Source organism: Nicotiana sylvestris, chromosome 3, assembly GCF_000393655.2.
Source record: "Nicotiana sylvestris chromosome 3, ASM39365v2, whole genome shotgun sequence".
NCBI classification, from domain to species: domain Eukaryota; kingdom Viridiplantae; phylum Streptophyta; class Magnoliopsida; order Solanales; family Solanaceae; genus Nicotiana; species Nicotiana sylvestris.
The window spans coordinates 173,527,975-173,600,063 of record NC_091059.1 but is presented as its reverse complement, the minus strand read 5'-3'; the positions used below and the strand labels follow the sequence as shown (position 1 = coordinate 173,600,063).

The 72,089-nt window shown below is 41.3% G+C and overlaps 1 protein-coding gene across 1 annotated transcript; it reads left to right on the top strand.

Moving 5' to 3' along the window:
- The first annotated feature begins 37,548 nt into the window (after positions 1–37,548).
- Positions 37,549–38,334, top strand: LOC138888381 (uncharacterized). Its single transcript, XM_070170237.1, has one exon. It carries the CDS (start codon positions 37,549–37,551, stop codon positions 38,332–38,334), a length of 786 nt encoding a protein of 261 aa, XP_070026338.1.
- The last annotated feature ends 33,755 nt before the right edge of the window (positions 38,335–72,089 follow it).

Sequence of the window (72,089 nt, the reverse complement as noted above, 5' to 3'; positions counted from 1 at the left end):
TGTCACTCTTTCTTATACATTTCAAATCTTTTCTCCTTTCTCAACTTTCCACACCTTTCATTCTTTGCTTTTCTTGAATCCTTTTTTATTCAATTATATATTGAGCATTCTTTTTGTCTTTTTGCTTTTCTTTCTTTTTCATTGCCTTTCCTTTTCTTCATTTTGCAGCTTTTTACCACTTTGTTTCTATCCTCGTCTCCCCCCCTAAACTTATACTTTTACCATGTGCTAAGGAAAGATCGAGTGCCAAAAGAGGGTATTTTTTAGAATGGGTAAAGGCTTGTATCATGGTTCTTGAAGGAAAAAGGTCAAAGGCTCAAATTGGTTGACTAGGGATTTTATCATTGGTAGGATAAGGAAGTTCTCAAGCTATCATTTGGGTCAAGGAGAGCCTATAATCATGTCTCAAGTCAAAATTCACTTAGGATTTTGCCTCAACAAACATTCAGGGAAAGTTCAAGACCAATGGCTCTGGACTTGCAATGCAATTTCTCACCACACAAGCTATGGGATCACTAAAGACTTAGAGTCAGGGGCCCACAATGACATTAGATAAGATTTGAGCACACAATGGTCCCGGAAAACCACTTGATGATTATCGGTCAACACAAGAGTCTCAAGGTTACGACTTTCACCATTCTAAACACAACAATTTATTTTTGACCATAAAATCAAAGGCAAATGTGCTAGGCCCAAGTAAAGATTTGCTTGAGGCACCCTTAACCACTAACTACTAAAAGCAAAAATAAAAACGGACTCAAACCCTTAAGAAGGTTGTCATGCCATCCATCATTGGGAAGAGCCACCCGGTTCACACAAACTCCACTTTTGGAAAGAACCGTGGCATTAAGAAAACCAAAGGCTTATTGCAAACGTTCAAAACAAGAAGCTACGAACATAAGTAAGAAACTACGGAAAAGAAAAATGCAGAAAGTAAAATGAATATTTACAAGAGGGGATTTGATCGAATATACAATAGAGGGGATGAATATATACAATGTAGCATAAACTTTATATACAGACCCAAAGTAAAAAGTACGAGAAATGTAAAGAAATGCTAAAATTATATACATACCAAAGATGAAAAATAAAGAAAACATAAATTTGTCAAATATATACAATCATCCAAATCAATAAAAGTAGGGCCTACCCCCTTAAATGAAAGCTAGCATTGTCCTCAATGCCAACCAAACAAAATAAGCACCAAAAATAAGAGGGAAAAAGATATAGAGACTCCCTATGGCCCGTCTGTCTGCATGGGATCCTGAGTGGTCCCTGGGTCCTCAATATGCTCGGGAACCTCAGACTGGTTCCCTATGGCCTGCTGCTCTGCTGCTGGGCTGCATCCTATGGCTGACTGGAGGAGGTCTCCGGTGGGTCTGCCAACTGGATGACTGCATCATCTGCTTCCTCTTGGGAGGCCTTTGGGACTGCTTTGGTTGGGAATGAGCTGCTGGCACAGGGTCCTGTAGCAATAAATCCAAAGGCAGATGATCTGCCTTCAACCTGTTAACCTCAACCCTCAACTCCTTCACGGACTCCTTGGAAGCCCGAGTCTTTCTCATCTTCTTGGCCTCCCTAGCAAGCTCCTTAAGAGCTTTCCCATGAGAATCCACAACGTCCGTAAGAACTTTTTGAGTGTCAAGGATTTTCTTCTGGTTGTCCAGAATATCCTTGAGGACGTCCTCAATAGACTGTGGGACCTGTGTAGGTGGAGGTGCCGACTGAGCTGCCACTATAGTAGTAAGGGCAGACAACTTAGAGGAAGCTGTCTGCATCCAATTGTTGATGCTGAGAAGGGCCTGGCTCAGACGGTGGGTAGTTATTGGGTGGTACGTGGTGGAGGGTATGTCTAGAACTGCTAAAGTGGATGGACCAGGAGGCAAGTCTGCTGAGGTGGACGAAGGCTGAGTAGGAGCCACTACCACTACTAGATATTCAGACTGTCCAGTTGTAGCAGTGGTTGTTCCCTTGTAGTTCTTGCTTTTAGGGTTGTCATCACCCTGTATGTTGTACCATGAGAACGGGGCCTTTGCTTTCACTTTGATGTCAAATGACCGCTTTTTTACTCTTAGGTTCGTGAAGTACATAGTTAAGAAACTCGGGAAAGGGTAGTTTCTGTCACCTTTACTGCCTACCTGTGTAGTCACCCGAGACATCACCTTCATAACGTTAATCGGGTACCCCGCCATGATTGATGCTACCAATACTGCCCGGTTAAGAGGGAGTGAGTTGTCATGAGTTGTGGGGTCCAATCTGCTGCACACGAATGTTTCCCACCCCTTGGCCTCGAAATTCAAACTTCTTCTCAAAATCTTCACTCCTGCATTCAACCAATCGGGGGTGGTACCTGGGATTGCCAAATACTATGCCAACCAAGGATGTACCTCCTCACCTAATTCCATCTTTGCCAAATACAACGACTCATCCTCCTCATCGAAGCCCAAGTAGTCATTTATTGTTTTTCCATCAAACAACACTTTCAAATTGCGCACCTTGGTCACATTGGTGCCTTTCTTGATGTGGGAAACATTGGAGTAGAATTCCTTGACTTGGTGCTCATTTGCATCCTCACAGTTGTTTAAGAAATATCCCAGCCTACTCTCTCTCTAAACTATCTTCTCACATTAGGGTTGTGAGGCAAGAGGTCTATATCAACAAAGCTTCTCTCCTGAATCAATTTCCTTACAGGCCACCATTCTCTGAGTTTATGGTAGGCCACCTCACTAACAAACCGGTCTTGACATACCTCTGTTTTTCTAGTTCTAGCAATTCCTCCCATCTGAGGTTCACCCCCTTCTCCTACTACCTCTTCTTCTCCTGCTTCCTCATCTTCTCTTACTGCACCCTTTCCGGATAATGAAGCTATGGGAGAGGTGGATTATTCATCCCCACTACCTTCAGCTGAGCCCTCAGACGACCCAGAAGATACATTTACTGATGCTTGGGCAGTGGGGGAAGGTGGAGGAGTGTCCCTTAATCTGTTTCTCTCCGGCCAGTTAGGGATGTACTCTGGGATTGAGTCTGAAGATATATCCCGAGAGAGCTCGTATTCACTCCCAGACTGATCAATGGCCCTATCAACAACTTTAATGAGCTTCCTTATGTTTTTAAAGTTTTGTCGGGCTCAGGGAGTCAATCTTAGCATCTTCTGTTTCCCTCCCCGGGAGGATTCTCCTCTACCAGCTTGTTTAGAATCCTTGCCTCCTTGTTTAACCATTGTCTACAAACGTCAGTCATTAAGCTTGTTAGTAGCCAGAAAGACAGTGAAGTTCACAGTTGTAGGAAATAAGATGTTGCAGACAGTATCAAAATGTTGCAGTGTGTGGACCGCACAAAATGTAGTACGACCGCACTGAGGCCAATACGGACCGCACAAAATGCCAATGCGGTCCACACAGAAGTGGGGGCAGACTACCCACTCTCTGAACAATCTCTCTGCGGACCACACAAAATGCTAATGTGGTCCGCATTGAGGCACCGCGAACCGCACAAAATGTAATGCAGCTGCGGTCCTCAATGATTAGATTCCAGGACTTATAGCAATACAGTCCACACAAAATTCCTTTGCAGACCGCACAAGAGCACCGTATACCGCAAAATTTCTACCGCGGTCCGCACTGAGTGCCCGGTCACAGCACTAACTTAGGGTTCAAGATAATTTGATTTTTAGTCCAATTTTACACCTAAAAAGGTCCCTAAGTGTTTGACCAATGTTTTAAACTACCTAATCTAACAATAAACAAGAATTTACTAACCCTAGTCTACATTACTGAAAGAAATAAGGGCATGGCAAGTAGAAGAACAAGAAAAGCAAAAATTAAAAGAAAATAACAAAATTAAAACAATTAAAAAGAAGTTAAAGTTACTAGTTGTGAGAAGAACTGAAGATTAACGATTCCTAGCAGTTAATTACGAGCAATAGGGACGATGAACAGTGATTTTATGAGTTCTGAGAGCAAAAGGATCGAAAAGTTCAAATGTTGGGACTTAGGTACTATTTATAGAAAAAGTCCTGGGGCCCAGCTTACCTACCCCAATGCGGACCGCACAAAATGGCAATGCGGTCCGCACTGCTCAAAGTCACAAGATTCAGACAAGGCAGCCACTGCGGTCCGCATAAAATGCATTGTGGCCGTAGTGGACCGCCGCGGACTGTACTAAATGCAATGCGGCCGCGGTGGTACAATTCAGAGAGCAGGTCTTTTACTCCTTCATCAGTGTGGTCCGCACTAAGTTTGTGCCCCCCACATTAGGTTCTCTGCGGCCGCACAAAATGTAGTGCGGTCTACATTGCAAACTTCAGAGACTTGACATTTATTTTTCCACTTTGTCCTGCACTGCATCAACACAAACCTGTAACATCTCACAACCAGTCAGTCCAAAAATAAATCCTATCCTATAATGAAAATAAAAGAAAAATAAGAAGAAGAACACATGGGTTGCCTCCCAAGAAGCGCCTGATTTAACGTCGCGGCACGACGCAGGTTACCATCAAATCATTTGAGATGAAGAAGTTCCACCACGTGGCTGTCATCTATTTTTCCCAAGTAGTGCTTGACCCTATGCCCATTCACTCTGAAAACTTCCAAAATTTTTTCTTTAAATCAAGTGCACCAAACTGGGTCACACACACTACTTCAAAAGGTCCACTCCATTTTGACTTAAGCTTTCTCAGAAACAGACGTAACCGAGAGTTGAACAAGAGAACCAAATCACCCAATTGGAACTCCTTGCTACAAGCATATTTATCGTGAAGGTACTTCATCTTGTCCTTGTATAATGAAGAACTAGAGTAGGCATGGAATTAGAATTCATTAAGCTGCTCCACACAAAGATTGGCTGCAACATTCCATTCAAGATTTAGCTTCCTCAAATCCCACATGGCCTTGTGCTCTAACTCAACCGGTAGATGACAATCTTTTCCAAACACCAACCGATACGGAGACATACCAATCAAAGTCTTGTAAGCAGTCCTATAAGCCCATAGAGCATCATCCAACTTCTTTGACCAATTGGTCCTATTAGCATTGACCGTCTTTGACAATATACTTTTAATTTCCCTGTTGCAGACTTCAACTTGACCACTTTCTTGAGGATGATAGGGAGTAGAAACCTTATGATTGACACCATACTTCGCAACCAAAGTGTCAAAAGCTCTATTGCAATAATGAGACCCCTCATCACTTATGATTGCACGAGAAGTACCAAACCTTGTAAATGCTCTTTTTGAGAAATGCAACAACACTTCGGGCCTCATTGTTGGGCAAAGCCATGACTTCAACCCACTTTGAAGCATATTCCACCACTACAAGAATGTATGTGTTCCCATACGAGATAACAAATGGGCCCATGAAATAAATGCCCCATACATAAAAAATATCAACCTCGAGGATGGTATTGAGAGACATCTCATCTTTTTTCGAAATTCCACCCCCTGTTTGACATTCGTCACACCTCTTCACAAGTTCACTTGCATCTTTGTATAAAATTGGCCAACAAAACCCACAACTAAGAACTTTGGAAGCCGTCCTCGCCCCGCCATGATGGCCACCATAGGGAGAGGAATGACAAGCCTCCAAGATACTCATTTGCTCTTCCTACGGGACACACCTTCGGATCACACCATCCGTGCAAATCTTGAACAAGTATGGCTCATCCCAATAGAAATAAAAAATATCCAGTTTGAGCTTCTTCCTTTGGTTAGAATAGAGCTCACACGGGATTATACCAGTCACAAGGAAATTAGCAACATCGGCAAACCATGGCATATCATTCATCGACACCGAAAGGAGTTGTTCGTTGGGAAATGAATCATTGATCTTTAGGCCATCACGAGGCCTCCCCTCCTCCTCCAAGAGGGACAAGTGGTCCGCCACTTGGTTTTCACTATCATTCCGGTCCATAATCTCAAATCAAACTCTTGAAGTAACAAGACCCATCGCATTAGCCTAGCTTTGAAATCCTTCTTCGTCATCAAGTACCGGAGTGCGACATGGTCGGTATGAATAATAACCTTAGGACCCATGAGATACGGCCAAAATTTTTCCATTGCGAACACAATAGCCAAAAGTTCTTTCTCAATCACCGTGTAGTTCACTTGAGCATCATTCATTGTCTTGCTCGCATAGTACACCGGATGAAACATTTTGTTCACTCGTTGACCCAAGACCGCCCCAACCGCAACATCGCTCGCATCACACATGAGCTCAAAGGGCAATCTCCAATTATGTGCGGTAATGATAGGAGTGATAGTCAACTTATGCTTGAGAAGTTCAAATGCTTGCCTACATTTTTCATCAAACACGAACTTGGCATCTTTTTCCAACAACTTGCACAAGGGATTCACTACCTTTGAAAAGTCTTTGATAAATCTCCGGTAGAACCCCGCATGCCCAAGAAAACTTCGAACTCCCTTGACAGATGTAGGGGGAAGGATCCTTGAAATCACAGCAAATTTTGCTTTGTCTAACTCAATACCATGATTTGAAATTTTATGCCCAAGAACTATTCCCTCTTCCACCATAAAGTAGCATTTCTCCCAATTGAGAACAAGATTGGTTTCTTCACAACGAGCCAAAACTCTATCAAGATTCTTCAAGCATTCATCAAATGAATCTCCCACAACACTGAAGTCGTCCATGAACACCTCTAAAATGTCTTCCACCATATCGGTTAAAATGGCCATCATACACTGCTGGAATGTAACCGGTGCATTACACTACCCAAAAAACATTCTAGAGAAAGCAAATGTGCTATATAGACAAGTGAATGTGATCTTCTCCTAATCTTCCAGAGCAATTAAGATTTGGTTGTACCCAAAATACCCATCTAAGAAACAGTAGAAGGCATGCCTAGCAAGTCGGTCTAACATTTGATCAAGAAAAGGCAAAGGAAAGTGATCCTTGCAGGTCACTTTATTCAACTTGCGGTAGTCCATGCATACCCTCCAACCAGTGACGGTTCTGCTAGGAATCAACTCATTTTGTGTATTTGCAACCATAGTCATGCCACCCTTCTTCGGTACACATTGCACCGGTGAAGTCCAAGAGCTATCAGATATAGGTTACACAACCCCGACATCCAACCACTTGATCACCTCCTTTTTCACAACCTCTTGCATTGCCTCATTTAATCTCCTTTGATGCTCCAAGGAGGGCTTTGCATCATCTTCCAAAATAATCTTGTGCATACAGAATGCAGGGCTTATCCCCCGAATATCAACTAAAGTCCATCCAATTGCCTTTTTCCGCTTTTGAAGCACTGCCAATGTGGCATCAACCTGCATGTTAATAAGACAAGAGGAAAGAATAACTGGCAAAGTAGAATTTGAGCCTAAAAACTCATACCTGAGGTGTGGAGGCAGTGGTTTCAACTCCAACACCGGAGGCTCCTCAATTGAAGGTTTTGTTGGTGGAGTGTTCCTATTCTCGAGGTCCAACGATAATTTCCTAGGCTCATAAGAGTAAGAGCCCATTCCATGTAAAACATTCACGCACTCCACTCGGCCCTCATGATCATTGACATTAAGATTCAACAATACGGCCTCTAATGGATCCTCTACATTAATCATTGGACTGGTGTGATCAACTATCACTGCTGTGCCGAGGTCCACAAAAGAGCACACATCGGTACTGTTGGGCTGCTTCATTGATTTACAAAAATAAAAGACCTCTTTTTCATTACCCACCCGAAAGGTGAGTTCCCCTGCTTCCACATCAACTAAGGCCTTCCCCGTAGCAAAGAAAGGTCTTCCCAAAATGATAGGAACTTCATAATCCACCTCACAATCCAAGATCACAAAGTCAACTGGCAAGATAAATTTGTCCACCCAGACAAGCACATCATCAATAATACCCAATGGTCTCTTCATCGTTCTATCCACCATTTGCAATCTCATGGAAGTCGGCCAAGGTTGCCCAATACCCAAAGTTTTGAAAACTGAGTAGGTCATCAAATTGATACTAGCCCCCCACATAGAGCCTTAGCAAAATCCGGACTCCCAATGGTGCAAGGAATGGTGAAAGCATCGGGATCTTCAAGCTTCGGGGCCATTAAATGCATTATTGCACTAACTTGGTGAGTCATTTTTATAGTTTCACAATCCATAGACTGCTTCTTTATTACCAAGTCCTTCATGAATTTAGCATAGCCCGACATTTGTTCAAGAGCCTCCACCAAAGGCACATTAATAGATAAGCTCTTCATCATGTCAATTAACTTTTTAAACTGATTCTCATTTTTCTGTTTCGCGAGCCTTTGAGGATAAAGTGGAGGTGGCCTTGGCAAAAGAGCCTTGGCTTTAGGCATAAAAGGCTCCGGCATGTCTATTATGTGTTCCATAGACGGGTTCACATCATTTTGAGTTTCCACCTCAGCATCTTGAATATCAATCCTCACTTCTTCATTCACATTGTCATCAATCACATTTTCAACCACCAAAGGAACTTCATCTTCTTGCAACTCAACATCATCACTCAAAATTTGCTTTTGTTTGGAGGCATTCACATCACCGCCTCGTCCACTCCTTGTAGTTACTGCAATAACATGATTGTTCCCACCCTTTGGGTTTACTACCGTATCACTTGGTAGGGAACCCTTAGGGGGAGTGTTCAAGGACTGTGAGATTTGGCCCAACTGAACCTCCAAATTCCGAATCGAGGTATTGTGGGAAGACAACTGAGCATCAGAATCCGCACTCTTTTTCATCATCTGTTCGAACATCATTTCAATTCTCCCCATATCATTGCTAGAAGAACTGGGACCTTGAGATGGAAAGGGGGGTGGATTTTTTGATTGTTGGTACATTGGGGGCCTTTGAAAGCCTTGCCCCTGATTTTCTTGGTTTCCATTATTCCATCTACCTTAATTGTTGTTTCCACCCCAATTGTTATTACCATTCTAATTTCCTTGATTGTTGTTCTGATTGCCCCAATTGGAGTTTTGGTTGTTGTTCCCCCAATTACCATTGCCTTGTTGTTGTTGATTGCCCCAATTGCCTTGGGGTCTCCATTGTTGTTTGTTGGAAGAATTGCCCCTTTGGCCTTGATAATTATTCACGTATTGCACCTCTTCACTCTATCCATCAAACCCATCATCTTGTAATCCACCACAATCATTGTCACATTGATCCGAATTCCCTTGGTTCTGTTGACCTCTTTGTTTTCTTTTGTTGACAAACATGCTAACACCCTCCATGACATTCACTTAGCGAGGATTTTGAACTTGTTGCAACTGTGCCTTTGCTAGTTAGTTCATTGTAGTTGTCAACTCAGCTATAGCCTGCCCATGATCGTGTAACTCCTTATGCAAATGAGTGACCATGGGGTCACCCTGGGGCACGTTGGCTCTACTTTGCCATGTAGAAGAAGTGTCAGCCATCTCGTCAAGAATGTCATAAGCCTCATCATAAGACAGCTTCATAAAGTTTCCCCCAGCAAGTTAGTTCACTATGCATTGGTTTGTTGTGTTAATGCCCCGATAAAAGGTTTGTTGGATCATCACCTCAGTCATATCATTGTTGGGGAATTCCTTCACTATTGTTCTATAACGCTCCCAAATCTCATACAAAGGTTCCATGGGCTCTTGCTTGAATGCCAAGATCTCATCTCTTAATGCAGCCATATGCCCCGGTGAGAAAAATTTCGGAATGAACTTATCCGCCAACTCATCCCAAGTAGTGATGGAAGGGTTGGGAAGTCGCTCAAGCCAATCAAGTGCTTTCCCTCTAAGTGAAAATGGGAAGAGTCTCAATCGGAGAGTATCCCCGGACACGTTAGTTTGCTTGCTCCCCCAACATGTATCCATGAACCCCTTGAGATGTTTGTAATCATTTTGATTTGCAGCGCCCGTGAAATACCCACACTGGTCTAGCAAAGTCAGCATCACATTGGTTATTTGAAAATTGCTCGCCCGAATTCGGTGTGGCACAATAGCACTTGCATAGCCCTGGTTAGGAAGCACTCTAGGAGACACTCTTGGAGGTGGCGGGGGAGGGTCTGAAATATTATCATTGGCTTGGCGGCCTATCCTTTGTCCATGAGCTACAACAGGGACCTCTTCTTCAACATTATCATCTACTTCCTCCCCTAACGGAAGATCTCCAAGAGGTGCATTGTTTAAGTTCACTGCCATTTTGTACCTGAAGTTGTGACACAAACAAATTAGTAAAAAAGAAGAAAAGAAGAATGTGAGCACATGATTTTTTCCATATATATGAATTACTCCCGTAAATTCAAAACAAAATAACGTCTTTCATTATTTGGAATTTTGTGGCATTTTCTGATAATTATTTGCATTTGTCTGTGCATTTTTTTTAATTAAAGAAAAATACAAAAATATGTTTCATTTGCATTTTAGGAGTTAATTTTGTATTTTTAAATCAATTAGTAATTTAGTTGCCTTACAAAAATGGAAAATCACAAAATTGGTTTATTTTGCTTTGTACAATTTTTAGATTTGAATCTCGCTGGTTTTCCTTTAATTTGGTATTTAATTAGTTGTAATAATTAGTAGGGTTAATTAATTTAATTTTCTAGGATAATTCGATTAGGAGTTAATTTATGATTTATTTTTAATTTTTAATTTGATCAGAAAAAAAAGAAAAATCAAAAGAAAAAGGAAAATGAAAAGAAATTGGATTTCTTAAGAGAAGTCCCTGATTTGGGCCATTTGTACTCAAAATTCCTCAGGCCCAAACAATTGTGCCTGAAATCGTCCAAACCACCCGAAACCCATCCCAAACCCACGCCCCAACCCGGTCCGGTCACCCCTTCATCCGAAACGACGTCGTTTTGTTATCCTTTGATCTCGACCCTCGAGGTTAGTTGATCTGACGGCCCAGAACTAACCTCATCTTGATATATAAGTGTCCAAACAGCCCCCTACCCCCTCTCATCTCCTTCACCAGACCCTCATCGCTTCCGCCGGAACCGCCTGTCGAAAATCGTCTCCGCTAGCGGCGATACTCCAATTGACCCCAAATTAACGCCATAGACTCCCCTCCTTCTCCTCTTCCCAAATCTCCAAAACCCCTCCCTCGAATCCTACTAGAACTCTTCGAATCTTGAATCGAAGAGGAAGACCAAAACTCCAACTCACCCATCGTCCCCAAAATAACACCCCTGAACCCTCGTCTCACCCTCATTCCAGAAATCCACTCTGTTTCCCTCGAATATTAGTGAAGCTCCTCGAATCTGGATTTGAATGAACAACCCTAAAAGTCCAGAGGTCAGAATCAGCAAGGTTTAGAAGATTTTAGGCCTAAATCGATGTTACTCGTATGTTCTTGATATTAAGAACATACGATTAACTTCGGATTGGGCCGGAATCGATGAGTTAAAGGCTGTCCCTTAGGCCCTTTTGTCCGGGTCCTCTTGGGTATGTTTTTTTTTCTTCTCCTCAGTTCTTTTCCTCCTCTACTTCTTCGTTTCTTCTATTATTTGTTGTCCCGTTAGGTCTTTTGTGTTCGTTTATGGGTTGTCTATTATGCATGTTATTTTAAAAAATGTTAGGTCACATAGCTTGATTAGTTAGGTTAGTTTTATCTGGTAATCTCTTTAATCTTAGTCTAGTACTTGATTTTTATTGTTCAGACTCGTCTCTGTTATGAGCATTTGTTTAATCAATTCGACTTGGGTTGGGTTTGGGTTTATGCCTCTGATCTTTGATTTACTGGTTTAGGCCGAACCTGAATAAATTCAATTGGGTCGAATCGAACCATGCTCTGTCCGGTTCCTTCAGGTAATAACAGGGTCATTAAGGGGTAATTTGGGTAGTCTAGGCTTGGGAATCTTATATAACTGAACTAGAAAGCTTCCTAGAAGCTGGGGTGGGGGGCTATTTTGAAATTCTGAGGTTTACACTAGGGATTTCTAAGCTAAAATAAAAATTTCAGAAGGTTTTAAGTGCAATTTTGAACTCTTTGAGGCTGCCCTAGTAGCTTGCCTATAAAGACATTGTTACCTAGAGCTCAAGTCAGATGGTTGAGAGCTGAAAAATCAAAAATACACCAGACGACTAAAATTTATAAGAAAACACTATTCTATTGGAATTCTGCCCAAAATCTTAAGTTGTTCTTAAATTACAAAACAACTTCTGAAGCCTTTTAAGTGTAAATGGCTTGATCTTGTGCTGGAAAAGCTTTGGGGGTTTTGTTTTGTTTGAAGTTTTCACTATTCCATTGATCTTTTGTTTGGGTTTCTGAAAGTTTACAAAGTTTAGAAGCATTTTTGGTTCATCTGAGGTTGAGTGTGAATTGATTTGGGTTTGGAAACTAGTTCAAGGTTGGGTTTCGGGGTTTGCTGTGTGTCAACCTGTGTTGAGTTTGGGTTTTACTGATGGTTACTCCAATCTGTTCTGTGCTGCTTGCTTCTAGCTACTGATTCTTCACTATTTTGGTTTCTATCTTATTTCCAGGTATTTCCTTCAAACCCTGAATGGAAATGAAGCTTGTTATGGCTATTTGTGTTGGAATCATGTAATTTGAGTCGAAGAAACTGATTGTTGCCCTTCTCTGTTACATTACCAGCTTTGAAGTTTATTATATTTTGTCTTCATGTTCCTCCTAGGCTCACATAAGTTATTTAGTTTCTTGTCATTATCTTTTTAGATTCTTTTATGATGTTGTATAAATGTTTCCCTTTCACTTGCTTAGCTTAAATGTTTGAAGGTCCCTGATCATATGTATGAGTAGTAGAGAACTATTGCAAAGAAATTTTAGTAATGTCGAGTATGTTTCAGGTCTGTTTTGGCCTGTTGAGGCCAGTATTGTTGGATTGAGAGCATGCTGCTCAGTTTTTCTCTAGTTAGTTATACATTTCAAGCCTTGCAGGTTGAGGCCTGTTTATTGTTAGGAAGGAAGATTATACATATGTTATTTGCTTCTGAGGAGACTCGATATCGAGTCTTAAAGCCTCCAGCAGTGGACCTTGAAATCTGGCTTGGGCTCGTTTGGGCCCAAAGCTCATTTTCCTTGTGATGTGGTCTTGTGAGTCCAAGGCAAGCGTGGGTCCGAGGTGCAGACGAGATCAGAATTACAATTTTAGTTGCTTTATGTTTAAATAATCAAAGAAACAAAGATGTTAGTTTAGTCACGTGCTCAACATAGTTTTATGATTGGTATTCAAAATGTGTACACTTTTGAGTTCTTACGTATGACTTGGCGTTGAAATCTGCAGCTGGGCCTTTAGCGCTGGCCCAGTGTCTTTGGATACGCTACAAATTGCGCTCAAGACCTTTGTTTCATTTGTGATTTGGGCCTGCTGTTGATTGGATTTTATATTAGTGAAACGCTGTTGCACTTTGTTGATCCTTAAAGGTTAAGACACTTGTTTGATGGAATTCAAATCACCTTAGTCCTTTAGTTAATTAACTAGACCCTTTAAAAATGGGTTGAGGCGCGCCGATTATCCAAAATGTATAACTTATGGCCCTCGTTTAGTTAATATTTTAATCCTTAGAATTCGAGGCGCTCTATTTAGCGAATTTTCCATGGCCCTCGCAAATTCAAAAACGCGTAGCTGCTTTAGGCGCGTCGTTAAATAACATTACCTTCCTAAATTCTGGTGTGCATTTCATGTGACCCAAATCAAAATCTTAAAACGTTGGCTAAAATGTGTTTAGGATTGCCGGTGCATTTCATGTGGCGCGATCCAAAGACACATTTTAAACGACATTCAATCTTCTTTAAAAATTAAACAAAAGCGGTTTTAAAGTTAAAATTTGCACATAGGTTCATAATTGTTTAAAATCAGATAATTAAGTTGAATATAACAGTTGAGCGACCCCGCTAGAACCACGGAACTCAGGAATGCCTAACACCTTCTCCCGGGTTAACAGAATTCCTTACTCGGATTTCTGGTTCACGGACTGTAATATAGAGTCAACCTTTCCTCGATTCGGGATTTGAACTGGTGACTTGGGACACCATAAATTATCCCAAGTGGTGACTCTGAATTTTAATAAAATAAATCCCGTTTCGATTGTGACTTTAAGTTGGAAAAAACTCCCATATACACCCTTCTCGGGGTGTAGGTAAAACGGAGGTGTGACAAAGAACAATACACAAATCTATCTAGATAGATAGCCAACATCATTAGCTCCTCAACAATGGCGCCAAAAAGGTGATCAAAGCCAACCCTACATTACTATTGAGTAGCGAGAGAGGTCGAAGCAGCTTTTACCCGATTAAGGTCGGGATCGATTTTCACAGGGAGTTCGAAGTTGGATACGGAGGTCTATCTAAAGTGGAAATGTATATTTGCTCTTAATTGCACTTCTAAACATTTTGGGCTTTGATTTACGTCTAATTGTATAGAACTACAATGATCAATTAAACTAAAATAAGCTAAGATTAAACTATTGCGAGTTGTTCAAATGGATAAAAGGCACTAGGGTAGTGACTTTCGCCTAGGTGGTCAATTGACGGATACTTGAGTCTAAGGCATGATTGTCACATTTGGGGAGTATGATATAATCATTGCACGATTCTACTCACTATACACCTCTCGGTAGTTCGAGTGATTTTGCCTGAATTGACTTTCTCAAGACCAATTGGGTATGCAAATTTGCACAAGCAATCAAGGTTCAAGTAGGGTATTAATATCTCTAGGTTTAACCCTTTAATTGGGGCTATCAATCTCTTGAGTACGCCTCAATTCCTTGTTGGACCAATTTCAAAGACTTAGGCTCTCTTTCTCAAGAAAAGCCAAAATCAACTAAACACAAACTACTGTTTTCAACCACTAATTCAATAATCAAACATGAAATTAGTCCAAATATCAAACACCCATGGTCAATCAAGCCCTAAAACACAAGACCCATCAATTACCCACACTACGGTTGAGCCACAACCTTAGCTTATGGGTCTAGCTACTCATAATTAGAGAAGAAAACAAAGAAATATATGAATAAAACTCATATTAATTAATTGCTAAATTAAACTTGAAGATTCAACGTTGAAATGAAGCTAAAATTACTCAAAATAGCCAAAATATTCGAAGTCACGAGCGCAGCCAATGTACAAAACTATCTGATGACCTAAAAATGGGAAAATAAGCTATTTATACTAAGCTAAAAAATTTGGACAAAAATACCACTGCGGGCTTAGTACGGACCGCACAAAATCATGTGCGACCGCACTACGGCTCTGAACTTGAATAAACAGCTCTCTGAACTCGGGAAATGCAGACCACACAGAATCAAGTGCGGCCGCGATGGCTTCTAGTGTGGTCCGTATGAAATGGAGCGCGGACCGCATTGGGCTTCAATCTTGGAATTGGCAACTCTCTGATCCTTGGCTCTCTAGACCGCACTAAATCGAGTGCGGCCGCATTGATCCCAGTGCAGATCGCACAAAACCTCGTGCAGCCGCATTGCCTTTTTGCCTAAATAGCAGCCTCTTTGAACCTCACTTGTGCGAACCGCACAAAATGGCGTGTGGCCGCACTGGCCCTGTTTTGCCTGAACTTTGTCTTGTCTTGATACTTGTGCAAGTTTCACTCCTTTTTGAGCTGATCTTTGACATCTTGTCACCTTGTTGATCAAACCTACAATCAAGCACAACTTGTGAGCCCTTTTGGGATTATTTTGTACACATTTCTAATCAAAACTTTAGCATGAAGGAGTATAAAAGTGTATCAAAATCCCTAGTTATCAGCACGTTGATTTAGTCTGTAGTCCCCAGGACGCCTTGGGATCTTCAGGAAACTTTCCGTGCTTGAGGTAATCAATGATCTCATTCCTCCAGTCCCAAACCAAATCAGTCGCGTTTACCTCGTAGTAGCTATCTGCATCCACATTCGAGTGTATAAGCTATACGACCGTACCGAAGTCTGATCCCTTTATTTTTGTTGACGAGTCAAGGTTAGTTAATACATCCGCTTATGCGTTTTCTTCCTTTGGGATATGCATAATTGACCACTCTCAAAACTGAGCAAGCAGAGCCTGAACCTTCACTATGTATTTCTGCATGCGTTCCTCTTTGGCTTCGAAGATCCTGTAGACCTGATTTACCACCAGTTGGGAGTCACATTTGATTTCTATGACCTCAGAATCTAGTACCCAGACCAATTCGAGCCCTGAAATCAAAGCTTCATGCTCTGCTTCATTGTTAGTCTGAGGAACCATTCTTATGGCATGCCTTAGGAGTTCTCCTGAAGGCGTGGTTACTATTATGCCAAGCCCGGACCCTTTTACGTTGGAGGCTCTGTTCGTAAATAGGGTCCAAACTCTTGATGCTGATTCCGACACCATCACCGCTTCTTTGGTTTCCAAAGGTAACAATCTCGGACTGAAATCGATCACAAAGTTAGTTAAAACTTGTGACTTAATCGCAGTCCTAGGTTTATATTCTATGTCAAGTTCACTCATTTCGATGACCTATTTGGCCAGCCTACACGAAAGTTTAGGTTTATGAAGGATATTCTACAGGGGAAAGGTGGTCACTACAGTTATCAGGTGACATTGAAAATAAGGCCTCAGCTTCCGAACGGCGACTACGAGGGCTAAGGCCAACTTTTCCAAATGTGGATAACGAGTTTCTGCTCCCGTTAAAATTTTACTAACATAACAAATAGGAGATTGCGTACCTTCGTCCTCATGGACTAAATGGTGCTTACCGCTACCTCCGAGACTGCTAGGTAGATTAACAGTTTTTTGCCTTCCTCTATCTTTGATAATAACGGAGGTCTTGACAAGTACTTTTTTAAATCCCTCAATGCCTCCTGACATTTTGGGGTCCATTCGAAGTTCTTCTTCTTTTTGAGTAACGACAAGAAAATATGGTATTTCTCTGAAGACCGGGAAATCAACTTGCTCAAAGCGGCCAATCTCCCAATGAGCCTTTGCACCTCTTTTAAACGTGATAGCTGGTTCGGGATGTCTTTGATGGCTTTGATTTTATCGGGGTTAACCTTAATACCGCTTTGTGACACCAAGAATCCCAGGAACTTGCCAGAGCTGACCCCGAATGCACACTTCTCAGGGTTAGGCTTCATGTTATGCTTCCTTAGGATGTCAAAAGTTTCTTGCAAGTACGTTCAAAGACTTAACACGCATATCGTCTATATAAACTTCCATGATTTTCCCTATTTGTTTTTCAAATATTTTAATTATGAGCCGCTGGTAAGTGGCTCTGGCATTCTTAGACCGAAGAGCATCACATTATAGCAATATGTGCCAAAATACGTTATGGATGAAGTTTTTTTCTGATCCTCTGGGTTCATTTTAATTTGGTTGTACCCGGAGTAAGTATCGAGAAAACTCATTAACTCATGCCCGGCCGTTGCATCAATCATTCAATCAATGTTCGGCAATAGGAACAAGTCCTTTGGACACACCTTGTTTAAGTCCTTATAGTCTACACGCATGCGAAATGTATTGTTATTATTTGGAACTACTACTACGTTAGCTAGCCAGTCTGGATACTTTATCTCTCAGATTAAATCGATATCAAGAAGGCGAGTTACCTCTTCTTTGACGAATTTGTTTCTGGCCTCGGCAATAAGACATTTTTTCTATCTTATCGGAGGAATGTTGGGATCCATGCTTAGCTTGTGTACGTCCACTTTTGGTGGGATACCTTTCATATCCGTGTGCGACCATGTAAAAGAATCGACGTTAAATTTAAGAAATTTAATAAATCCAGACGTTAGTTCGGGGTGCAGTCCTGTCTCCAAGTGGAATTTCCTCTCCAAGGACTTGTCGAATAATGCGATTTGCTCAAGCTCTTTCGTTGTAAATTTTGTTGCGTCCGTCTCTTTGGGTACCTAGAAATATCTTGGAACCTGATAAGATTCCAACATCTCTTCCCTCTGGTTGACTACGCTTGACTCGGGAGCAGGCCAGGCGCCAATTCGTGTAATTGCTTTGCCGCATACTCTTTCCCTTTGCTATTGGAGACCAAAATTGCATTCATCTCCCTTGCCACCAGTTGGTCACCTCTTATTTGTTTAATTCTCTCGGGAGTTGGGAATTTCAGCAACTGGTGATATGTCGATGGCACAACCTTCATCTCGTGCAAAGAGTCGTCACCATCCACCACCTCAAAAAGAGTCGTCTTCATCACACCTTCGGCATTCGTGGGCAACATGATCTCTCCACGGGTCATCACCCTTTCTAGGTTAAACCCATTGAGGAGTTTTGTGGCCGAAATGATGTTTTCGGCCTCACTTACTCCAATACCCATAATTGTATAAAATTGGCACAACTCCCTGGGTCCAACAGAACACGTTTGATTTTAAAATATAATACATTTAAAGAGATTACCAATGCGTCGTTGTGTGGTAGAAACAATTCATCTGTGTCCTCCTCTGTGAAAGTGATGTCGTCTTAAAACATCTAAATCATACTGACCAAACAAGCAACTCCGGAGCAAATGGAGTGCACCAACATCTTCCTCTGAGTTGATCACCTACTTGGAACGATGGTTCATTGATATAACAGTTGTCCACTTACAATTGTACATTATGAGTTATGGCCATGTTGGCCCATGATAGTTACAAAAGGAATGAATGAGTTACAGAGTGGTTCGCTCGGGCTACTATGGCACCAGATGCCAGCCACGCCTCCGCAGGTTTGGGATGTGACAAGGATGTTCCTTTTCCCTAGTCCCAATTCATGGGAACTTGGGGCAAAATTATGCCGCCCTCTCAGAAGATCCGCAAAAGAGGAGGAAAGTTACTCTCTCGGTCTCTACCGGATGCAATCTATTGTCCCGGTCAGTGGAAATTGCTAACTATCTAAAGCCTTTGGCTTCAGAAAAAGATTGGGAAAAGATACAACCTCTCTCAGGAGAGTGTTTGTTGAACAATGCTATGCGTAACTCTGTAACAGTATATTCTTCGTTTCCTTCGTTATCTCATCTATATTTGATATAGTAGTATTTTGATTTTGACTTTTTTTTTGGTTTTGCATGCCAAATTCCTTACTTCCGAGGGCCTACAAAGGTTGATTCGAGATAAGGAGGGACTTACCTACGAGCGGGATAAACTTTTGGCATAGCGGGACCAAACTACTGCTCGCCCCTCATAACTGGAAGCTTAAGTTGCTGACGCCGTTATGTTGGAGGCTCGATTGCGGAAAAGAGAGCAAGAAGTAAAGACCTTAGCCAAGAGATCGCCCCGTTAAGGGTTCAATTTGAAGAGGCTAGGGCCAAATGGGCTGAAGCCCATAGTGACATTCTTGCTGCATCCGATCGCGAGGCTGCCTCTATCGAAAGATTGAATAATTTGGAAGTGGCCTTAAACTCCAAAGTTAAAGAACTTGCTGCTGTCGGGGCGAAGTATGCCCAATTGGAGGAGAAGCATAAGAGGACCATTGAGCATAATAGAATTTCATCTCTACTTTTCGTGACCTTGATGTCAGCCTTTGATCCGTTAGATTTGCACGGGAGAACCTTTCTACTGGGGTCGGCCACCTTAATGAAGAAATCCATCACCGATCGACTTCCCTCATTGTTGAAAAAACATATGTTTTGTATAGCATGAGGAGAAAAACCTTGGAAGAGGCCAAAGCAAGTGTCATTGAATTTGATGCCAAAATCGCTAAGGCCCGCGAGCTAGAGTTAGCTGCAAAAAGGGGTCTTCCAGCCCTCCCGATCTTATCGATTCTTCTAGTTCCGGTTCTAACTTCTCAGGAACTGAAGAAGAAATGAAAGGTGATGATACCGAAGTCCAAAATGATGAAGGCGAAACTGATGAGCCGGTGGCGGATCCATCCACTTCTCCTCGGGGCTCAAATGTTTCTCTTCCTCTGAGTCCTGGAGATGCAGTAGCTTATTTATTGTTTTCTTTTCTTTCCATACTTTTTGTATTTGTAATGCTTTTGCTGTGAATAGAAGCACTTTTTCACTTAAGTATTGTGCGAATTTTTCTCTTTGCATACTTTTTATTTGTGCAAGTCTCTGTGTAATTTTCGTTTAAGTATTTGCGCAGGTTTGCTTTTTGCTTCTTTTTTAATTTAAGTGTTTGCACAAGTTTTCTTTTTGCGTCTTTTCATGCCAGGCTTTGGGTGTTTTTTTCCCCCGAAGGCATTTGGATTCCAGGCATAAGTTCTTCTAAAATCAGCCCTTTAACGTGAGGGTATTCATAAGAGAGGGCCCTCTTATGTTTACGATGCTCTTGAAGAAGACGTCTCCTATTCATTATGGAACTAGCATTTGAAGTACTTGTTTAACTTTCAAATAACAAAATCAATTCATCGTTCAGACAAGAAACACGATAGAAATAAAAGGACTTCACTTTATTCCTTCCATTTTCAAAAATACATTAGCATTCGTTGTGCTAGAAAGAAATTGTTATTTCTTGTGGCTAATTTGTACAACTTGTTTCTACGGGGCTGGCCGCGCAGTCTCCGGTTCTGATGATATAACTACGTGTTTGGGTTTCCCCCCAGTGTTCGAATGCGAAGAATGCGTGTTTGAACACTGGAGGTTTTACACCTTCGAGAATTCCACTAATGAATTGCTAGATAATCTTCAGTTCGGTAACAAACTTGACTTCCCCTTAGGAATTTATGTTATTGAGTCAAAGATTATCTAACAATGCCCTAGTGACTTGCATTTGTGAATGGTCGGGTAATCTTTGTTCGATAGAAAAATTAACTTCCCGACAGGAACTTTGCTACCGAGCAAAAGACTATCTAACCACTCCGGAGTAGTTCTTCGCTTGTGTGCCTTCTCATTAAAAGGTCTTATTGTTGCTGTTGAAACTTACTTCGCAGTATGCTTTCCATTGTTACCTCGTTAAAAATCTTGCTAGAAAAATCCAATTGGGACAAAAATTGAATGAAGGAAAAAAAAGTGCAGCACATACTTTCAATACTGGGGATGCCATCATCAACAATATCTCTTGAGGTGTGCCACATTCTAGTTGCTTGGCAACTTTTCTCCATCTTGATTCTCCAACTCATATGATCCTTTCCCGGTGACAGCTGAAACCCGGTAGGGTCCTTCCCATGTTTGACCTAGCTTCCCTACATTAAGTTTCCGGGTGTTTTGAGTTACCTTCCTTAAAACCAAGTCTCCCATTTTGAAATAACGGAGGTTGGATCTTCGGTTTTAATATCTTTCCACCCTCTGATTTTGAGATGTCATCCTTATATGCGCAAAGTCCCTGTGTTCATTAAGCAGCTCCAACTTGACTAACATTGCTTCATTATTTGCTTCTTCTTTTGCCTGGAAGTATCTTAAGGTAGGCTCCCCTACTTCCACCGGGATCAGGGCTTCTGCTTCGTACACAAGGGAATAAAGAGTCTCTCCCGTGTTTGATTTGGCCGTTGTTCGGCACACCCATAATACACTGGGCAGCTCCTCGGGCCATTTGCTTTTAGCTACTTCCAATATAATTTGAGATTTTGTATAATTAGTTTGTTTATTGATTCTGCTTGACCATTTGCGCTCAGATGATAGGGAAAAGATGTGATCCTTTTGATTTTCAAGTCTTCAAGGAACTTTGTGACCTTTGCGCCTATAAACTGTGGCCCGTTGTCGCATGCTATCTCTTTTGGTGTCCCAAATCTGTAAATTATGTTCTCACATAAGAAATCTAGCACTTCACGTTCATCGATATTCCGATGAATACCTGTTTCAACCCACTTATAAAAATAGTCAACTAAAATCAAAAGAAACCTTACCTTACCAGGGGCCAGTGGTAGTGGTCCAACGATATCCATTCCCCATTTTATGAATGGCCATGGAGACAAAACATAGTGCAACGGTTCCACTGGTATATGTACCAATAGTGTGTAGCATTGACACTTATCACATTTTTAAACAAAAGCTTTGGCATGTTGTTCCATTCGGGTCAATAGTATCCTGCCCTTACGAATTTTAGTACTAAGGAATCTGTGCCCGATTGATTTCCACAGATCCCTTCGTGGACTTCTCGCATATCATAATTAGCTTCGAAGGCTCCAAAATATTGAGCCAACGAGCCTTGGGAAGATTTCTCGTACAATTGGCCTCCTTTGAAACTATAGCACGTGTACGACGCCAACCCTGCACTACTATTGAGTAGAGAGAGAGGTCGAAGCAGCTTTTACCCGATTAAGGTCGGGATCAATTTCCACAGGGAACTAGAAGTTGGAGTCGGGTGTCTATCTAAAGTGGAAATGTGTATTTGCTCTTAATTGCACTTCTAAACATTTTGGATTTTGATTTACGTCTAATTGTATAGAACTACAATGATCAATTAAACTAAAATAAGCTATGATTAAACTATTGCGAGTTGTTCAAATGGATAAAAGGCACTAGGGTAGTGACTTTCGCCTAGGTGGTCAATTGACGGATACTTGAGTCTAAGGCATGATTGTCACATTTGGGGAGTATGATATAACCACTGCACGATTCTACTCACTCTACACCTCTTGATAATTCGAGTGAGTTTGCCCGAATTGACTTTCTCAAGACCAATTGGGTATGCAAATTTGCACAAACAATCAAGGTTCAAGTCGGGTATTACTATCTCTAGGTTTAACCCTTTAATTGGGGCTATAAATCTCTTGAGTACGCCCCAATTCCTTGTTGGACTAATTTCAGAGGCTTAGGCTCTCTTTCTCAAGAAGAGCCAAAATCAACTAAACACAAACTAGTGTTTGCAACCACTAATTCAATAATCAAACATTAAATTAGTCCAAATATCAAACACCCATGGTCAATCAAGCCCTAAAACACAAGACCCATCAATTACCCACACTACGGTTGAGCCACAACCTTAGCTTATGGGTCTAGCTACTCATAATTAGAGAAGAAAACAAAGAAATATATGAAGAAAACTCATATTAATTAATTGCTAAATTAAACTTGAAGATTCAACGTTGAAATGAAGCTAAAATTACTCAAAATAGCCAAAATATTCGAAGTCACGAGCGCAGCCAATGTACAAAACTATCTGATGACCTAAAAATGGGAAAATAAGCTATTTATACTAAGCTAAAAAATTTGGACAAAAATACCACTGCGGGCTTAGTTCGGACCGCACAAAATCATGTGCGACCGCACTACGGCTCTGAACTTGAATAAACAGCTCTCTGAACTCGGGAAATGCAGACCACACAGAATCAAGTGCGACCGCGATGGCTTCTAGTGTGGTCCGTATGAAATGGAGCGCGGACCGCATTGGGCTTCAATCTTGGAATTGGCAACTCTCTGAACCTTGGCTCTCTAGACCGCACTAAATCGAGTGCGGCCGCATTGATCCCAGTGCAGATCGCACAAAACCTTGTGCAGCCGCATTGCCTTTTTGCCTAAATAGCAGCCTCTTTGAACCTCACTTGTGCGAACCGCACAAAATGGCGTGTGGCCGCACTGGCCCTGTTTTGCCTGAACTTTGTCTTGTCTTGATACTTGTGCAAGTTTCACTCCTTTTTGAGCTGATCTTTGACATCTTGTCACCTTGTTGATCAAACCTACAATCAAGCACAACTTGTGAGCCCTTTTGGGATTATTTTGTACACATTTCTAATCAAAACTTTAGCATGAAGGAGTATAAAAGTGTATCAAAATCCCTAGTTATCAGCACGTTGATTTAGTCTGTAGTCCCCAGGACGCCTTGGGATCTTCAGGAAACTTTCCGTGCTTGAGGTAATCAATGATCTCATTCCTCCAGTCCCAAACCAAATCAGTCGCGTTTACCTCGTAGTAGCTATCTGCATCCACATTCGAGTGTATAAGCTATACGACCGTACCGAAGTCTGATCCCTTTATTTTTGTTGACGAGTCAAGGTTAGTTAATACATCCGCTTATGCGTTTTCTTCCTTTGGGATATGCATAATTGACCACTCTCAAAACTGAGCAAGCAGAGCCTGAACCTTCACTATGTATTTCTGCATGCGTTCCTCTTTGGCTTCGAAGATCCTGTAGACCTGATTTACCACCAGTTGGGAGTCACATTTGATTTCTATGACCTCAGAATCTAGTACCCAGACCAATTCGAGCCCTGAAATCAAAGCTTCATGCTCTGCTTCATTGTTAGTCTGAGGAACCATTCTTATGGCATGCCTTAGGAGTTCTCCTGAAGGCGTGGTTACTATTATGCCAAGCCCGGACCCTTTTACGTTGGAGGCTCTGTTCGTAAATAGGGTCCAAACTCTTGATGCTGATTCCGACACCATCACCGCTTCTTTGGTTTCCAAAGGTAACAATCTCGGACTGAAATCGATCACAAAGTTAGTTAAAACTTGTGACTTAATCGCAGTCCTAGGTTTATATTCTATGTCAAGTTCACTCATTTCGATGACCTATTTGGCCAGCCTACACGAAAGTTTAGGTTTATGAAGGATATTCTACAGGGGAAAGGTGGTCACTACAGTTATCAGGTGACATTGAAAATAAGGCCTCAGCTTCCGAACGGCGACTACGAGGGCTAAGGCCAACTTTTCCAAATGTGGATAACGAGTTTCTGCTCCCGTTAAAATTTTACTAACATAACAAATAGGAGATTGCGTACCTTCGTCCTCATGGACTAAATGGTGCTTACCGCTACCTCCGAGACTGCTAGGTAGATTAACAGTTTTTTGCCTTCCTCTATCTTTGATAATAACGGAGGTCTTGACAAGTACTTTTTTAAATCCCTCAATGCCTCCTGACATTTTGGGGTCCATTCGAAGTTCTTCTTCTTTTTGAGTAACGACAAGAAAATATGGTATTTCTCTGAAGACCGGGAAATCAACTTGCTCAAAGCGGCCAATCTCCCCATGAGCCTTTGCACCTCTTTTAAACGTGATAGCTGGTTCGGGATGTCTTTGATGGCTTTGATTTTATCGGGGTTAACCTTAATACCGCTTTGTGACACCAAGAATCCCAGGAACTTGCCGGAGCTGACCCCGAATGCACACTTCTCAGGGTTAGGCTTCATGTTATACTTCCTTAGGATGTCAAAAGTTTCTTGCAAGTACGTTCAAAGACTTAACACGCATATCGTCTATATAAACTTCCATGATTTTCCCTATTTGTTTTTCAAATATTTTAATTATGAGCCGCTGGTAAGTGGCTCTGGCATTCTTAGACCGAAGAGCATCACATTATAGCAATATGTGCCAAAATACGTTATGGATGAAGTTTTTTTCTGATCCTCTGGGTTCATTTTAATTTGGTTGTACCCGGAGTAAGTATCGAGAAAACTCATTAACTCATGCCCGGCCATTGCATCAATCATTCAATCAATGTTCGGCAATGGGAACAAGTCCTTTGGACACACCTTGTTTAAGTCCTTATAGTCTACACGCATGCGAAATGTATTGTTATTATTTGGAACTACTACTACGTTAGCTAGCCAGTCTGGATACTTTATCTCTCAGATTAAATCGATATCAAGAAGGCGAGTTACCTCTTCTTTGACGAATTTGTTTCTGGCCTCGGCAATAAGACATTTTTTCTATCTTATCGGAGGAATGTTGGGATCCAGGCTTAGCTTGTGTACGTCCACTTTTGGTGGGATACCTTTCATATCCGTGTGCGACCATGTAAAAGAATCGACGTTAAATTTAAGAAATTTAATAAATCCAGACGTTAGTTCGGGGTGCAGTCCTGTCTCCAAGTGGAATTTCCTCTCCAAGGACTTGTCGAATAATGCGATTTGCTCAAGCTCTTTCGTTGTAAATTTTGTTGCGTCCGTTTCTTTGGGTACCTAGAAATATCTTGGAACCTGATAAGATTCCAACATCTCTTCCCTCCGGTTGACTACGCTTGACTCGGGAGCAGGCCAGGCGCCAATTCGTGTAATTGCTTTGCCGCATACTCTTTCCCTTTGCTATTGGAGACCAAAATTGCATTCATCTCCCTTGCCACCAGTTGGTCACCTCTTATTTGTTTAATTTTCTCGGGAGTTGGGAATTTCAGCAACTGGTGATATGTCGATGGCACAACCTTCATCTCGTGCAAAGAGTCGTCACTATCCACCTCCTCAAAAAGAGTCGTCTTCATCACACCTTCGGCATTCGTGGGCAACATGATCTCTCCACGGGTCATCACCCTTGCTAGGTTAAACCCATTGAGGAGTTTTGTGGCCGAAATGATGTTTTCGGCCTCACTTACTCCAATACCCATAATTGTATAAAATTGGCAGAACTCCCTGGGTCCAACAGAACACGTTTGATTTTAAAATATAATACATTTAAAGAGATTACCAATGCGTCGTTGTGTGGTAGAAACAATTCATCTGTGTCCTCCTCTGTGAAAGTGATGTCGTCTTAAAACATCTAAATCATACTGACCAAACAAGCAACTCCGGAGCAAATGGAGTGCACCAACATCTTCCTCTGAGTTGATCACCTACTTGGAGAACTCTCGACCTGTGGACATGAAACACAACGCCTCCAAGCAAAAGGGATGTCAATACGAATAATGTACCGAATATATAAGGCATATAAATAAGTACATAACAGACATGGAAGGAATATAGAGTAAATGACTCAACCTGTAAGTGTTGATAACTCCGTAAATCATTAAATAATTATAGTGTCATGCATATGCGTATCAATGTCATGTTGTCCATAGTACATGTTTCATAACATCATCAGGCCTCTGAGGGCATCCCATCATATCATCTTGGCCACTGTGGGCAAAATCATCAACATATACCAGCTGATCAGGTGGTGTTGCGTATATAACACCGTAACCTTTTCTCATGTCCCCCCAACATATATATATATATATATATATATATATATATATATATATATATATATAACGTCATCTGGTCATGAGTCAATGCATATATATAAATGCATGAAATTCATAAGAAATACGTTAATAAGATTTTTTTCGGAATGCCATAAAAAATTAATATGCCTTTTTGATAAATTTTATCAAATACGTATTTTTCTGAGATCAATGAACAGAAGATATAATAATAATTCACATAGGGAACCCAAGAATATAGATACCCCTAGTATTTCTATGAATAGAACCATTTATGAAAGTTGCGTATTTTGCTCGTTTCATTTGTATCGTATGGATCATGCCAAAAAGAAAGAAGGTATAGCCTTAACATACCTGGAGTAGGGAAAAATCCGTATGATGTTCTTGGAAAAGTTTGCATCGTACTCCTTTAGAACCGCAAAATTTTATGTTGGTATGGTTTTAATAATTCCCGTTGGATTCCTTTTGGTTGCAAGAATTGATACGTTGGATTCCTTTTGCTATGTTCTGGCTTGATGTGTTTGAAGATGAGAATTGAAAAGTGATAAGAATTGAATGTGTAACTTTGATATAGAAAAGGTTGGAAAGTGACGTGAATGTGTAATTAATACATTAAGCTTCTGGTTTGATGTGTTTGAAGATGAGAATTGAAAAGTGATAAGAATTTAATGTCTAACTTTGATATAGAAAAGGTTGGAAGGTGACGTGAATGTGTAATTAACACATTAAGCCACCTAAAGAGAAATGACTAAGAGTCATTTCTTTAGGGCGTGGCTTACCGCCACGTGGGGATGAGGTTTGGAAGGTTTAATCTTTATCCACTTATTAGGTAATTAGGTAGTGTCCCATTACCCGGTAATTAACCAATTACCCGCATAATTAAAAATTGTCTTAAATTACTTAAAATTCTACTTATTTTTAATATACTTTATACATCCTACTATCATGGTCATGTGGTACCTTGTATGGTACTAGTACATAAATATCGAGTATTAACGCTCGGCCCGAATTTTATCCCAATATGCCAAACTTGGACGAAAATTAATTTTCTTTGACTTTCTTCCCCTCTCACCTTCACGAATTTACTCATAACTTGTTTGAAATAGTATAATCCTTATAATCTCCAAATAATCTTTTCCTTGGACTGATGTCAATTACCTTACGACAAATTCAACGTACAATACTACAGGGTGCAACATCATCGTAATTTAATACTGCGAAGCATAACATCATCGTAATATAATACTGTGGGACGTAATATCGACGTAATATTGTGGGGCGTAACATCATTCCCCCTTTGGAACATTTGTCCTCCAATGTTGACTGATGCTTTTATCATTTTCATAACTTATAGCTCTTTTGAATACCTTAATACTCTCCTTGCCATTTAGGTAGTTGTTTTTTGAATAAATCCAAAGGCCAAGGCATTCCCCCCTTTAGGCCTCTTTACCACGCCATGACTTGCGATCGAATTCCTTCCAGTCTCGTAATTGTTGCTACCTTCTATTATGCAGCCTCTACAATGTTGATCTTCTAAGTGTGCCTATGCAACTCTCCTCTCATTTTTCCTTAGCTTTTAGCCAATCTCTAGGCCTTACTTTGTAAACCTATACAAGGCTTAACATGATGCCTCTCTACATATATAGGTGTACTAAAGTTCTTCGCTCGATACATTGTAGAACTTATGAATATTGCTATATCTTATTTCGTAGACCTGGTTATCCATTCGTATGACTTTATTGCATCTACGTAGGTCATACTATACCATAACTCTTACTTCGATTTATTGTTACTGAGGTATGCAACCAACTCCAGGTTACTCTCGTTGCTTATCCTTAAGACTGATGGTCTAATATCATCTCATAATGTTGAATTTTTATCCATCTATTGTTGATTTACCTTAATGTTGATCCATCATCTACAACTGATAACTTGATCTCTTATGTACACCACCGCTAGGGATCGCGTCTCATCGGGGACATATGGAGTAATTAGATTGATCCCCCTACAATACTTTCATAACCGTACTTTGTAGCATCCCAATGTGACTCACTTTATATCGGTATTTTAGTTCCTTACAATTCATGAAATCCTCTTCAAGTCATTACTCACTCGAAGGCTCAAACGTCATCCTTTATCTATCACAATCACACTGTCATTCTACTACCAGAGCAGCATTCCATCTCTTCTAAATGCTACTAGTCTTAGACACCTTTGAGTTCATTCAGGCTATATTGAGCTTTCTATAACTTAGAGGAACCATCAACTCCTTTATTTTCATAGGCTTAATCCCAAGGACTTATCCATTTTTGTCACCTTCTCACTTGGCCTTTTCTTGTCCTTACTCCTATCTTTCTAAAACCTTGTCGTTCTATCATACTTTAGATTGCGACCGATTTTCTTATGCTTTTCTGGAACATCAAGCGAGACATCACATCATCTATAACTCTTCTTTTCCTCTTTAATTAGACCTTTCGGTACTTAGAAACCATAGGCAGGAAGGTATGCCACTGACGGCGCTGCTATCATTCTTGAATACTATCGCTTCTAGCCTTTTATCTGCAGTATGGACTATTTAGTACCTCCTGCATTTGAGTATCTCGTACAATGTTCACCTGTACTTTACTTATCTTATAATCTTGCATCACGTCTTTTATCTCTCTCATGACCTCCCTTCCACATAGGTATAATTTACATCCACAACCTGAAGCTCTATTATAATACTTACACCACCTCTGGTGCATACACGATCTGGTGGTAGCTCCATACTGACTTTTTATGAGGCTGGTACTCTTCTAACTGGCTTTATCGTAGCCATTATAGAATATAATTGTTATGCTATCTCTCTTGCACCTCTAATATTAAGAGTGATTCTGCTATGTTCTCAATCATGATTCATATATCTTCTGGGTCCAATAATCTACTTTGTTGATGTAACTCTTTAGTTTCCTCCTTCTTCTGATCGGCCTTTATGTCGGCTTAAGTTATCTTCCAATATGCGGCTCATGGTATTAGTTATTACTTTAGCCCTTCATGGACGCTATGGAATATCCATGATACAATCTTCTAACAATTTATTCCTTTATCTATGACCTGGGCTCAGTTCTTTCTTTTAACTTGTACCGAAAGCTTCCACGACTATATGATTGTCAACATATATGCTGCATGGATAAAACTCCAAACTCTTAATTGTGTTCATAACATAACCAACTCTGGTTCATTGATCGAATAATTCCTTTCATTCTATCTTAGATTTATTTAAACATAACGCTATTACTTTTCCCAGTCTTTCTGCCCCCTTGTTGCATTCATACTTAGCTTATCTTAGTACCCACACATGTTGGAATTCCATACAACTCATATGATCTCGAATCTCGCTTCCGATTTTACCCCCGGTTCATTAGCTCCGGTAGGTGCCACTTCCTTATGAAGTGCATACAATGTTGTTTTGAGACTGTTGTTATAAGATTGTTTACTCTTTAGGTCACTAAGTTTAGGTTGAAGACTTCTTTCTTATTTTCCTTAGCTAGTCTTTCATTGTAGTACTTAGGGAGGACCCTCTAACTCTTGTAAAGCTGCGAGCTTATTACATCATATACTCGACAAATTTTTTGATGTCCTTCCTCACCTATAATTATCCGTAGTTACTTACCTCCATGCCCTTGTGCTTATAGGGTTGCCTCTGAACTGATATTTTGACTATCATTCGAGTGACATTCTCTTTTATTTCCATAATACTCATACGGTACCTTTTTAACTTCCCCAACTCTTATATGTATATATCTCAAGTATTACAATGTCATAACTGCGAGACTGAATTCCCTATGTTGGGGTTCCCTATGTTTATCTTGCATTGATCTATTGATTCGTCTTTATCCTCTTGTCTAGCCATAACTAGGCTCTACCTGAATCATCTACTAACTACTCATCGGCCCATTCTTATATCCATATTACGCGTAATCTCTCTTGGGTTATTTCATTTGTCTAACTTACCTCTTGCACTAACTCCTTATTTACCAATAACCTTCCAGGGAGGAACCCTTACTTCCTTTTTTGACGTTGTGCTTACATATTATTCTAGAATCATAGTATATCTGTAAGATTCGGATAAGTGCAATCTCATTCCTTTCTCATTCTTATCGCACTCTTCCTTTACCATTCCATAGTTACTAGAACAACTTAATTCTGTCTTAATGCCACATCACTCCATATTCCCCCCTTTAGGGGAGTACTAAGATTTAGTGCTATGATGATCTACATATAGATATTTTACGTTTTCATCTCTGGCGTCTTTTCACATCGTCGATGACCCTTACTCGCCTTGCGATAATCCTTATGTACCAAGGATAACAAAACTCCTCACTCGCGAGGGTGACACTTAATGTAACTGGTATATACAGTCCCTTAAGCTTACTTTGCTCACATTATTTGCTTTAGGGAAGCATCTTCCTGAATGACCATTCTTTAAATTTCTCCTGAATCTTCTTCTGTTGTCCATTCTACTATCGCCAGAACAAAATATGAAATTCTCATGATGCCGACTATTATCAAATCACTCAGTCCCTAATTCATGTTTAGTTTATCTTATTCACTAATCCATACTGGTTTCTATTACTCAGGGGTTTAACTTTTCCTTTTGTTAATCACGTTAGAGTCGCGAACTTATTTCTCAAAATGAGGATGTGACAATATGGTCTATACTCTCTTGTTGTCTTAAGGCCCATCACCTCCCGTCTCTTTCTTCATTTGACTATAGATTCTGTAACACTCTACTATTGCCATCCATGTATCACATCTCACTCATAATGCTTCATTATCCCTCTTCATACTTCCCTGCTAATATTTCTATTTATCATATTATCCTGAAACTTTTAACAAGACATTCTTTCGCTTTTTACCTTCCCTTGCTCCATCTACTGGCTCTTCGGGCTGCCTAACATTCTCCCTCTATTAGGGACGGGAGTCATACTAAGGTAATATTTATCCATTCAAGGTTTCCAGTTCCTATCTTTGTAGTACTCATATCTAACTGTACTATTTTAGTATGCACCATCTGGGTGTCTTACAAGGAGATCTATTAGCACATTTGCAATATCCTTCGGAAATATCAACTAACACAAACAATTCATCAACCATTTTGGCTCACTCTAACCCCGGCCGGATCGTGATATTATGTCCATCTCTTAAACCATATTTGTTAGCTCCCATATATAACTCAGATCGGGGTGGCCAATTATACATACCCCTATTATTGTTGAAGGTAACTCAAAATGCTTATATCTCTCTTCCTGAATGGTAAATAAGGATAATCTTTATTAACTGGGTACCTCGTACCCTTTTTCACCGTACTTCTTTTACTTGCTGCAACTCGTGTCTAACTTTTATTCAGTTATTCCTTTTACCGTAAGACTGGATAAGTATTCTTTCCTAAAAGCTCCTTATCAAGAACCATACACCTTTTAGTACATACATGATCTGTTGAAGACTTATCATAAGCAAGATGCAAAAATTGAGTTCCTCTAACTCAACACTCTCACAGCTATATCTCTTATTGATCGTCTTTCTGAATGTAGGCATCGTCTTATTACGAATAGAAGTTCGGGATTTGAATTCTTATAAGTGAGCTCTACCACATGATCTAGAGTAAGAAGAAAGAGTGATAGTCCTAAATATCATGTAGCCTCATGCTTATAAGTGTGGTACACAACACATCCATAAACAAGACTCTACTAGATACGGCTTATAGGCTCCCTAGGACAGAACTGCTTTGATACCACTTTTGTCACGACCCAAACCTATGGGCTGCAACCGGTGCCCGGTACCTTACTCAACCGAGTACCTATGTAACGTATCTTTCGTATCATACTATTATAGGTAAATGAGCCAGAGAGGCTGTCATGAGATAGGTACAGCAAAACATGGAGAAATCCTCGACATTGGACGATCCAACATGTAATCCAATCTTATACATATGATGTACGAGCCTATAAGGCCAAAATAACTACTCGTATACTAATCATAGGCCGACAAGGCCATACAATCTTTTACGTACATGACATCTGTCTATAAGCCTCTAAGGATACATAATTGTCATAAAGGTTGGGACATATCCCCGCCATATCAAATAATACACATCTAAATCATACTGACCAAACAAGCAACTCCGGAGCAAATGGAGTGCACCAACATCTTCCTCTTAGCTGATCGCCTACATGGAGGACTCTCGACCTGTCTATCGAGACCTGCGGGCATGAAACACAGTGCCCCAGGAAAAAGGGACGTCAGTAAAAATAATGCACCGCATATTTAAGGCACATCAATAAGTACATAACAGACGTGAAAGGAATATAGAGTAAATGACTCAACCTGTAAGTCTTGATAACTCCATAAATCATGAAATAATTATAGTGTCATGCATATGCATATGAATGTCATGTCCTGCATAGGTACATGTTTCATAACATCAGCAGGCCTCTGAGGGCATCCCATCATATCATCTCGGCCACTGTGGGCAATATCATCAACGTATACCAGTTAATCAGGTGATGCTGCGTATATAACGCCGTAACCTTTTTCCATTTCCCATATCCCATATATATATATATATATATATATATATATATATATATATATATATATATATATATACGCGTATATAATTCCATTTAGTCATGGGTCAATGCATATGTATAAATGCATGAAATTCATAAGAAATACGTTAATAAGTTTTTTTTTCGGAATGCCATAAAAAAATCAATATGCCTTTCGGATAAACTTTATCAAATATGTATTTTTCTGAGACCCATGAACAGAAGATATCATAATAATTCACATGGGGAACCCAAGAATATAGACACCCCTAGTATTTCTATGAATAGAGCTATTTATGAAAGTTGTGTATTTTGCTCATTTCATTTGTATCGTATGGATCATGCCAAAAAGAAAGAAGGTATAGCATTAACATACCTGGAATAGGGGAAATCCATATGATGTTCTTGGAAAAGGTTGCACCGTACTCCTTTAGAACCACAAAATTTTATGTTGCTATGGTTTTAATAATTCCCGCTGGATTCCTTTTGGTAGCAAGAATTGATACATTGGATTCCTTTTGCTATGTTCTGGTTTGATGTGTTTGAAGATGCGAATTGAAAAGTGATAAGAATTGAATGTGTAACTTTGATATAGAAAACGTTGGAAAATGACGTGAAAGTGTAATTAACACATTAACCTTCTTGTTTTGATGTGTTTTGAAGACAAGAATTGAAAAGTGATAAGAATTGAATGTGTAACTTTGATATAGAAAATGTTGGAAGGTGTAACGACCCAAACCGTCGTTTCCTGTATTTTCGTCCTGTATTCCCCTTTAAATGCTTATTCATATTTCAGTATGTGTACTTGGTGAATTTGAGTCAATTCGGATCGAGTTTGGTATGAAATGGGACAATTAGTCTCTTTAAGGAAGAATTAGTTTGGAAAAGTCAACCGGACGTTGACTTGTGAGTTAGAGGGCTCGGAATTGAATTTCGATGATTCGGTTAGTTTTTGGGGATGATTTAAGGTCTAGGAGCGCAATCAGAATTAATTTTGGAGGTCCGATGAAGAAATTAGCTCATTTTGGCGATTTCCGGTTGATAGGTGAAATTTTGATCCGACGGTCGGAATGGAATTCCGAGAATTGTTGTAGCTTCATTATGTCATTTTGGACTTGTCTGCAAAATTTGAGGTCATTCAGACTAGTTTTGACGTGTTTCGGCATCGGATGTGGAAGTTAGAAGTTTTAAAGTTCATAGGTTTGAATCCGATGCGAATTTGGTGTTGTGATATTGTTTTGAGCGTTACGAAGGTAGAAACAAGTTTGAACGATATTATGGGATATGTTGGCATGATTGGTTGAGGTCCCACTGGCCTTGGGTGAGTTTTGGGTGGTTAAACGGACTATTTCATCTTTGAAAAAAATTGCAGAAATTTTTAGGCTTCTGCTGTGCCCAGAAAATTTCAGGCTTGAGGTGTCCAGTTTGGAAGCTCATATCTTGTAATCTATAAGAAATCAGAAAAATTGCAAAACATAAAAGTTGTAGCCCTTACATTTTAGTTTTCAGAAAGTTAAACCATTCGTGATTTGGATATTATCTCAGAAAGTTATGATGGATCGAAAATGGCTGGTAGAGCGATTTCGATAGAATTTACGGATGCGCTTTAGAAGCTCATATCTCGGGATATATAAAGAGTTATATGGTGTACAACCTATCAAATTAAAGATCTTCGAGTCTAGTATGTAAATCTTCAAACCATTTGTCATTTGGATATTTATACAAGACGTTATGGGTGTTTAAGCAGAAGGTGTCCGACAAGGGAAAATTTTAATAGGATGTACAACTTGTATAGCACAAGTGCAAGGTACAACTCGACGAAGCACGGGCAGATTCTTTAAACACGAATTTGGCTTATTTCTTTCATTTGGCTTGGATTATTTTGGAGAGGATTTCAAGGGGATTTCATCAAGCACCAAAGGTGAGTTGTTTCTACTTATTTTCAAGTTAAATACATGGATTAGAGCTGAAAACTCAAGTAATTTATGGACAAAAATGGTGGTTTAGGGCTTGAAACTTAAGAGAATTAAATGGAGATTTGAGGGGTCATTTGAACTCCGATTTTGGTAAATTTGATATGTACGGACTCGTGGCGAGATGAGGAATCTGGTGATGTAAAATTCGTAATTTTTCGAGAAGTGGGCCCGGGGCTCGGGTTTTGCAAATTTCGTGATTTTCGATATTTTTCGAGTCTTTTCGATTGGGTTATATTCCCTTAGCCTATTGTAATGTATTCGTTGTGGTTTTGACCAGATTCGACGCGCGAAGAGGTAAATTCGAGAGGCAAGGGCATAGCGGAGTAGACGTTGGACCGTCTTGAGGTGAGTAATGATTTTAAATGATGCACTGAGGGTTTGAAACCCCGGATTGCACAACATACTGCTATGTTGAGATGAGACACGCATTGTATGACGAGCGCGGGATCATTTACTATTGGGGATTGTGACTTGGTCCATCCCTGTTGATATTTTTACCGCGTAATTGATAAAGATTTATTGTTTTTCACTATGATTGGGGCTTATTGCCATATTTGGGCTTCGTGCCTATTATCTGAAATCTTTTGTGAATTTACATCACTATTTTCCTCATGAATTGAAATATTATTTGAACTCAGTCCAATTGAATTATATTATTTTGTGAACTCAGCTACATTTATACTCAACTCGAGATTTAATGATATTTATAATGTTGTTGAGCTGAGCACTATTGTTTTACTGATGCCCAAGAGGCTTATGATTATTTTCTGGACTGATTGAGGCCGAGGGCCATACGTGAGGATATGTTGAGTGATGTGAGGAGGCTTTCAGGCCTCGAGTGTTATATGAGGAGGCTTTCAGGCCTCGTGTGTGATGTGTGAAGGCTTTCAGGCCTATTGATATTGCGCTTGGGCTGTAGGAGCCCCTCCGGAGTCTGTACACACCCCCAGTGAGCGCAGGGTACCCAGGTGAGTTGGGAGTGGGCCCGAGAGGCCGTTGCTTGTGTGTGGTGAGTTGGGAGTGAGCCCGAGGGGCTGATGTTGTGTGCTGGTGAGTTGGGAGTGAGCCCGAGGGGCTGATACTATACTGAGATTTACATATTGAGCCCGAGGGGCAAGCTTTTGATTTATCCTTACTGTGGAAATTATTTGTCTTTACTGTTTTAAAAGAAGAATTATCTGATACTCACTATTTTACTGTATAACTGATTTTACTGCTTGGGATAGCGCTATATTGTGCCGTTATGAGATTTCATATTTACAGTCGTTATTTATTTTTATTACTCACTGGGTCGAAGTACTCACATTACTCCCTGCACCATGTGTGCAGATACAGGCAGAGCTGAGTTCGCTCCTGAGCACTGATTCTTTCCAGGCCAGGTGGTGACTAGGAGTAACGAGGTAGCTATTGACGTCCGCAGCCCCATTTTCTCCCTTATCTTTGTTATTTATGATAATTCCAGACTTTGTAAAATATTAGTAAACTCTGTAGTAGCTTATGACTTGTGACACCCCGATTTCGGGCTGAGTTGGGATGGTTTTCCTTGTTCTATCACGTTTATTTCACATTTAAGATTATATTGCCCATGATTTAGACTTATTCCTGCTAAGTAATTATAAAGAGATGTACTGTTTTGTTGATTGGCTGGCCTTGTCCTCACGAGAGGCGCCATCACGACCGGGTTGGGATTCTGGGTCGTGACAAGTTGGTATCAGAGCCTAGGTTACTAGGTCTCGCGAGTCATGAGCTGGTTTAGTAGAGTCTCGCGGATCGGTACGGAGACGTCTGTATTTATCCTCGAGAGGCTACAAAACCTTTAGGAAAATTTCAAATTCTTGGAAATTCTTGTCGTGCGACTTTGTTGGTCCGAAAACTAAATTCTGTTGTTCTATTCTCACGCAGATGGCGAGAACACGCGCTAATGGACAGGACGGATGACCATCATTGCCACCTACTGAGGCCACCAGAGGCCATGGACGCGGTCGTGGTCGAGGTCGTGGTCGAGGTAGAGCCGTAGAGGCAGCATCTGTAGACCCACCAGTTGCCCCGGCTCAGGATCAGGCTCCAGCTGCAGAGACTCCAACAGCACTTGCTCAGGCACCAGCTGTGCCTATTGTTATTCCAGGTCTTCAGGAGGCCCTGGCTCAGATTCTGACAGTTTGCACTGGCCTGGCTCAGGTAGTTTCAGCCACCACTGTAGCAGCTATTTCACAGGCAGGGGGAGGCAATCAGACCCCCGCTGCTCACACACCTGAGCCAGTAGTGCAAGGATTATAGACACCAGAGGCACCACCAGTACAGCAAGTTGCCCCAGTTCAGCCGGTTGCACCGGTTCAGGATAATATGGTCCCAGTTATGCCAGACGATGAGCAACATCGTCTTGAGAGATTCAGCAGACTTGCACCTCCTACTTTTAGTGGTGCTCAAGGCGAGGATGCCCAAGGTTTTCTTGACAAGTGTAGACGTATGCTGAGGACAGCAGGGATCTTGGAGGCTAGCGGTGTATCCTTTACTACTTTTCAGTTCTCAGGTGCAACTTTCACTTGGTGGGAGGTATATGAGCGGCGTAGGCCGGTAGGTTCAGCGCCCTTGTCCTGGCAGGAGTTCTCCACTCTCTTTCTGGAGAAGTGGGTACCGCAATCTCAGAGAGAGGAGATGCGCAGGCAGTTTGAGTATCTTCATCAGGGAGATATGACCGTATCTCAGTATGAGGTGAGGTTCTTGGAGCTGGCTCGTTATGCTCCATGGATGGTCCCGACTGATCGGGAAAGGATTAGGAGGGTTTTGGATGGGATTAATTATCCCATTCGTATTCTGATGGCTCGAGAAAGGATTCTGAGCCATACTTTTGAGGATGCAGTAGATGTTGCTCGCGACATTGAGACGGATCGTTGTCTAGAGAGAGAGGAGCAGGAGGCTAAGAGGCCTCGTGGATCAGCTAGTCACAGTGGCGCTCCATCTAGGGGCCAGTTTCAGCAGAGTAGAGGTCGTTCTTACAGGCCTCATCAGTCTGCTCGTCCAGAGTACCGCGGGCCATCTTCAGGCCGTGGTCATCAGGGATTTCAGCAGGGCCAGTCATCACTCAGTGCCCTTCCAGCTCAGAGTTCTTCACGTGCCCCGTCAGTTTAGGGTTCTTCTGCACCGAGTGCACCAGCTAGTCACTCTGGTGCGAGGGGTTCTTTTCAGTCCCATCCTCAAGCATCTAGGGGATGTTATGAGTGCAGAGAGTTAGGACATGTGTGGAAGCAGTGTCCTCGTTGTACCGCCAGTTAATCACAGCAGAGGGGTCAGTCCTCATCTTCTGCACCAACTACTTCAGCACCCACCCAGTCAGCTAGGGGTGAGGGTCAGGCAGCTAGAGGCCGCCCCAGAGGGGGAGATCGAGCGGGCGGTGGTCCGGCTCGGTTTTATGCTATTCCAGACCGGGTAGATGCTCTTGCGTCAGATGCTGTTATCACAGGTATTATCTCAGTCTGCCACACAGATGCCTCTGTCTTATTTGATCCGGGATCCACCTATTCTTATGTGTCTTCATATTTTGCCCGTCATTTGAGTATGCCCCGGGAGTCTCTTACTTTACCTGTTCATGTGTCTAACCCGGTAGGCGATACTATTGTTGTGGACCGTGTGATCGGTCATCCGCTGTGATTATTGGGGGTCTGGAGACCCGAGTTGATCTACTGCTGTTGAGCATGGTAGATTTTGATATTATTCTGGGCATGGATTGGTTATCTCCATATCATGCTATTCTAGACTGTCATGCTAAGACAGTTACTTTGGCTATTCCGGGTGTTCCGAGGATCGAGTGGCGTGGCATGACTGATTATGTCTCTAGCAGAGTAATTTCTTTCTTGAAAGCCCAGCGTATGGTTGGGAAGGTTTATCTATCATATCTGGCTTTTGTGCGGGATGTTAGAGTTGAGACTCCTAGTATTGATTATGTCCCAGTTGTGAGGGACTTTCCTGATGTATTTCCTGCAGACCTTCCGGGCATGCCGTCGGACAGGGATATTGATTTTGGCATTGACTTAGTGCCGGGCACTCAGCCCATTTCTATTCCGCCATATCGTATGGCACCAGCAGAGCTAAAAGAATTGAAGGAGCAGCTTTAGGAGCTCTTAGATAAGGGGTTCATTCGGCCTAGCGTGTCCCCGTGGGGTGAACCTGTTTTATTTGTGAAGAATAAAGATGGAACAATGAGAATGTGCATTGATTATAGGTAGTTCAATAAGGTAACAGTGAAGAACAAGTATCCTTTGCCTCGCATTGACGACTTATTTGATCAGCTTCAGGGAGCGAGAGTATTTTCTAAGATTGATCTCTGTTCGGGCTATCACCAGTTGAAAATCAGGGAGTCAGATATTCCCAAGACTGCTTTTAGGACTAGATATGGTCACTATGAATTTTTGGTTATGTCTTTCGGGCTGACCAATGCCCCAGCAGCGTTCATACGTTTGATGAACAGTGTATTTCAGCCTTATCTGGATGCATTTGTTATTGTATTCATTGATGATATCCTGGTGTACTCGCGTAGCCAGGAGGAGCATGCCCATTATTTGCGTGTACTGTTGCAGAGATTGAGAGAGGAGAAGCTTTATGCAAAATTCTCCAAATGTGAATTTTGGCTAAGTTCTGTGGCATTTTTGGGACACATAGTGTCCAGCGAGGGTATACAGGTTGATCAAAGAAAGATAGAAGCAGTGCAGAGTTGGTCTAGACCGTCCTCAGTCATAGAGATTCGGAGTTTTCTTGGGCTAGCAGGCTATTATCGCCTATTTGTTCAAGGGTTTTCTTCTATTGCATCGCCTTTGACCAAGTTGACTCAGAAAGGTGCCCCATTTGTATGGTCCGGCGAGTGTGAGGAGAGCTTTCAGAAGCTCAAGGCACTTCTGACCACAACTCCAGTGTTGGTGTTACCATCAGCTACAGGTTCATACACGGTATATTGTGATGCTTCCAGAGTTGGGATTGGTTGTGTGCTAATGCAGGAGGGTAGAGTTATTGCTTATGCTTCTCGTCAGTTGAAGCCCCATGAGAAGAACTACCCTGTTCATGATTTGGAGTTGGCTGCTATAGTTCATGCCTTAAAAATTTGGAGGCACTATTTATATGGCGTATCTTGTGAGGTATTCACTGATCATCGCAGTCTTCAGCATTTATTTAAACAAAAAGATCTTAATTTGAGGCAGCGGAGATGGCTTGAGTTACTTAAAGACTATGATATTACCATTCTATATCATCCGGGAAAGGCCAATGTAGTGGCCGATGCGTTGAGCCGAAAGGCAGTCAGTATGGGGAGTTTGGCTTACATCCTAGTTGGGGAGAGGCCTCTTGCAGTTGATGTTCAGACCTTGGCCAATCAGTTGGTGCGGTTAGATATTTCTGAGCCTAGCAGGGTATTGGCTAGTGTGGTTTCTCGATCTTCCTTATATGAACGCATCAGAGAGCACCAGTATGATGATCCGCATTTGCTTGTCCTTAAGGACAGAGTTCAGCATGATAATGCCAAATATGTGACTATAGGTGATGATGGCGTATTGAGGATGCAGGGCCGTATTTGTGTGCCCGATATTGATGGGCTTAGAGATTTGATTATTGAGGAGGCCCACAGTTCGTGGTATTCCATCCATCCGGGTGCTGCGAAGATGTATCAGGACTTGAGACAACATTACTGGTGGAGTAGAATGAGGAAAGACATTGTGGGATATGTCGCTCGGTGTCTCAACTGTCAGCAGGTGAAATATGAGCATCAGAGATCGGGCGGTTTGCTTCAGCAGATGATTATTCCTGTGTGGAAATGGGAGAGAGTTACTATGGATTTCGTGAGTGGCCTTCCTCGGACTTTGAAGAATTATGATTCGATTTGGGTCGTTGTGGATAGGCTGACCAAGTCAGCGCATTTCATTCCGGTGTGTACCACATATTCTGCGGAGCGGCTGGCTAGGATCTTTATTCAGGAGATTGCACGGTTGCATGGTGTTCCAGTTACTATCATTTCGGATAGAGGTACTCAGTTCACTTCTCAGTTTTGGAGGACTTTTCAGCACGAGTTGGGCACTCAGGTGGACTTGAGTTCAGCATTTCATCCTCAGACGGACGGACAGTCTGAGCGTACTATTCAGATATTGGAGGATATGTTGCATGCCTGCGTGATTGATTTTGGAGGTTCTTGGGTTGAATTTTTACCACTTGCAGAGTTTTCCTACAACAATAGCTATCAGTCCAATTGAATTATATAATTTTGTGAACTCAACTACATTTATACTCAACTCGAGATTTAATGATATTTATAATGCTGTTGAGCTGAGCACTATTGTTTTACTGATGCCCAAGAGGCTTATAATTATTTTCTGGACTGATTGAGGCCGAGGGCCATACGTGAGGATATGTTGAGTGATGTGAGGAGGCTTTCAGGCCTCGAGTGTTATATGAGGAGGCTTTCAGGCCTCGTGTGTGATGTGTGAAGGCTTTCAGGCCTATTGATATTGCGCTTGGGCTGTAGGAGCCCCTCCGGAGTCTGTACACACCCCCAGTGAGCGCAGGGTACCCAGGTGAGTTGGGAGTGGGCCCGAGAGGCCGTTGCTTGTGTGTGGTGAGTTGGGAGTGAGCCCGAGGGGCTGATGTTGTGTGCTGGTGAGTTGGGAGTGAGCCCGAGGGGCTGATACTATACTGAGATTTACATATTGAGCCCGAGGGGCAAGCTTTTGATTTATCCTTACTGTGGAAATTATTTGTCTTTACTGTTTTAAAAGAAGAATTATCTGATACTCACTATTTTACTGTATAACTGATTTTACTGCTTGGGATAGCGCTATATTGTGCCGTTATGAGATTTCATGTTTTCAGTTTTACCGCCGCCCGCGGGGCGCGTGGGGAGTTTTCTCCAATTGAAGGACAGTCGAAACGGGATTTATTTAATTATTTCAGAGTCGCCACCTGGGAATTTTAAGGCGTCCCAAGTCACCAATTTTAATCCCTGAATCGAGGAGAATATGACTCTGTTTATTATTCTGCGAACCAGAAATCCTGAGTAAGGAATTCTGTTAATCCGGAAGAAGGTGTTAGGCATTTCCGAATTCCGTGGTTCTAGCACGGTCGCTTAACTGTTTTTATTATTGGCTTAATTATCTTGATTTTACTAAATACGTTTTTATTGCATGATTTTACTACCGCTTTTTACTTATTGTTTACAATTATATGGACGAATTACGCGTACGTATATTCGTATTATATACTTTTTATAATTACCGGGGATCATGCCACGCGTACGTGTACACAATAAAATTGTCCATGTTATAGTTTTTTATAAAAAATACTTCTTTTTAACTTCTTCATCCTCATTCTCCAGGTGGACGCCTGACTTCTTTAATTCTCATCCTCATTCTCCAGGTGGACGCCTGATTTCTTCAATTCTTCATCCTCATTCTCCAGGTGGACGCCTGACTTCTTTAATTCTTATCCTCATTCTCCAGGTGGACGCCTGACTTCTTTAATTCTTCATCCTCATTCTCCAGGTGGACGCCTGACTTCTTTAATTCTTATCCTCATTCTCCAGGTGGACGCCTGACTTCTTTAATTCTTCATCCTCATTCTCCAGGTGGACGCCTGACTTCTTCTTTTCTCATCCTCATTCTCCAGGTGGACGCCTGACTTCTTTAATTCTCATCCTCATTCTCCAGGTGGACGCCTGATTTCTTCAATTCTTCATCCTCATTCTCCAGGTGGACGCCTGACTTCTTTAATTCTCATCCTCATTCTCCAGGTGGACGCCTGACTTCTTTAATTCTCATCCTCATTCTCCAGGTGGACGCCTGACTTCTTCTTTTCTCATCCTCATTCTCCAGGTGGACGCCTGACTTCTTTAATTCTCATCCTCATTCTCCAGGTGGACGCCTGACTTCTTCTTTTCTCATCCTCATTCTCCAGGTGGACGCCTGACTTCTTTAATTCTCATCCTCATTCAAAAAGACTGTTTTGTCCTTGTAATTGATCCTTGACTATAGGATTCCCCTCTGTATGTTTTCCTTCGAACCCTTTTAATTGTAATTATATGTCCCTTCTGACTTTGCTGATCCACTTTTGATTTCACTTTTCTTACACCCATATCTTTTTATCTCCCGCCTTTCATGGCCGTATTTTGCATCATGTAACCTTGAATCTTGGTAGTATACCTTGACATTCCTTCTTATTTGTTTGGAATAAAACTTATCTCAAAGCTTTAGAAAAGTAAGATTATTAGTGACGAAACACGCTGATTTCGACAATTATAGAATGAAAAGAAAAATCCAAGTTTGGATGACTGTTGGAGAAAGAATAAAAACTTATCTGATTGGAGTTACTGGCACCAATGATCAGGGTATGCATTTCGGATTAATCAACCCAGTCTTTTAATCAATCTCCTTTCAATTGTCTCATTTTTGTTTTCCCCCAAAATTTCCGTAATCCAACTTCATTTTTCATTTCACAGACCTGTTGGACTTGCAATATCTCAAAGAGTTTTCACCGATAAACCTTCCTCATTTGTTCATTTCTCACTTCCTTTTCGCCCTATGGTGCCTACGAAGGTTTTCACCAATAAGACTCTCTCATTTTACTTTCTCTCAACTTCTGTCGCCTTATGGTGCCCGTGTGGGTTTTCACCTATAAGACTCTCTCATTTTTTCTTTCCTTTCTTGTTTGTACCAGAGTGTTATGAACCATCTTCATTTGCTTGACTCAGCATTTTTATAAAATTGGTCGAAAGGTCTTTTTGGTATGTGGTGGGAAATGGAAAGAAAAAAAAAGTATTAAAAGCTAAATAGCTTTGATATGGGTTTAAAATTACAACTCTTGGAATCTTTTTTTTTCTTATTTCCAATACAATTCTTTGCCCTAGTTTCTTGATTTGGGGTCTCTTGATGTTTCTTTTTGTGCACATTATGTATATTGTGCACCCTATGACCGAACCGTGAGGCGCCTACGTATCCTTCTTTGAGGAATCAGGTCAAACGTAGTTCACTAAACAATAGTGATTTTCTTTTATTTTCTTTTATTTTTTTTACCATTATTATTGTTACTTCAATTTGATTTTCATCGATTCCAAGAGAGGGTAGGAACGAAACAAATATGGCTCAAAAGGGGAAGCAAAAGGGTATAGTGTTTGGATAGCAGAATAAATTGCCTTTGTCATTCCAATCTTTGAAATAATGTTAAATACAAACATTCAAAAAGTTATGCATAATATCTCTTTACCGCGTCAGAATTGATTGCCATGTCTATGCATTTGCCTTCAATGTCTGTTAAGCATAGTGCACCATTTGATAATACTCTGGTCACAATGAATGGTCCTTGCCAATTCGGGGCAAATTTGCCTTTTGCCTCAACCTGATGTGGAAGAATACGTTTCAGCACATGCTGACCCACTTCAAACTTCCGTGGACGCACCTTTTTGTTGTATGCTCTTTCTATTCTTCTTTGATATAATTGACCATGACATACTGCGGCCAATCGTTTTTCATCAATCAAGTTTAACTGTTCCAGACGGGTTTTGACCCATTCATCATCATCAATCTTTGCTTCGGCGATGATCCGAAGGGAAGGAATCTCAACTTCTGCAGGAATTACTGCTTCCGTGCCATATACCAACAAATAAGGAGTTGCTCCTACTGAAGTGCGAATAGTAGTGCGGTATCCCAATAATGCAAATGGTAATTTTTCATGCCATTGTTTTGAACCTTCTACCATTTTCCGAAGTATCTTCTTTATGTTTTTGTTGGCTGCCTCTACTGCTCCATTCGCCTTGGGCCGATATGGGGTAGAGTTGCGATGTGTAATCTTAAATTGTTGACATACTTCCTTCATTAAGTTGCTGTTAAGATTAGCACCGTTATCTGTGATGATCACCTTTGGGATTCCGAATCGACATATGATATTTGAGTGGACAAAATCGACCACAGCTTTCTTGGTCACTGATTTAAATGTTTTGGCCTCAACCCATTTGGTAAAATAATCAATGGCTACCAGAATGAACCTGTGCCCATTGGATGCTGCCGGCTCAATTGGTCCAATCACATCCATGCCCCAAGCAACGAAGGGCCATGGTGCCGACATTGTGTGCAATTCGGATGGTGGAGAATGAATCAAATCTCCGTGTATTTGGCATTGATGACACTTGCGCACAAAACTGATACAATCTCGCTCCATGGTAAGCCAATAGTAACCAGCTCGGAGGATTTTCTTTGCCAACACATATCCACTCATGTGGGGTCCGCAAACTCCCGAATGTACTTCAGACATGACAGCTGTAGCTTGTCTGGCATCTATGCATCTTAATAATCCAAGATCTGGTGTTCTTTTATACAAAACTCCTCCGCTTAAGAAGAATCCATTTGCCAATCACCTAATGGTCCTCTTTTGATCTCCTGTGGCTTGTGCGGGATATATCCCCATCTTGATATACTCCTTGATGTCGTGGAACCATGGTTCACCATCAAATTCTTCTTCAACCATATTGCAATAAGCGTGCTGATCGTGGACTTGAATATGTATCGGATCTACATAAGCTTTGTCCGGATGATGCAACATTGATGCCAGGGTAGCCAATGCATCGGCAACCTCATTATGGATTCTTGGAATATGTTGGAACTCCACTGATTGAAACCACTGACAAAGATCATGTAGACATTGTCGGTATGGTATGAGCTTCAAGTCTCGGGTTTCCCATTCTCCTTGAATTTGATGTACCAAAAGATCCGAATCTCCCATGACTAAGATTTCTCGGATACCCATGTCTGCGGCTAGCCTTAACCCCAAAATGCAAGCTTCATATTCAGCCATATTATTGGTGCAATAAAATCGCAATTGAGCCGTAACAGGATAGTGATGCCCTGTTTCAGAAATGATTACAGCTCCTATCCCGACTCCTTTCATGTTAGCGGCTCCATCAAAGAAAAGTTTCCAGCCAGGTTTTTCAATTCGCTCCACCTCGTCGATATGCATTGTTTCTTCATCAGGAAAATAGGTTTTCAACGGCTCGTATTCCTCATCGACCGGGTTTTCGGCTAAATGATCAGCCAGTGCTTGGGCTTTCATTGCAGTCCGAGTCACATAGATGATGTCAAATTCTGTGAGCAATATCTGCCACTTTGCAAGTCTTCCCGTTGGCATAGGCTTTTGAAAAATATATTTCAATGGATCCAGACGAGAAATGAGGTAAGTAGTATAGGACGACAAATAGTGTTTCAACTTTTGAGCTACCCAAGTCAGGGCGCAACATGTCTTTTCCAGATGAGTATACTTAACCTCATAGGCTGTGAATTTCTTGCTAAGGTAATAGATGGCCTGTTCTTTTCTGCCAGTGAGGTCATGTTGCCCCAATACACAACCAAATGAATTTTCCAAGACTGTCAAGTAAAGAATCAAAGGTCTTCCTGGCTCTGGCGGGACCAACACGGGTGGGTTTGACAAGTACCCTTTTATCTTATCGAACGCTTCTTGACACTCATCGGTCCATTTGACCACAGCATCCTTTTTCAACAATTTGAAAATTGGTTCACAGGTTGTTGTGAGCTGAGCAATAAACCTGCTGATGTAATTTAACCTTCCCAACAAACTCATTACTTCAGTTTTGTTCTTTGGAGGTGGCAATTCTTGGATGGCTTTGATTTTTGATGGGTCTAGCTCGATGCCTCGCCGACTGACTATGAATCCCAGCAACTTTCCAGATGGAACTCCAAATGCGCATTTGGCAGGGTTAAGCTTGAGGTTGTACCTGCGAAGTCTTAAGAAGAACTTCCTCAAATCCCCAACGTGGTCGGCCTGATGCTTTGATTTTATGATCACATCGTCCACGTATACCTCAATCTCCTTGTGTATCATATCATGAAACACTGTGGTCATCGCTCTCATGTAGGTTGCTCCGGCGTTCTTCAAACCGAATGGCATTACCCGGTAGCAATAAGTTCCCCATGGTGTGATGAATGCTGTCTTTTCTGCATCTTCTTCATCCATTAGAATTTGATGATACCCAGCATAACAATCCATGAAAGATCCTATATCATGCTTGGCACAATTATCGATCAAAATATGGATATTGGGTAATGGGAAATTATCTTTCGGACTGGCTTTGTTGAGATTGAGGTAGTCGACGCATACTCTAATTTTGCCGTCTTTCTTTGGCACAGGAACAATATTAGCTAACCAAACAGGATATCGAGTGACTCGAATGACCTTTGCTTCCAATTGTTTGGTGATTTATTCCTTCTCACACTTATATCAGGCTTGAATTTTCTCAGCCTTTGCTTGACAGGAGGCACCGTTGGATCGATGGGCAATTTGTGAACCACTAAATCAATGCTCAGGCCCGGCATGTCGTCATATGACCATGCAAAAACATCTTTGAATTCTATGAGTGCTTTAATTAACTCCTCTCGGATCTTTGGTTCCAGATGGACACTTATTTTAGTTTCTCGGATATTACTCGTGTCCCCTATATTGATGTCCTCGGTATCACTCAAGTTAGGTTTGATTTTTTCCTCAAAGTGAATTAACTCTTTACTAATCTCTTCAAAAACCTCATCTTCATCATATTCTGATTCATAATCACAATATATTTCTTGAATTAATATTTCGGAACCAGATTGATTTTTAAGACTGGGCTGAGGATTCCTTATGCATGCCATATCACTAGTGCCAGCGTAAAAAGAACTGTACAGGAAAAAGAAAAGAAAACTATCAGGAATGATAATAAAAAGGAAACTGCTTTTTATTGGATGATGAAAGATAACAAGGTTTGCACACTTCAAACAAACTGTAAGATAAGCTTTGAGATTACAACCCTGAAGTAACCCAAACAAACTTGAAAGAAAATCAAAATAAATTACCAAGACTCCTTTCGAATGGGGAGAGGAGTGGCTTTCCAATTATTAAGCTTTGTTTCTGGCCCAACGAATTGAATTTCTGCGTTGCTACACCCTTCTCCGCTTTCCAACATATTCACATCATTAAACAATTCCGCGAATCTTTCAATTAATTCCTCCTCAGGATTGACCCGGGATTTAGGAATTGTTGTTATCGGGCAGTTTTTAATGCCGATCTTGACAAAAGATTTTGACAGACGTGGGACTGGTTTTGGAAGAACCCATGCTTGGTGTTTCAACTTCCTGGCTTTTATCACGTCATTTACGGTGGGTATGAACCCCAAACCGAATGTTCCCTAGTTCTCGGGGAGAGATACTGGTTGTATAATTCCTTGCAAAGATAAGCCCAGACCTTTGCCGAGTATAAAACCATTCTTTAACATTTCATAAGCTACCATGACTGATGCAGAGGATATCTTTGGATTCGGAAGGTATTTCCCCTCTGGAATTTTCTCCACCGACACTGTGTTGGACACTTGGTATACCCATGGTCCCTGGTCATTTTCTGTTCCCTCGACTGGTACAATGGTACTGCTGCGAGCATTTAAACTTTCTTCCCCATGCACAACTATTTCTTGATGATCCCATTCAAACTTGACAACCTGATGTAGTGTTGACGGGACTGCTTTAGCAGCATGGATCCATGGTCGGCCCAACAACAAGTTGTAAGAGACAGTTATGTCCAACACTTGAAATTCCATTGTGAATTCAACTGGCCCTATTGTTAGTTCCAACACTATGTCGCCAAATGAATCTCTGCTTCCACCGTCAAACCCCCGTACGCAGATACTATTCTTCTGGATCCTCTCCTCTTTAATTTTTAATTTGCTTAAAGTGGAGAGAGGGCATATGTTTGCACTTGACCCATTGTCAACCAATACCCGGGTTACTACGGAGTTTTCACATTTCACGGTGAGGTAAAGAGCTCTGTTATGCTCGGTACCTTCCACAGGTAATTCATCATCAGCAAATGTAATTCTGTTTGTCTCAAAGATTCTGTTGGCTATTCTTCCCAAATGATTTATAGAGATCTTTTCAGGAACATGAGCCTCATTCAGGATTTTCATTAAAGCCAGATGGTGCTCCTCTGAATGGATCAGTAATGACAATAATGAAATTTGAGCGAGTGTCTTTTTCAATTGATCCACAACAGAATAGTCATGGAGTTTCATTTTTCTTAAAAACTCTTCCGCTTCTTCTTCCGTCACAGCTCTCTTTATTGGTGTTGGACTATTTTTTAGTTTTTCTTAACTCTTCGGGCGTAAAACATCTTCCCGAACGAGTCAAGCCTTGCACCTCACACACTTCTTCCTTGACTTCTTTTCCTTTGTACATTACAGTCACCCGTTCGTAGTTCCATGGGATGGCTTTGTTGTTGATGACCGGCAGCTGGATTACAGGTGCGATAATAACCCGATCTGTACGGGCTCCTTCCACGAATACAATGGGTTTGTTAGCAACCCCTGGTACTATCACTTTCGGCCTTTCTTGTTTTGCGGCAACTTTGCTCGATGATCCCTCCTCGATTATCATAGATGGTCCATCACCATTTCTGTTCTGCTTAGGTACCGGCTTCTCCTCTGTTAACTGCTTATCTGATTTGGCTTCATGAGACTTGATCATCATGACAGTTTGTGACGGCTTCTTTGTCTCCCCATCAGCTTGTATGATTTCTATCATATTAGCCTCTTGATGGGCTGGCATTGGATTTCTATTGATATTTGGGGCTTCGGGGGTTTGAACCTCGATTTTATTAGTATCAATCAGCTCTTGTATTGCATTTTTTAAATGCCAGCATTTCTCCGTATCATGGCCTGGTGCACCGGAGCAATATTCACAGCTAATGGTGTAATCCAGATTCTTTGGAGGAGGATTGGGTAGCTTGGATTGTATTGGTCTCAGCATGTCTAGCTGTCTCAGCCTGTGGAACAGACTAGTGTAAGACTCTCCCAATGGAGTGTAAGTTTTCTTTTTCTGTTCTCTTTCCCCCCTGAACGCTGGCCTCGGCCTGAAACCTGGTCCGGGATAGGCTCGTGGGTAAGTACTTGGTGTGGCAGGAGCACGCCAATTGGTGTGAACAGGTGGCTGATTGTATGCTTGAGCATGGTTAATGGAGAAATGAGGCTCCGAAGGGTGATAGTAGTGTTGGGATGAATCATGGTGGTAAGCTGATTGGCGAGGTCGTTGTTGATTATAGTAAAGCGGTGAACCTCTGGGTCCCGACCAAATTCCTGAATCAACTACCGCTGCTTCCTCCCTCTTCTTTCTTCTGATTCCTCCTACCCCGCCTTGAATAGCTTGAGTAGTTGCCTTAATTACTGAATAGCTCATAATTTTATTTGTTTTGAGACCTTCTTCCACCATACCTCCCATCTTCACCACTTCGTTGAATGATTTTCCAACCGCTGAAACCAGATGGGCATAGTAAGTTGGCTCCAAGGCTTGGAGGAAGTAGTCTACCATTTCGCTCTCCTTCATAGGAGGATCCACTCTTGCTGCCTGTTCTCTCCACCGAAAACCATACTCTCTGAAACTTTCATTGTGTTTCTTCTCAAATTTTGTCAAAGATAATCGATCTGGGATGATTTCCAGATTGTATTGGAAATGGTATGCGAATGCCTGTGCCAGGTCATCCCAGGTGTACCATCTCCCATGGTCCTGGCGTGTATACCACTCCAAAGCTGATCCGCTTAAACTTTGACTGAAGTAAGCCATCAATAATTCATCCTTTCCCCCAGCTCCTCGCATCTTGCTACAGAAACCCCTTAAGTGGGCTACTGGGTCGCCGTGCCCATTGTATAGGTCAAATTTGGGCATCTTGAAGCCAACTGGTAATTGTACATTGAGGAATAAGCACAAATCTTTGTATGCTACACTGACTTGCCCACCTAATCCTCGCATGTCTCTGAACGATTGTTCTAAACTCTTGACCTTCCTGAACATCTCGTCTTGCTCAGCATTTTTGGCTGGCTTGTCAATTTCGGTTGGGAGATCAAAACGAGAAGCAGTTGAATTAATTTCGGAGGCTTTGAGGGTAGGCTCCGGGGGTAATATTGGTTGTCCTGGGCCTGGAATGTAGGCTCACTAGGAGATTTGTGAAATGTAGCAGGGGGAGGTGCTACGAAAACAGGAGTCATAGGTGGAGGAAAGTATGGAACTGGTTTCGGAGGTGGAGACTGTGGTGTCTGAGAGGTGGTGCCTCGGTAATGCTGGTAAATGGGGAAGTTTGGGGATAATTCAGTGGTAATATTATCCTGAGTTTGGGTCATTGATGGAGCAGGGTTATTTGGGTAAGATGGGGGTAACTGTCCTGTAGACCAGGCTTGGTACATCTCAGCCATTTGCTGCTTGAGTTTAAACATCTCTTCTTTCATTTTCCCGACATCCATCTCCTCTAGCTCCATACCTGTGTCAACATCTGGGATAGACATACTTTCGGGTATTGGTCCTTTTGATCTTGTGTGATAGTGATAATATGCCAGTATACTCTTTAGAGAAACTAACTGCTTGAATTCTGGAAATGAACAAACTTGTTAGTTTTGAGAGTTTAACACATATATAATCACACGTTGAGATGCAATGCTCCTAGACAAATAATCCCTTTCTATTATGCATTTGCTCAGCTGCTTGTGTCGTCCCAGCTTTCTTGAAATTTTTATTGTTATTCACTTTTATTTATTATATATGTCTTTTATCGTGGTGGTCGAATCTTATAGAGATTGCCTACGTATCATGCCCTTACATGAATCAGACCTTGCGTAGTTTGGACTAAAGGCAATCACTTTTATTCATTATACAAAGATGGAATTACATTTGAAAACTTTTAAGAAAATGTCTTGAAACACACACACTTAAATCAAAATAAAAGATACAATTCTTAACATCTCACAACGTGCCCCACTTTCCACTTGTGTTGTATATTATTAGACTATTTGCTCAATGTGGAGCTTGACCTGGATGACCTCCCAGCGTACGATACATCCTTTCCAACTCCATTGCTAGATGACGAGCAAAAGTGGGCGCATGCTCTATAAACCTTTCATAATCCATTCCTTGGCAGTTTACATAACTTTGAGATGTGAAGACTGCCAGGTCGTGGATTTGTGCCCTAAAACCTTGGAGACGTTGGTCTTGGTCTTGCAATTGCTGCTGACGAGTGGTGGCTATATCTCTGACACGGTTTTCACGATCTAGAGCTGATTCTAACAGAGCTCGGAGTCTGGCCTGCTCTAATCTTGCTTGCGATCTTTCCCTGTCGAGGTCTGCTTGTTGATGTTCTCTGTTGCATCTTCTTGCCTCTTCTAGTTGTGCACGAAGCTGGTCTTCTGATCGCATCCAATGGTCTTTTTCGTTTTTGAATTGTGCCCTGTCTTTTTCGGATTGCCTATCTTGGCGTTCCTTATTAGATCTGGCTTCTTCGTTTAATTGCTGGATCCTTTCTTTTGCTTTGCTCAATGCCCTTTCGTTTTCCGCAAGAATGGAATCATAATCTTGCATTCTTTCAAAGAGATTGGCGATGGTTTTTTGATCCTTCCAGCTCCTCTTTGGCGTTTCAGAAACTCTTTTCATTTTTTGGAATCGAGCATGAAGATTTTCATTCTCACAAGCTAGACTCTTCTTCTCGCCTTCGGCTTCTTGTGCTTGCAAATCTTTCTCCAAACTGAGGCTTCTCAGATTTTCTTTTAGGGCATGGATAGTTGCTTTGTACCCTTTTTCCTTTTCTCCCCAGATCAACCGCTCTTGGATTTTATCATTGAAGTTTTGAACATGGGGTCTTTTTGTTGGCCTTCTTAGCTCAGGCTCTGGTACATCATCCACGCGAGACCGTTTTTCAAACCACCTTGCATATCCAGGATTTATCTCACCCTTTGTAGTGTCTGGGACTTGAGTATCACTTTTCAAGTATCGACATCCATTCCACATCTGCTGAAGTAGAGCCTCGGGAATAGCGGCTTCTGGGTGTAATTCGATTACTTGCATACTCAAATCTTCATCATCAGGAACTATTTGATATCTCCCTAGTTGTCTTAGGACTCTTAGTGGCGCATACGGCTGGATGCTTCTCAATCCCAATAGTAGCAGATAACTATTTGAGGTTGACATGTGTATTACTTCCCTCATCGGGAACCATCCCAAAGTCCATTCAATTTGATTTGCCGTTAAAGCTTTTAGATGAGATACCCATGCTTCTATCCCTTCTGGAGCCTGATAATTTTTTATTCTTTCCTCATAACTCTCGATGCAATTATCATTGTTTGACCCATACTGTATGATCTTGGGCTGTTGTTGGAGATGTTCAATCACCCACATTTGCAACAAAATTTTGCATCCTTCGAAGACTTTTGCTCCTGATTTACATAAAGTCAAAGCCCGATAAATGTCTGAGAGAATGATGGGGACAAGGGTGTGATTTTCTTTGGTGGTGAGGATTTGCACAACTTTCGCGGTGCGAATATCAATTGTTCGCTCTTTGTTTGGGAAGACCATGATTCCTAGAAAAGCCACCATGAAGGCAAAGCGACGGTGAATCTGCCAAGTGTCTTTGTTTTGCTTGTTAGTAAGGCCTTTCTCATGAATTTCGAACCCATCTGACTTTCCGAACCTTGAATACAAAAAGTTGAAGGAACAACATCCATTGATGACATTGTTTTTCCTGATTTGACTGCTGATGTTCAGAAGACCGAAGAATCGATGTACCGAAGGAGCCTTTGTGAATATCAAGCTTTGATTTCTTAGACTTCCGTCAAAACCAGCATATCCAGCTATCTCCTCTAATGTAGGAGTAAGCTCGAAGTCAGAGAAACGAAAGACATTGTGAACAGGGTCCCAAAAAGTTACTAACGCCGCAATCAGATCATCACGGGGTTTAACTTTCATAATGTCCGTGAGATTTCCCAAATGCTTGACGACCCATTTTTGACCATCTTCGCCTAAATCATACCACCACATTTGAAGCTGAAATAGAAATTCTTCTGTACTCGTGGATGAGGGGCTTTGTGTGGTGCGCATTTTGTATCTGAAATTTAATTTTAATAAAGTCAAAATTCATTTTGAAAATTTATACTAAAACAAAATCATTTTCAATTTTTTTTATTTATTAAATACCTTTATTTCAAGATTTAAAACTATTTTTTTTTGAAATTTTTAAAACAACTCATTTTATTCCTCTCTTCTCACCATGATTTCATTTAAGCTGGTCAACAAGCATGTTCGAGGCAAATGAATGCACAAGTAGCAAGTAGGATGCATCATGATGGTCTTTTTATTTCGGGTTCACCTGTCCTAGACAGACCCAACCCCTGTGTTGAGTCTCCAAGGCCAAATGTACATGATGCAAATATACGTTCCTACTAGGGATCCGGTACATGGCTGAGTTATTCTAAGTGAAAAACCTGAGGTTGATTGTTCTAAACCTGGCTTACCCAAACGGACAGTTTGAGCCGAAGCGGGGGCAACGTACCGGGAGCACGAAAGTCTACCCGGCCTAGTTACTTGTCCCAACTTCGTCTTATTTGGTATGACTTTAACAGAAAGGTGGGCCACGCGCACGTGTGCACCATAAATTTAGAAGACTCAGAAAGAGGGGGTTTCGTAGCAGTTGTATATATTCACAATTCAAATAATATTAAAGCGGTAAAAAAAACATTTAGCATGTTAATCATATAAACAGTTGAAAATCATATAGTAAATAAAGCCAATTAACACAGATATTTTAAGCTCGAATTCTTTAAACCCTGAACCAATGGTTCTGGGTTACAGTTTACACCGTTCGATCCCCAGCAGAGTCGCCAGAGCTGTCGCACCGCCATTTTACCGCGCCCGCGGGGCGCGTGGAGAGTTTTCTCCAATTGAAGGACAGTCGAAACGAGATTTATTTAATTATTTCAGAGTCGCCACCTGGGAATTTTAAGGCGTCCCAAGTCACCAATTTTAATCCCTGAATCGAGGAGAATATGACTCTGTTTATTATTCTGCGAACCAGAAATCCTGAGTAAGGAATTCTGTTAATCCGGAAGAAGGTGTTAGGCATTTCCGAATTCCGTGGTTCTAGCACGGTCGCTTAACTGTTTTTATTATTGGCTTAATTATCTTGATTTTACTAAATACGTTTTTATTGCATGATTTTACTACCGCTTTTTACTTATTGTTTACAATTATATGGACGAATTACGCGTACGTATATTCGTATTATATACTTTTTATAATTACCGGGGATCATGCCACGCGTACGTGTACACAATAAAATTGTCCATGTTATAGTTTTTTATAAAAAATATATGTTCGAAATTTAAAATAAAATCAGGAACATCATCACCCTTTTTATTTAAATAATAAACTGCACATCTCGGGTTTTATGAAATAAATTTAATGTTTTCCAAAGAAATTCGTTTTTTTATTAAATATTTACTCGAAATTGCGCGTACGCATAATCCGAATTTTTGCTTTTTAAAAAAAAAAAATATAATCATGGTGCGCGAACGCATCCCTGATTGCGCAAAATCTTTGTTAGTAATATTATGGACTTTCCCCAAATTGTTTATTATATCATGAGAAATATCCATTTAAGATACCCTTGAACTCTTGAAAAGAATTCACAATTTATTAAATGTTGCCCGTCGATTATAATTCCCGCGTATAAATTATATTTATCCAGACTATTCAAATTCAAAGAAAAGAATAAAAATATGATTAACACTATTTTCGGCAAATACAACATTATATATCTACCAAAGAATGAATTGCATATGAAACTTAAAAAAACAAATGATTCATAAAGGGAAGAAATATTTTCCAAGAATTTATTTTTATTTAGTGCAAATTCTATTTTTTACTTACCATTGATTTAAAGTGTTGCAATCTGTGCATGTACATCTCAACTTATTCTCATATACTCGTTTTTAATCTAATAGGCAAAATTATTTTAATTAATTATGCTTATGATTGAGTTGGGATAGATATATATATATAATCAAACCAATTTGATTCTCAATCTATATGAATTATTACTAAGCATTATCTTTCACATTGTATAAGTTCCTAGGCCCTTTATTATTAGGAAAGAGAACAAATCTTCTTGTTGACTTAATAAAAAGATATTGTATACAATATTACTCATCATATTTGACATTGTGAACATAGCGGATTATACTAACGCGTCTTTCAACTATTGATTATAACACAACCAAGGTTGTGCCAAAAGATAGCAAATTGCAACCAACATCATCTAGCTTTAAACAACAACTAACTTACTAACAAAATAAACCAATAGCGTATTTTTCCTTGATATTTCCATATTATACTATACCTAGCTAACAATACCATAAAGTGTAAATAAAAGCCAACTTTCTGCCATGCTTCCTATTTACACAACTCAAAGATAACTAAACTAATGAAATTTTGACATGGATAACATTATTACAAAGTTTTATATGAATTTCAAAATAAGACAATTAACTTGTAGCCATCGAGTCGAACTCACTACTAATTAACCAACATGAAACCAAAGCTGAAATTTTTAACTAAGGAACTTGGACAATTGGAAACAGAATTGCAATTCAGGCTTCATGGATTTGTCATGTTGAATCTCTTTTCAACATAAAATTCAAAAGATAAGTACCTGGAAATGAAGGTAGAAGAAGTAAATTTCAGCAGTAGCAGCAGTAACAAAATACTGGCAGAATATCAGTATTTCCACAGATTTGAGCAATAACAAGACCCGAGAAACCCAGATTCACAAGAGTAAAGCTTCTTAAAGAACTTCAGATTTTAAAACCAAATAGTATCAGTACACAGACCCGGACAGATTCCAAAAAGACCAACAAAGTCAGATTCCTAAATCAGATTTCTTCTCCTTTCAAAAATCAGATTTTTCTTCTTAAAATCTTTCTGTTTTAAAATCTGCCTCTATCAGATTTTTCTCTTTCAAAATGTGCCCTCAAAAAATCTCTCTTATCAGATTTTTCTCTTTCAAAAATCTGCCTGAAAGCTTTTTTTCCCCTTGTTTTTCTTTCTGAAAGAGCTCCCTTAAATCAGTCCCAATCCCCCTCTATTTATACAAGGTTGTCCTCTACCCTTCTAGTGCTGCCTGGACCCTTTTCTCCTTTTAAAATCAGAAAGTTTTCTATTAAAACTACTTTTGAATACTTTAAATCCTATTGAGTGCTATTATCCTGTTTTTCAGCAGCCCATTTCCCTTTGTTTCCCACTATCCTATTAAATTAAAAACCATTAACAAACCACTTTCAGCCCACTATTATGTCACATTACCCTTACTGTTTTATCCCAGAAAATGTCCCAGATTTCCTACTGTAATTACTGTTATTACTGCCTTAAATTCAGAATCTAACAATACAGATTTTAAAATCTGTTTAAGCAGCTATAACCAATCCTAAAGTTTTGGACTGAATCCTAACTAAGAATGTAACCTTCTAACACAATTACATCTAATCAACATTTGTAAAATCACACTGAATTCAGAACTAACATCATAACAACATATCAATGAAATCATTATAACAATTCAGACTGGACTTAAACATTGAATCAAGATCAAACATACACAGGAGCATTGTCAATATACTGACAATGCCCTGTTCAGAAAACAATATATACACATCATACATTTGAATTTACTGATTTGCAAACAAACATGATTTAATTGACAAGTATTAATCAGTAGACTATTTACAACATTTGTCCATAATCAGTCTAAAACAATAGAAGCAGACTGTTTCCATTAGCATTATCATAAATGAGAATTCACAATATAACTAATCGACGAACTTAATCGAGTCGATTACTCACATTGTAAATAATCACGAACAACAGAAACAATTTCATATTTTGAGCATATAGACGGGTATGAGACAAAAAATGACAGAATTAATCAAAACAAAAATGTGAAAAATTAACAAGTTATTAAAACAAACGAAAATACATACAGAATACACAAACAGAAATAGAACAGTACCTTTGAATTTTAATCAAACTCGAATTCAACTTGGCTTCGGATTTTGTTTGAAATCAAACAGACCTTAGTCGAAGTATTTTCCTATTGAAAATACTTTGACTAAGGTCGATTAAACCTCAATCTTTCGTCTGAAGTGAACAGAATCCAAAAGTCTGGTATTTCTAGGGTTCTTGAAGGTTCGATTTGGGACTTAACCATTTCTGGTCAGATTCGAGGGGGACCAAATACGACACAAGGGTGAGGGTAGCCTAGGGGTCATTTGGTGTCAGTTTAGAACGGATCTGAGTTTGTTCTTGTTTGGTCCGAATCTTCAAAAGAAGATTCGAGAAGCTCGGAACTGATTCGAGCCAAACAAACTTCAGATCCATAACGAGGCATGCTAGGGGGTACTATGGTGTTATTTTGGAAGCCATTGGAAAGGTTTGAGTTTTCAGACCCACCTTCGATTTAGTATTCGAAGAGTTGGGGTCTGATTCGAAGGAAACTAAGGTCAGATTTGTGTAGAGGATGTTCAGGGGGTTCTAGGGTGTTATTTTGGTGACCGGCGGCGTTGATGCCGCCGGGTTTCAGGCGGTGGGATTCTAGGGCGGCTAGAGTTAGGGGTGGGTCTGAGGAAGATGATGATGAACAGTGGAGAGGGGGGGTTTAGTTAGGGGGGCCGGGGTAAGGATTATGGGCTTATATAGAGACGGGGTGGGTTGATGCTGACCGTTAGATCTAGTAGAATGAGAGGTCAGGATTTATTCACTTAACCAAACGATGTCGTTTGGTTTAAGCTGGGGGACGGGTTGAACCGGGTATCGGATCGGGTACGGGCTATGGGTTACGGTTCGTGGGATCTCAGCCGTTGGTTGGCTTTGATCTAACGGCCTTTGATGAGGGACGACCAAACGTTGTCGTTTCAGTTTGTTTAAATTGGACCGGACAGGCTGTTTGGATTGGGCTGTGGGGGGGGTTAATTTGATTTGGGCCTGGATTTTAATCCAGGTCCGATTTTTATTTTACAACTTATTATTATTTTTTTTTATTCTATTTTATTATTTATCATTAAAAAATCCTAACAAAAATTATAAAACAATTTTTAACCTTACACAAAATATTAATCACTTCATAACAACTATTCAACATACAGATAAAACATTAATCACACAGTGGAATATAAAAAATAGAACAAAAATGCATATTTTGGTGATTTTATTTAAATTATCTTTCAAATACATAATTAAATCCTATATGCATGCAACATGTATTTTATTTTAATTTTCATTTTATTATGACAAAGTAAACATTTACGGACATAACACAAATATTTAACACCACGCAAATTCAAGAATTACACAGTAAAAGAAATTTATTTTATTTTTATAACTGATTTTACTGCTTGGGATAGCGCTATATTGTGCCGTTATGAGATTTCATGTTTTCAGTCGTTATTTATTTTTATTACTCACTGGGTCGGAGTACTCACATTACTCCCTGCACCATGTGTGCAGATACAGGCAGAGCTGAGTTCGCTCCTGAGCGCTGATTCTTTCCAGGCCAGGCGGTGACTAGGAGTAACGAGGTAGCTGTTGACGTCCGCAGCCCCATTTTCTCCCTTATCTTTGTTATTTACGATAATTCCAAACTTTGTAAAATATTAGTAAACTCTGTAGTAGCTCATGACTTGTGACACCCCGATTTCGGGCTGAGTTGGGATGATTTTCCTTGTTCTATCACGTTTATTTCGCATTTAAGATTATATAGACTTATTCCTGCTAAGTAATTATAAAGAGATGTACTGTTTTGTTGATTGGCTGGCCTTGTCCTCACGAGAGGCGCCATTACGACCGGGTTGGGATTCTGGGTCGTGATAGAAGGTGACGTGAATGTGTAATTAACACATTAAGCCACCTAACGAGAAATGACTAAGAGTCATTTCTTTAGGGTGTGGCTTGCCGCCACGTGGGGATGGCTTTGGAAAGGTTTAATCTTTATCCACTTATTAGGTAATTAGGTAGTGTCCCGTTACCAGATAATTAACCAATTACCCATATAATTAAAATTTATCTTAAATTACTTAAAATTCTATTTATTTTTAATACACTTTATACATCCTACTATCATGGTCTTATGGTACATTGTATGGTACTAGTCCATAAATACCGGGTATTAATGCTCTGCCCGAATTTTATCCCAACATGCCAAACTTGGACGAAAATTAATTTTCTTTGACTTGCTTCCCCTATCACCTTCACGAATTTACTCATCGCTTGTTTGAAATAGTATAATCCTTATAATCTCCAAATAATCTTTTCCTTGGACTGATGTCAATTACCTTACAACAAATTCAACGTACAATACTACATGGTGCAATATCATCGTAATTTAATACTGCGAAGCGTGATATCATCGTAATATAATATTGCGAGACATAATATCAACGTAATATTGCGGGGCATAACATAATTTACGCTTGTTCTTTGAGATTTTAATTTCAAATCTACCTAAGAATGTCAAACTCTTAGTCTGCTCACTTGAACATTGATGTTGAATCTGGCCATCATGAAAACAATAATATTAATACCTAGCAACGAGGTGCCGCCTGCTGATCTCAAGGGAATCCCAATTTAGACCTAATCGATTCCAACTCACATGTGGCCATCGATGCCAACTTGCCGACCGAACCTGAGAACAGTGCTCGCAGAGGAGCTCGACCAACGACTCAAGGTACGCCCGAAGATGAAGGCGACATGATCAATCTACGGGTGATCTTCCAAATGTTATAGGACCAATAAGTGGCGATAGCACAACTGCAGAATCAAAGCCGCACACCTGCAGGGTTGAGCCCGAACCATCCCGGGAAAACACCAGAAGAAATGAGCAAGTCATAGAAAGGCCGGGTGAAGCTGAGCCTGGGACCAACCTCGAGATAATAAAAATGCTTGAGGAACTGACAAAGCGGGTGGAATCGGGGGAGAAGAAAATTGAGGCTAACGACAAAAAAAAGGGACATATAATTCCAGAGTTGATCAAATCCGAGGAGCGCCCCCGATATTGAAAGGCCTAGACTCCAAGAAATTTGTACAAAAGCATTTTCCTCCGAGCGCGGCATCAAAGACAATCCCAAAGAAGTTCTGTATAACCGATATTCCTAAGTATAACAGGACCATGGATCCAAATGAGCATGTAACCTCCTACACATGTGCCACCAAGGGAAATGACTTGGAAGATGACGAGATCTAGTCGGTTTTGTTAAAAAAAAGGTTCATAGAAACCAACCCTGTCAAAAGGCAATGATATGGTACCAAAACTTACCCCCAAATTCTATTGATTCATTTGCTATGCTTGCAAATGCCTTTGTGAAAGCCCATGCCGGGTCCATCAAGGTCGAAACTAGAAAATCGGACTTGTACAAGGTAAAGCAAAGGGATAACAAAATGCTCAGGGAATTCGTATCGAGGTTGCAAATGGAACAGATGGACCTGCCTCCGTTGCGGATGATTGGGACGTTTAGGCGTTCACTCAAGGACTCAACCCCAAAAGATCCTTAGATTCACAACAATTGAAGCAAATTTGATAGAGTACCCAGAGGTAACTTGGGCCGACACCCATAACAGGTACCTGTCAAAAATCAGAGTCGAGGATGATCAACTCGGGGCCCCCTTCGGGTCTGTTTATCCCAACATTGGTAATGATGGATCTAAGAGAGTCGCTGATCATGAACTAAGACTGAACAGAGACCGATGTCAACCGTATAACGGAGATCAAAGGGGTAACAGATCTGGACATAACCCTGCGAGAAATGAAAGGAGGAACAATCGAGGCTATAGTAGCCGGGGGCTTATGGGTAAAAACGATTTCGATGGGAAACTCGTGGCCAGGGAGGCCCCAAGGTTATCGGAATATAACTTCAACATCGATGCTGCCAACATCGTATCTTCCATTGGGCGCATCAAGTATACCAAGTGGCCTCGACCTTCACAGTCCGACCCTACCTAGAGAGAACCTAACTTAATGTGTAAGCCTCATGGCACTCATGGCCATAGAACCGAGGACTACTGACAGTTAAGAGAAGAAGTAGCCCGGTTATTCAATAACAGGCATCTTCGGGAATTTCTGAGTGATTTAGCCAAAAATCACTTCAGGAACAGGGACTCCAACAAACAAACCAAACAAGAGGAACCATACCACGTCATCAACATGATAGTTGGAGGGGTCGATGTCCCCTAAGTACCCATACTAAAGCGCATCCATCATAAGGAAAAAACAAACCCGAGATTACATCCCAGAAGGAATCATTTCTTTCAACGATGAGAACGCTGAAGGCATTGTACAAATGCACAATGATGCACTCGTAATATCCGTACTTATAAATAAATGTCGAGTTAAACGTGTGTTGATTGATCCAGGTAGCTCGACCAACATCATCAGATCGAGGGTCGTGGAATTGTTGGATCTACAAGACTAGATAATGCCAGCAGTTCGGGTGTTGAACGGATTTAACATGACATGTGAAACTACTAAAAGGGATATAACCCTACCAGTGAACACCGTCGGAACCACCCAAGAAAAAAAGTTCTATGTGATCAAAGGAGATATGAGGTATAATGCTCTATTTCTAAGGCCATAGGTTCACAACAAGAGGGCAGTACATTTGACCTTGCATCAGGTATTAAAGTTCCCTACACCGGGAGGAATCAAGATAGTGTACAAAGAATAGTCGGCCTCAACGGAAGTGTTTGCAGTCGATGAAGTACTCCCAGTACCCTTCATCTCGACGTTAAAAGGAAGGGAGTTGGCCAAAAAGGCCGAAGTCAAATATCAATCATCGATTCCGATCTCGGCCAGAACAGAGGGATGAGAAGTTGATGATGAAGATGATTATGGAGTTCCTAGATCATTCATAGCTCCTGATGGTACCGAAGCCACCAAATCTACGGTCGAAGAACTGGAGCAATTAATATTGACCGAACACTTGCCAGATCGAAAGGTATATCTAGGCATGGGGTTGACCCTCGAGCTTAGGAAAGAACTCATTAGTTTCCTTAAAATTAACATATCTTGTTTTTCCTGGTCCCATCTTGATATGACAGGGATCCCGCTGGAGATAACCACTCACAAGCTGAGTTTAGATCTGAAGTTCCACCTGGTTAAACAGAAGAGGAGACCTCAGTCCGAAATCAAGCATGCCTTCATCAAAGACGAGGTATCTAAACTCCTTAAAATAGGTTCCATTCGGGAAGTTAAATACCCGGACTGGTCAACTAACATAGTGGTAGTTCCTAAAAAGGGAAATAAATTAAGAATGTGTGTAGATTATAAAGACTTGAACAAGGCATGCCCTAAGGACTTTTTTCCTTTACCAAACATCGATCGCATGATCGATGCGACGGCCGGGCACAAGATACTCAGTTTTCTCGACGTATACTCCGGGTAAAACCAAATCCAGATGGACCCGGGCAATCAAGAAAAAACTTCCTTTATCACTAAGTTTGGCACCTACTATTACGATGTAATGACATTTGGAAAAAAGAACGCCGGTGCCACTAATCAACGCCTAGTAAAGAACAAATAGGAAAATCAGTTGAAGTTTATATTGACAACATGCTAATTAAGTCCCTGCTAGCATAGGACCATTTGAAACATTTGCAGGAAACCTTTGACATATTGAAGAGATACAATATGAAGCTGAACCCCGAAAAATGCGCATTCAGGGTCGGATCTGGAAATTCTTTGGGTTCCTGGTGACCAATCGAGGGATCAAGATCTATCCCGATAAAATCAAAGCCATAGAAGACATCACCATATTGGACGGTGTCAAGTTCATTTAGGGACTAACCGAGCGCATCGTCTCCCTAGGCCAGTTCATATCGAGGTCCTCAGACAAAGCGTCGGTTCTTCTTGCTATTGAAGAAGAAAAATAACTTTTCATGAACTCCAAAATGCCAACAAACTTTGGAAGAACTCAACCGGTACCTTTTCGAGTCCACCCATGATGCATTCTCCCAAGGCGGACGAGCAGCTATACCTTTACTTGGCGGTATCAGAAGTCGCGTTAAGTGGAGTCTTAGTCCAAGAAGAGGAAGGTATGCAATTTCTTGTTTACTATGTCAGTAGAACTCTAGGCGAGGCCGAAATAAGGTATCCTCACCTGGAAAAACTGGTTCTCGCTTTGCTAAGCGTCTCTAGAAAATTGGAACCATATTTTCAGTGCCACCCCATATGTGTCATAACCTCTTACCCACTGAGGAATATTATGCACAAACCTGAGCTCTTGGGCTATTTGGCCAAATGAGCCGTAGACATTAGCGGGTATAATATCGAATATCGACCCCGAATCGCTATCAAGTCGCAAATTTTGGCAAACTTCGTGGCCAACTTTATGCCAGACTTAATATCCAAAGTTGAAAAGGAATTGTTGTTAACCTCGGGGACTTCCTCCGGAATCTGGATCCTCTTTACGGATGATGACTCAAACGCGAAGGGGTTCGGACTCGGCATCGTGTTGAAGCCACCTACAGGTAACATAGTTAGACACTCTATTAGAACTATGAAATTAACTAACAATGAGGACGAATATTAGGCCATGATTACAGGTCTTAAATTGGCTAAAAGCCTTGGGGCCGAGGTTGTCACGACCCAAATCCCAAACCTGGTCGTGATAGAGCCTCTCGTGAAGACAAGGCCAGCTAGTCTAACCCAATTCGTCCTTTAAAATAGTAAGTTAACACAATTATAGTATAGATATGGTTTAATAATACCAAATAGCAGAAAGTATAGATAAAAGTGCGGAAATCCAACCCGACACAACCCTAACCGGGGTGTCACAAGTCATGAGCAACTAAAGAATCCTGATACAAGTCTACTAAATACGAAATTCGATACAATAGTTCAAATAACATGGAAATGATAAGATAGGGAGTCACGGGGGCTGCGAACGCCAACAGCTACCTCGTAGTCTCCGAAACACCACCTGGACTGGAAGGATCAGCTCTTAGGAGTGGAAATCTGCTATGCCTGAATCTGCACACGCGGTGCAGGGAGTAATGTGAGTACTCCGACCTAGTGAGTAATAAATATAAATAATGGCTGAAAGCAAGAAAACACGTAAGGCATAAAAGCATTCTATACAGAAGCAGTGAAATTACTAAAACCTAGTAAATCAGTGAAGTATCAAATGAAATCTCTTTCAAAACAAGTAAAACGGGTAATTTGGCAATAAATAACAAGTAGAAATCTGCCCCTCGGGCTCAGTATCAAAATAACAAGTAGAAATCTGCCCCTCAGGTACAATATCAGTCACTCTATACAGTATCAGCCCCTCAGGCTCACTCTCAGATCAGTATCAGTCCTGCGGCTCACTCTCATAATAGTATTAGCCCCTCGGGCATAGTATCAATCACTCAGAACAATGGGTACCCGCGCTCACTGTGGGTGTGCAGACCCCGGAGGGGCCCCTTACAGCCCAAGCGTTATATCAAGCCACCGCGTGGCATAAATAGTAACTCAGGCCCTCGGCCTCATATCACTCAACATATCCTCACGTATGGCCCTCGGCCTCACTCGGTTCGGAAATCATCATAAGCCCCTCGGGCATTTGTAAAACAGTAGTTCTCAGCCCAAAATATCATTTAAGTTTCAAATCTGTATAAAAGTGGCTGAGTTTGTAAAACAATAATTATCAACAGGACTGAGATTAAATATAAGTCAAAACAGTGAGGAAATAGTGATAAAAATCCTCGAAGGCTTAACAAATATGGCAATCAGCCCAAATAAGGATGATAACAAATCAGTTTCAGTCAAATATGCGGTAAAATCATCAACCGGGACGGACCAAGTCACAATCCCCAGTAGTAAAAGACCCCGCGCTCATCATCCAGCGCGTTTCTCATCTCAATATAGCACTACGATGTTCAATCCGGGGTTTTAAACCCTCAGGACATCATTTACAATTATTACTCACCTCGAACCGGCTAATTCTTTAGCTCGCGACGCCCTTGCCCCTCAAATTGGCCTCCACGTGCGTTGAATCTATCTAAAATCAGAACGAATACGTCAAAATATGTAATGGGAACAAAGCCCAATCAAAACAATCGAAAAATACCAAAATTCTCGAAATTAGCGAAAACCCGAGCCTCGAGCCCACGTTCCGAAATTCAGAAATTTTTACATCAACGGGTTCCTTATCTCCCCACAAGTCTAACCATACCAAAATTATTCAAATCCCATCATATTTCGACCCTCAAATCCGTGATTCTATCCAAGAGGGTTTTCTAAACTTTTTCAACAAAATTCGCGGATTAAATGCCAAAACTAGTAGTAGATTCAAGTTATCCAACCAAAATTGAGTTAAGAACACTTACCCCATTTTTCTCTCCGAAAATCTTTTGAAAAATCGCCTTACCCGAGCTCCAAATCGTCAAAAATGGAAAAGGGGAACGAAGTCCCATTTTCAGAACATAACATTCTGCCCAGAACTTTTCTTCTTCGCATTCGCGTACTATAGATCGCGTTCGTGAAGACCAATCTCCCAGACCCTTCGCGTTCCCATTCCAGGTCTCGCATTTGCGAAGGCCAATTACCCAGGCCCTTCGCGTTCATGTAGCAAGCCTCGCATTTGCGTATGCCAAATGACCCCAGGCCCAATTTTCCTTCTACGCGTTCGCGATTACTCTCCCGCGTTCGCGTAGAACCTTAGCCCACTCCTTCGCGTTCGTGACTCCCTCTTCGCGTTCGCGAAGAAGCAAACCAGATACCAGCAACCAACCATAACGTTTTACACAAATTTGATCCGTTAACCACCCAAAACTCAGCCGATGCCCCCGGGACCTCAACCAAAAGCACCAAAACATCCTAAAACATCATCCAAACTTGTTTCAATCATCAAAACACCTCAAATAAAACCAAAACCATCAAATTACATCGAATTCAAGCCTAAGTTCTTCCAAAACTTCTGAAATACACATTTGATCAAAAATCCAAACAAATCACCTTCGAATGACCTGAAATTTTGCACACATATCCCAAATCACCCTACGAAGCTACAACAACTCTCGAAATTCCATTCCGACCCTCGGATCAAAATCTCACCTATCAACCGGAATTCGCCAAAATACTAACTTCGCCAATTCATGCCTAATTCTACACCGGACTTCCAAAACCACTTCCGATCACACTCCTAAGTCACAAATCACCTCCCGGAGCTAACCGAACCTTCGGAATTCACATCCGAGTCCTCTAACTCATAAGTCAATGTCCGATTGACTTTTTCAACTTAAGCCTTCTTAAAAGAGACTAAGTGTCTCATTTCTTATCAAAACCACTCTAAACGCAACCCAATTAACTCGGCCACATAAAACACGAATAACGAAGCATAAAGAAAGCACAAATGGGGAAAACAGAGCGGTAATTCATGAGATAACTGGCCGGTTCGTCACATCCTCCCCAACTTAAACAAACGTTCATCCTCGAACGAGTCAAGAAACATACTTGAAGCCTCAAACAGGTGAGGATATCTGCTCTGCATCTCCCGCTCGGTCTCCTAGGTAGCTTCCTCTACGGGCCGACCTCTCTACTGCACTTTCACTAAAGCTATATCCTTTGATCTCAACTTTCGAACCTGACGACCCAAAATAGCCACTGGCTCCACATCATAGGTCAAATCATTATCTAACTGAACTGTACTGAAGTCCAAAACATGGGACGGGTCCCCAACATACTTTCGGAGCATAGAAACATGAAATACCGGATGCACGCTCGACAAGCTGGGTGGTAAAGCAAGCATATATGCCACCTCTCCAATCCCTCTAAGTACCTCAAAAGGTCCAATGAACCGCGGACTCAACTTCCCTTTCTTTCCAAATCTCATAACACCCTTCATGGGTGAAACCTTCAGCAAGACCTTCTCACCAACCATGTAGGATACATTTCGAACCTTTTGGTCCGCATAACTCTTCTGTCGCGACTGCACTATACGAAGCCTCTCCTGAATCACTTTCACCTTCTTAAGGCATCCTGAACCAAATCTGTACCCAGTAGCCTAGCCTCGCCGGGCTCGAACAAACAAACTGGAGACCTGCACCGCCTCCCATACGATGCCTCATACGGAGCCATATTGATGCTCGACTGATAACTGTTGTTGTAGGCAAACTCTGCAAGCGGCAAATACTCATCCCAAGAACCTCCGAAATCAATAACACAGGCATGCAACATATCCTCTAATATCTGAATAGTACGCTCGGACTGTCCGTCTGTCTGAGGATGAAATGTTGTGCTCAACTCTACCTGAGTACCCAACTCTCACTGAAAAGTCCTCCAAAACTAGGAAGTAAACTGAGTGCCTCTATCTGAAATAATAGACACTGGAACACCATGCAATAGAATAATCTCCCGGATAAAGATCCCTTCTAGCCGCTCCGAAGAATAGGTAGTACACACAGGAATGAAGTGCGCGGACTTGGTCAGCCGATCCACAATCACCCAAATAACATCGAACTTCTTCAAAGTCCGAGGAAGGCCACTAACAAAATCCATAGTGATCCTCTCCCACTTCCACTCAGGATTAACCATCTGCTGAAGCAAGCCACCCGGTCTCTGATGCGCATATTTTACCTGCTGATAGTTGAGACACCAAGCTACAAATCCCACAATATCTTTCTTCATTCTTCTCCACTAATAATGCTGCCTCAAATCCTAGTATATCTTCGCGACACCCGGATGGATAGAATACTGCGAGCTATGGGCCTCCTCCAGAATAAATTCTCTAAGCCCATCCACATTGGGCACACAAATCCGGCCCTGCATACGCAACACACCATCATCACTGATGGTCACATCTCTAGCATCATCATGTTGAACTCTATCCTTAAGGACAAGCAAATGCATATCATCATACTGGCGCTCTCTGATGCGATCATATAAGGAAGACCGAGAAACCACACAAGCCAACACCCGACTAGGCTCCGAAATATCTAATTGCACAAACCAATTGGCCAAGGCCTGAACATCAACTGCAAAGGGTCTCTCCCCAACTAGAATGTACGCCAAACTCCCTCATACTCACTGCCTTTCGGCTCAAAGCATCGGCCACTACATTGGCCTTTCCCGGATGGTACAGAATAGTAATATCATAATCCTTAAGCAACTCTAGCCATTTCCGCTGCCTCAAATTAAGATCCTTTTGCTTGAACAAATGCTGAAAACTGCGATGATCAGTGAATACCTCATAAGATATGCCATACAAATAGTGCCTTCAAATCTTCAATGCATGAACTATGGAAGCCAACTCCAAATCGTGAACAGGGTAGTTCTTCTCATGGGGCTTCAACTGACGAGAAGCATAAGCAATAACTCTACCCTTCTGCATCAACACACAACCAATCCAAACTCTCAAAGCATCACAATACACAATATATGAACCTGAAGCTGATGGCAAAACCAACACTGGAGTTGTGGTCAAGGCTGTCTTGAGCTTCTGAAAGCTCTCCTCACACTCGTCCGACCATACAAATGGAGCACCCTTCTGAGTTAACTTGGTCAAGGGCGATGCAATGGATGAAAATCCCTGAACAAACCGGCGATAATAGTCTACTAACCCAAGAAAGCTACGAATCTCTATGATTGAGGATGGTCTAGGCCAACTCTGAACCGCCTCTATCTTCTTTGGATCAACCTGAATACCCTCGTTGTACACCACGTGCCCCAAGAAAGCCACTGAATTGAGCCAAAACTCACACTTGGAGAATTTTGCATAAAGCTTCTCCTCTCTCAACCTCTGCAACACAACTCTCAAATGCTCCGCGTGCTCCTCCTGACTACGCGAATACACCAGAATATCGTCAATGAAGACTATGACGAATGAATTGAGATAAGGCCGGAACACGTTATTCATCAAATGCATGGATGCTGCTGGGGCATTGGTTAGCCCGAAAGACATAACAAGAAATTCATAATGACCATATCTGGTCCTGAAAGCAATCTTAAGAATATCTGAATCCCTGATCTTCAACTGGTGATAGCCCGAACGGAGATCAATCTTAGAACACCCTCGCTCCCTGAAGTTGATCAAATAAATCATCAATGCGAGGCAAATAACACTTGTTCTTAATTGTTACTTTGTTCAATTACCTATAATCAATGCACATTCTCATCATGACATCCTTCTTCTTCATAAACAAAACCGGTGCACCCCAAGGTGACACACTAGGCCTAATGAACCCCTTATCTAGGAGTTCCTGAAGTTGTTCTTTCAATTCCTTCAACTCTGCTGGTGCCATACGATATGGAGGAATGGAAATGGGTTGATTGCCTGGCACCAGGTCAATACAAAAATCAATATCCCTATCCAGTGGCATACCCGGCAGGTCTGCAGGAGATACATCGGGAAACTCCCTTAAAACTGGAATAGAATCAATACTAGGAGTCTCAGTTCCAACATCCCTCACAAACGCCAAATATGAAAGACAACCCTTCCCAACCATACGCTGGGCCTTCAAGAAAGAAATCACTCTACTAGGAACGTAATCAGTCACACCACGCCACTCGATCCTCGGTACACCCGGCATAGCCAAAGTGACTATCTTGGCATGACAGTCTAGAATAGTATGACACGGAGATAACCAATCCATGCCCAAAATAACATCAAAGTCCACCATGCTCAATAGCAATAGATCAACTCGGGTCTCCAGACCCCCAATAGTCACAACACATGATCGGTACATATGGTCTACAATAACAGTATCGGCCACCGGGGTAGATACATGGATAGGTAAATCAAGACACCCTCGGGACATATCTGTGGCAGACTGAAATAATACCTGTAATGATAGCATCGGAAGCAATAGCATCGGTCCTGCCTGGAATAGCATAAAAACGGGCCTGGCCAGCGTCTGATCGACCTCCACTTCTAGGGCGACCCCTGGCTGCCTGACCTCCGCCCCTAACTAGTTGGGCGAGTGCTAAAGTAACTGGAGCAGAAGACGAGGGCTGACCCCTCTGCTGTGATGAACTAGCAGCACGACGAGGACACTGCCTCCACACATGTCCAAGCTCTCCACACTCAAAACAACTCCCAGGTGCTGGAGAAGGCTGAAGGGAACCCCTCGCACCGGAGTGACTAGCTGATGCGCTCGGCATAGAAGAACTCTGAGCTAACGGGGCACGAGATGAAGTCTGGGCTGGAAGAGCGCTAAGTGAAGGTTGACCCTACTGAGAACCATGATAATCATGACCTGAAGATCCCCCGCGATACTCTAGATGGGCCGACTGAGCAGGCCTGAAAGAACGACCTCTACCATGCTGGAACTGGCCCCTCGAATGAGCACCACTGTAACTGCCTAGACCTCGGGGCCTCTTAGCCTCCCTTTCCTCTCTATCCTGACAGCGAGTCATCTCAATCTCATGAGCGATATCAACCACCTCCTCAAATGAAATACCCAAAACTCTCTCTCTCTCTAGTCATCAGAATACGGAGATGATAGTTAAGGCAATCCACAAACCTCTTGATCCTCTCACGATCTGTCGGGACCATCCAATCTGCATGACGAGCCAACTCAAAAAACCTCATCTCATACTGAGACATAGTCATATCCCCCTGCCGAAGCCACTCAAACTACCTACGCAGCTCTCCCTGCGGGACTGCAGTACATACTTCTCCAAGAAGAGAGTGGAGAACTCCTGCCAAGTCAAAGGCGATGCACCTACTGTCCTACACCTCTCATACGCCTCCTACCAAGTGAAGGCAGCCCCAGTAAACTGGAAGGTAGTAAATGCTACACCACTAGTCTCGAGGATCCCTGCTGTACGGAGCATCCGCTGACACTTGTCAAGAAAACCCTGGGCATTCTCGCCCTAAGCACCACTGAATGACGGAGGTTGAAGTCTACCAAACCTCTCAAGTCGACGCTGCTCATCATCTGGCATAACTGGTATTATAAACCCTTGAGCTGGGGCAACTGGCTGGGCTGGAGGTGCCTCTGGCATCTGAAGTCCCTGCACTACCTGTTCAGGTGCGCGATTAATAGGAGTGTAGGTGCCTT

Coding starts and splice junctions, on each gene's coding strand:
- LOC138888381 (XM_070170237.1), top strand. CDS start 37,549: ATGGTCCCAGTTATGCCAGACGATGAGCAACATCGTCTTGAGAGATTC.